General features: G+C 41.1%; 2 protein-coding genes and 1 long non-coding RNA gene across 3 annotated transcripts; all 3 read right to left on the bottom strand.

Moving 5' to 3' along the window:
• Window positions 1-16,409: 16,409 nt before the first annotated feature.
• SERPINB10 (serpin family B member 10) lies at window positions 16,410-40,788 on the bottom strand. The gene is made up of 7 exons (XM_004481966.3): window positions 40,616-40,788; window positions 38,604-38,669; window positions 35,920-36,048; window positions 33,833-33,950; window positions 23,148-23,290; window positions 20,145-20,300; window positions 16,410-17,538 (listed from the first exon to the last, which is right to left on the bottom strand). The coding sequence occupies exons 1-7, from the start codon at window positions 40,781-40,783 to the stop codon at window positions 17,134-17,136; spliced, it is 1,185 nt and encodes a 394-aa protein (XP_004482023.1). The 5' UTR covers window positions 40,784-40,788; the 3' UTR covers window positions 16,410-17,133.
• A 283-nt stretch (window positions 40,789-41,071) lies between these two features.
• On the bottom strand, window positions 41,072-44,860 carry LOC105745035 (uncharacterized). The gene is made up of 2 exons (XR_001117905.3): window positions 44,512-44,860; window positions 41,072-41,128 (listed from the first exon to the last, which is right to left on the bottom strand). It is a non-coding gene; the product is annotated as an uncharacterized lncRNA (long non-coding RNA).
• A 1,879-nt stretch (window positions 44,861-46,739) lies between these two features.
• Window positions 46,740-61,542, bottom strand: SERPINB2 (serpin family B member 2). The gene is made up of 8 exons (XM_058277237.1): window positions 61,457-61,542; window positions 57,423-57,599; window positions 55,507-55,617; window positions 54,198-54,326; window positions 53,592-53,706; window positions 48,845-48,984; window positions 48,069-48,233; window positions 46,740-47,746 (listed from the first exon to the last, which is right to left on the bottom strand). Exons 2-8 carry the CDS (start codon window positions 57,588-57,590, stop codon window positions 47,342-47,344), a joined length of 1,233 nt encoding a protein of 410 aa, XP_058133220.1. The 5' UTR covers window positions 57,591-57,599; window positions 61,457-61,542; the 3' UTR covers window positions 46,740-47,341.
• Between the last annotated feature and the right edge of the window lie 10,547 nt (window positions 61,543-72,089).

The raw sequence follows: 72,089 nt of genomic DNA, 5'->3' as shown, positions 1-72,089 counted from the left end.
CAATCATTGAAAACAAATCTTGCAATCAGGAAGATATTCACATTTATCTGTACACAGTTTTAAAATAATATTTTTCTGATTTTATAAGAATACACCATCACTGTAAGAAACTTAGAAAATACATTTTTCCCAGGCTTCTGTTCTAATTCTTCTGAGAACATCAGTGTTACTTTTATTGAGTTGTCTTCTGCTGCCTGCGTTGTCTCTCTTCCTCTAGGGTGTTTTTATTCATGTAGTTGGTGTGTGCTTTTTTATTTTGGTCTCTCTTTCATATACGGGCTTTCTGCCTATGCCTGATGATACTCAGCAGTTAGTTCCTATTTAAGGAAAAGATGATTGCAAGGATATTTCAGCTGGTGGAGAGAGGGTTCACTGCTCTGTGGTTTTGTTGAGGAACTGACAAAGGAAGAGCTAGTTTTTCTGGAGACGTTCACTTTTACCACAGAAGAATCCCCAGGTCTGACTGCAAGTGCTCAGGAAGCAGGTCTGGGGCTGAGGGGCTGTCACTTGTCACTTACTCCCTTCTTTTCTGCCCATTCCCTGCCCTCTCCCTCACAGTGCCTGGGTTCCCTGAATTCAGAACATCAGTTCCTATAAGGGTTGGGGGGAGGGGGCGGGGCGGAGGCAGTTGTCCTGTTGTCAGGGGGAGGCAGGGGCAGTTTCTGGCTGACAGCGGGGAAGCAGAGGCAGTTGTCCAGCTGCCAGGGTGGGGGCTGGCAGAGGGGGCACAAACCACTCTGAATATATTTTTCCTAGCACAGCCCCGGTTTTTCTGCCTTGCACACATCCCTGCCTTTCCAGGTAACTGTGTCTCCAATGCTGCGCCTCACCTTTTTCCATGATTTTGTTCCTGCCACAGGAACTGAGGGTGAAACTATCTCCAAACTGCTAGCTCACCTCCCCCTCTTCTGTCTACTTTACTTCTCCAAAAATCTGCTGAAATCTCTTGTCCACTGTTTGTCTCCTTTCTCCCTTTCTTTTCTCCTGTGTTCTAATTCTTTAAAAAGCTCTTTGCCTAGTCGGCAGGTTTTATGAGAAAGGAGATAAACACATACAAACATCTCTGCGAGCTCTTTTTCTGAGTAGAATACAACCATATTTTAATCTTTCAGAACAATTTCTTCAGCTATTTTCTGGTTCCTTTTTAACTGTGAAATACTTGAGTACCATTTATGAATAGCCTTCTTGTTTGTCCTGAAATGTGAATTTGAAAATAAGCTGCCAGTATTACATAATCATAGAACAATTTCTATTACCACTTTGCAAATACATAAATCCTTAATAATCATAAAAAGATTTAAAAGATCCTAATCCTAGAAAGAAAGAAAAATAATCCAAATTTAAACAATTTATCACCCACTAAGATATTCCAAATATCAAAGAAAATCTTAAACAGTCTAGTGATTTTCAAACTGAGAGCTTTCTGCTATCCAGAGTATATGGTTCACGAGAGGTCACATTGCAAACTCTATGCCTAACAATGGCGTCCCAAGTGCCTACTCCTTTAGCTTTTTTCTTTAGCTTTAGTAAATAAGATAACCAAAGCATCCTTCATATATATATGCAAAAACACACATCTATATGCAAAATTTATTATATATTTTTAATTATTTACTGCTTTAAAAACAGTAGGCCTTTTAAAAATAAAAAAACAATTATTTAATTATAATATAAACACTGGGTAACAAGATTTTAATAATATATAATTATATATACTATATATATTTAAAACAAGTCTTACAAATCTATATTAGCACCTTTTTTTTTCTTGTAGCATCACCAGTAACTTTGGGTAGTATGTTCTTAACTGGTTTTATTCGAATAATTGAGTCTTGATAATTATTAAGGTGTCACTAATTGTGATTCTTGCCTTCTTGGATTAAGGATGCTTAATTTCCTGTAAAATGTAACAAAATAAAGATAGGTTTGACAGAGACTTGGGCTCCTGCTTTGCCACTAACACGTTTCTTGGATACTTGTGTGTGTGTGTGTGCCCGCCCACACACACATGAGCAAGCACGTGTTTACTTATTTGTAGTAGCAAGTGCCTAATTTGTAAACGGGGAATGAGCCCATCTACTTTAGAGGTTTAATGTGAGGATAAAATTTAAAAAACACCTGGTACACGGTAGATAGTCAATAAATGGTAGGTGGAACTACACATTATCTTCTTTCTTTTGATATCAAGGCCTCAATCCCAGGTCCAGCAAGTGGGAAAATGCAAAGTATGTGATCTTCCACATGGCCTTACAAGTTACCCTTGGTGTGATCTGGGTGACCTCATTACCATAAAGCGGAAATGAACAGTGATTCCATTCATTCTCATTTCATTATACTGCTAAATGGTCAGAGTTTACTGTAATGCACTGAATTGTAATTGTAATAAAATACCTGGGATTGGAATTGCCCTTAAATTATTTTAAATAGTTTACATGACCAGATAGGACCAAAATTGCACCCTTTCTCTGTGATGGCATAAAGTCATATTAGATGTGATCACTTAGGAGTAGCCATGAAACAGACACATTGTTGGAGAAAATACAGCGCTTACTGGGACACAGAGACTGATTGACTATAGACAAAGATTTATTGAGAAGCTCTCCCAATGGAGGGAGTCTGAAGAACAGACTTTAGCCCCCCCCCCCCCCCCCCCCCCCCCCCCCCCCCACCAAGAGGAACTTCAGCCCCCCTGGAAGGGGAGAACTTGAATTTATACAGAACTTTCCTAGGTGGGGAAATGATAGTTGGTGGGAGGTGGTTGAGGGTCCCAGGGAGGTGCAGGGGCCAACAGGAAGCCCTAGAGGTGAAAACTTTCCCTAACAGAAGATAGTGGGTTAGGGAGTTATGGTTCCTTAGAATGCTGCAGGATCAGATGTTTCTTTGTTCTGTAGGGATTTTATTTCCCCCCATATGTAGGTAGGGAAGGTTTCCATTTCCCTTTACTCCCTTCTCTATGTGGTTTCTTTGTTTAACCTGTGGGGAAGCGCAGTGCCCTTGGACACTTAGGCTTATGGGGGATGGGGTTAGCCTTTCCCCAGTGCATATCAGGGAAAACTGAGCTACAGCTTGTTAGTTATTGCAAACTTCTAACATTCCTAACTCTTTGTTTATATATATATTTATAGGGGGACCTGGGTATTGGGGTATAATGTACTTGACAGGATGGGAGGGTGAGAGGATTACGGGCATCAGTTCCGTCTGGAGTAAAGAGAAATGGAAACCTTCCCTTCCTACATATCAGAGGGAGATAAAATTCCTACAACACACATCTTCTATATTCTGATAACAGCAATTATTCATGCTAATTATAATGCAAATTACTTAACCCCAGAGATACTAGGAGCCCCAGGACCTTAGCCCCAAAGCACCAGGCCATCGACCCTAGAACCACACCAGGGAAAAGCCAGCAGCCTTGGGTCCTGCTCCCACCCCCAGGCACCACTGAGCCCCGGAAGGAAAAGTGCCAAAACCCGACCCAGCTTCTCCGCAGGACCTGAGTAGTCCTCACAGCATCTGGATGTTAACTTTCCATACTGCTGTTTTCCAAAACCGAGTTTTAACTGTGTGTGGGGAGGGGCACACAACAAGTGCCGATTTCAACTAGCCTAACAAATCCCAAATATGATTAAAATTTCTCCCACACCTTCTTGGCCCGAAGACACCAGATCTTGTAACATTTTGTCTACAAAGACTGTAACTAAAACCAAGCTCTGCCACGGCCCCCCACGATTATCTTCACTGGCTTGAATGCGAAACTGCAGCGGGTTTTGCCAAACTCAGGCCTGGGCGGGTCTGAAACCGACGCGCACGTTCACCGAATAAGCGCTGGGGGCAGCCAGGGGTCCGGTCGCCGGGGGGACCAACCCCTCGGCCGCAGTCTCCAACCCTTTAGGGTCCCCGATGCCCGGCTCCCTGCAGGGTCACCTGGGGCCAGGGTCCCCGCGCAGCCCCCGAAAGCCTCCACCCGCCTCTTTCTCCCCCGGTGCGAGGCCAGCTGGTCCCGGGGTACGGGGTCCGGACCCGGGCGGCCATGCGTAGTCCCCGGCCGGCGACACGGTCAGCACCGGCTACCCGGTTCCTGGAGAGGACCCCGAGGCGGCCGCGCAGCCTCCCCTCCTCGCTGCGTCCCGCGGGGGTCACCGCCCGGCCCCCTCGGGCCCTTGGCCCAGGACAAAGTGAGGAGGCGGAGCCCCGCGGAGGAGCGAGGAGCCCTGGGAAGACGCGGGGGAGCCCCGGGAGATGCAAGGCGCCAGGGAGACGCTGGGGGCGTCGCGCAGGCGTGAGGAGCGGCGGGGGAATGGGGGAGACGCGGGGACCCCTGGAGACGACGTGGGGGAGCTCGAGGAAACGCGGGCGCACTGGAGATAGCACAGGGAGCCGCGGCGAGAGGCGGGCAGTCCCGAGAAAGTGAGCCTCGCTGCACCGCGCCCAGCGCGCTTCTCAGTCTTGCCAGCGGCCTCCGCTCCCGCTACTAGCACTTTCCAAGGCGATGGCGCAATCACGGGATCTCCCCGTGTGGGAACAAGTCCCAAAGACACAAGCGTACACCAAAGTCTCGGTGCTTCTGCAGAAAAGCGTGCCGGGCCCATACTCCTGCAAGGGGGTGTCGAAGCCGCCTGGGGCCTGGAACACCCGCGGGCTGGAGCTGGAGGCCAGAGCCTTGCGCGCCCTCCTCGGGCGAGATGGGGCGGGGTGAAAGGACTACTTTGTTCAGACAGGTGAAGCCTGTTTTCAATCTGGGGGCGATATAACGCCCCCTTTTCCAACTTGGTAATGAGTCTTTGTATAGAACTGTGAATTATGGCCTCTGTGATCAGAAAAGTGCCAATTCCTGGTGCATTGGCTTCAGTCGGAATGCGCAGAACAGAAATTTAAAATGAGCTGAGCTTACAGGATCAGCAGGTGTTTTCCAAAACTCAGGGACTCTTCTGATCCATATCAATTAAATTCCAGGGTACTGACAAATTATACAAATAAGTGTGAAAAGTCTTCCACTTTGGAGCAGTCTTGGAGTACAAGAAAGTGGTCATTTGGCTGGAGGTGGGAGAAAGCTATCCAGATATATAAAAATGCGAAGTTCAGTTTTGAAAATTTCAAATTGTTAATTATTGCCTCCTGCATCTTGACACTGGCATTATTGCCCTTTTCAGCCATTTAATTCCTTGTTGAGGGAGACAATGTTTAGCAGCATCCCTAGATGATCCTTAGACTCCTAGGTGGCCCTAGCACACCCCAGCACCACGAGTATGACTTTACATTTTATTTTATTTTTTCATGAGACTTTTGTTTGTTTTTTAATTTGGGAAGATCTTTCCCTTCTTGGTTCTTTATATATTAGTACAATTACCCCTTTGTCAGATACGTTGCAAATATTGCAAATATTTTTCCCGATTTGTCATAGGCTTGTAGATTTTGAGTCACAGTCAAAAACGCAACTATAGAGTTCACCAGTGTTTTCTTCTAGCATTTGTATGGTTTCATTTTTTACTTTGCTGATTTGTATGGGAAATATGGATCCAATTTTAACTTTTTTCAACTGACTTCCCATTTGTTTCAATTCCATTTATTAAAGTCTCTGTTTTCACTAATGATTTTGGATGCTATCTTTTTACATATGAAAAAGCTATAGATATATATATGTATCTTTTTTTTAGTCTGTTTCTGGACTTTATATTCCATTCCATTGGTCACTGTTTTAATTATAGGGTTATGGTATGGTTTAACATCTGGTAGGACTTGTTCCCCTCAGTGCTTTTCCATTTCAAGGTTTTCCTGGCATCCTTGCTTGTTTAGTTTTCCAAATAAACTTGAGAATCAACTTGTCAAGCTCTAAAAGAATACCTTGTTTATTTAATCAAAATCATATTGAATTCATATATTAAATTGTGGTGAATGAACATTTCTACCTCTTTTTAGATGTCCTTCCCAAGAACATGTTTTGTCTTCCTATTTGTTTAAGCGTAAGTTTTTGTCTTTCGGAAATGTTTTATAGTTTTCCTCAAATAAATTTGTACATTTCTTGTTTAGTGTCTTCCAGGAATATTTTATCTCTGTGTTGCTCTTATAAACAAGAACTTCTCTTCCATTATATTTCACAGCTGGCTTTTGTTTCTATATGAGAAGAATGTTGTTATTTGTTAATTTTATAATCTGCTGCCTTTCTAAATTTTCTTACTATTTTTAATAATTTTTTCTTTAATTGATTCTTTTTGGTATTACAGGTATATGATATCACCAAAATAAGGAGATAGTTTCACTTCTTCTAAATTTTAATTTCTAATTTTTTTCTTGTTTGCTTGCATTGGCTAATACCCTCAACAGAATAAATTACTTAACTAGTTGAATGTTAATACTTAAAGTAAAGGATGAGTAAGCATGAGAAGCCAACATGACTTACTAAAGAACAGGCTATTCCTAACCTAATTTGCTTTTTTAAAAAAAATGGTTTCCTTGGCAGGGAAGTCTAGGAAGGGGTTCTTTAGTCCAGTACTCTCTAGCTGGATTTGAATTTGTTTGAAGAACTGTTTCCAAACTCTCTAGCATTTTCCTAAAAGGACTTCTCTAGCATAAGATGTTGAATGCATGTTTATTAGTCAGCCAAAGGGGTGCTAATGCAAAATACCAGAAATTGGTTGGTTTTTATAAAGGGTATTTATTTGTGGTAGGAGCTTACAGATACCAGGCCATAAGTATAAGTTACTTCCCTCACCAAAATCTGTTTTCCGGTGTTGGAGCGAGATGGCTGCCGACATCTGTGGGGGTTCAGGCTTCCTGGGTTCCTCTCTTCCAGGGTCTTGCTTTTCTCTGTGTTCAGTGTTCCTCTTTTCCCAGGCCTTCCTTCTTCCTCAGCTCAGGGTTCCTCCCTTCCTGGTGCTTGCTTCTGTTTCCTCTGTGAGCTTATTTCCCGGGCCTCCAGCTTAAGGCTTCAGTATCAAACTCCAAGATCAAAACTTCAGTATCAAAAACCCTCAACTCTGTCCTTTGCCATGCCTTTTATCTGCGAGTCCCCACCCAGCAATGGGCAGGTACTCAACACCCTACTGACAGAAGAGGTTTACTTGATTACTGAATCCAATATAATCTCGTATGCCCAGAGGAAAAGACCAGTTTACAAACATAATCCAATATTTCTTTGCTCATTAATAATATCAAACTGCTACAAGGTTTTTATCACACTTTCATAATATAATATGCTAGCAGACTTATAATGATAAACAGAATCAAACCAAAAGTAATCATATTTTTTTACAAAGTGATATAAGTACATAACTGGAAAACTGCTTTGATCATAGTTCACGTGACAAAGGCCTGGGAGTTTTAGCTGACTATACCCAAAATTAAAACCATAGTTTGACATGGCACCACCAGAAATGCTATAGGACCTTTTCTTCCTTTCCTTTAGCCACCGATTTACAGAGGGGCATTTGCCATTCTTTAATTCAGTGCCTGGCATACCCACCTCCAGAGTGCCATGGCTACAGGTATAAGGGTTACCACATTGCCATTACTCAAAGCTCTCCTCTACTTTTCCCCTTGTCCCTCTTCTCTTCCTCCTTCTTATTACACAATTATAGATTGTGTGATAAGGTGCTGAGTCCCTGGTGAAGAGTCTCGTCATCTCTCTGGACCTCGGGAGTCAAGGTGGAGTAGGGATGAATAGAGGAAATCCTGAACCTCACTCTGTATCTTTGTTTCCCTCAAGGCTTTTCAGTGTTCAGAGCCTTCACCCACAGAACTTCCCTAGGAAGTGCTCTTGGAAGCTGGATTTGGGGGATCTCTGAACTACTTCAGCCCCAGATGATGGCTGAAACTCAAGCCAGCAGAGGGCAGAAGGAGGCGACGACATCGTCATTGTCAGAGCACACTAAGGGGTCGGAGGTCAGAGGACACCGTCCATTTTCAGAGAGACACACACGGGCTTCCTGCCCAGGGATGCGTGGCGATTACTGGTGTTTCATATTTAGAAAGTTCACTTCAGATTTAACAATGATGTCCCCCAAAAGGCTTGACTCCAGAGGCGGTCTCTCCCTTTGTGGCCCCAGCTTTGTTGGCCCCTGTTGCCAACCCTGACCGCAACCAACAAACGGCCCTGGTGCAGCAACGAAACAGCATTTCCTTCCTGCAGACTTCCCTGAAGCAGGCTCTACTTCAGCTTCAATTTTAAAGGACCTCAGTAACTTCCTGTAAAATAAAACTAAACAGAGTCTTTTTGGCATTTGCAAAGCAGACTGAATTTACAGTCAGTAAATAGGAAAATTACCAGGAATGAGTTTATCTCGAGGGTTTTAGCCTTGGAAATGAAATAGAACTAATTTTACTATATAATGAATTTGGGATTGTTCCAAGCAAATATTTTGTTTGGTTGTATTGTGTTTTTTTTTTAAATAATCGCCTTTTCAAGTGTTGGAAATAAGAGATTGACAAAAACGCACTCAAAATAAAAGCTGCAACCAGTATCCAGCGTTTTTTTTAAACAAAATCAATTTTTAACAAACACTCAAAAGGATTGCTGCAACCAGCGTCTGGTTTTGTTTTTTTAACAAAAATCAATTTTTACATCAGAACACAGCACTCTACCTCACCTACAAACAGATCAAATCACCTCTCTCACCCCTGCCGTTAAAATCATAGTTCATTTAAGAGTAAAGGGCCCAAAGATGCAACCAGGCAGTGATCCCTTGCTCACCTCCCCACAACAAATTCAAAACCCTTGAAATCCCTCTCCTACTAGGTAACAGTGGAAAACCACAGAAACCAGACTGGTTACTGGTTCCCCATAACTTACTTATGAAACATTTATTTAACTGAGCACTGTACCAGGTTGTAGAGAGGTTGAGAAATAAAACTGAATAAGACAGGGTCCTTCCTTTTATGGTAGCTCAGAAAAATGGGCAAGACAGAGAAGTATTTGCAGCATGGGAGCTGGCGGGTCGCATGGAAGCACATACCATGCGGAGAGCAGAAGGATGGAAAAGAGCAACGCTGGCATCAGATGAAACCACAGGAGTGTCCGTTGAACATGGTCTTGAGCAATCAGTGTCTTTCCAGGTGGACAGTGGCCTAAGCAGAGTTCTCATGATCCTGTGTGTGAGGGGGTGGGGGGGTACTTACAAATAGAAAAAGAAAAAAAAAAAATCCTGGTTTAGAAAGGGAGACTCCCCCTCCCCATTTTCCTTCGAGCATTTACTTTATTGAAGTTGCCCCTTTGAGATGTGTGTCAATCTTAGGAGCTGAATAAGCCTCCTGGCAGCTTTAGAACCCAGGAATGCCTAGCTCCAAGCTGCAAGCCTACCTGCTGACATAAATACCTGAGAAGCTTATTTTTCCTTTGGTAAAGGCTAGTAGCTAACACAGATGGCCACCCCAATTGCCAGGTGAATTTAGGATGAACTATGAGTGGCAAAGGGTTCTATCAATTTCTCCAAATTGAGGGCCAGTCATCGTTTATCTTGAGACATGCATAAAATGTGTTGCATCCGCTTGACTATGTAAAAGGGTGAGATTTCTTTCTGTCTTTGCAAACTCTTTAGTGGAATCCTGTGATGCATCACCTTGCGGTTTAATGCTTATTCAATAACCAAACAGTTTTCTTTCTCATCTACTTTTGGGGAGAGATTTTCTGAGTTGGCAGAAGATGTTTTGAATTCATTTCTCCAACAGTTCTCAGGTCCTTAAAATACTAGATGCATTTGCAAAATTTTGCTCATCTCTTACTTTAGGAGAGTATTCTCAAAGTTGTCCAAGTAAATATTGCAATGTTTTGCCCTTCACTTTAGGGAGAGATGGAGAGGACTTTCAGGGGCTAGTTGTGTTTGCCCCTGGTGTAGCCCCTGTGGTGGGTTGCCCAAGGATCTGGGTCTTGTACCTGCACCCCATCTCCCATAGAGGGTTTAGTGCTTTTTGGGGTTGTCTCCACTTTTCCTAGTAGGATGCTATGAAAGCTTTGATCAGGGTGTCCTTCAAGCTGATTTCCTGTTTCTCTTTTTTCGTGCTTACTGACAGATTTTCTGGTCCTTCAAAAGTTCCCTTCTTTCTTCCAGTGGAATTAAGGATTTATTTATGTTTGAAATATATTTTTTCTCTTTCTAGGGGTTTGGACGGGAAGCTTGACCTCCATTTGTCAGCTTGTAACAGAACATTTCCATCCTGTTATTAATTCTGCAAATGGTAAGCCTCTCCCATTCCATTCCAAGTTCAGCCAAGTATGTATGTTCTACATACACTCCACATTAATAGCATTACAAAAACAATACAAACTCAAGTAATCTGGAATGAGAGAAAGGAAAGGTGAAATAGTCCTCTCCTTTCTTCCTTAGGCACTGTTATGAGACAAGTTAAATTTTTTTTTAATTTTTTAAAATTTATTTCTCTCCCTTTCCCTGCCTCCTCCCTTGCCCCTCCCCCTTCCGCAGTTTTCTGCTCTCTGTGTCCACTTGCTGTGTGTTCTTCTGTGTCCGCTTGTATTCCTGTCAGCCGCACTCTTGCGTCATCTTGCTACGTCAGCTCTCCGTGTGTGTGGCACCACTCCTGGGCAGGCTGCGCTTTTTTCACGCGGGGCAGCTCTTCTTACAGGGTGCACTCCTTGCACGTGGGGCTCCCCTACATGGGGGACATCCCTGAGTGGCAGGACACTCCTTGCACACATCAGCTCTGCACGTGGGCCAGCTCACCACATGGGTCAGGAGGCCCTGGGTTTGAACCCTGGACCTCCCATGTGGTAGGCAAATGCTCTATCGTTGAGACCTGCTCTATCCATTGAGTCAAATCCGCTTCCCAAGAGACAGGTTATTTTAACCCTACTGGTGATGTGTTGTTGCCATGGTAATCCTGCTGGCTTGAGAGGCAATGTTCAGGTATTTGGTGTATGGGCTTGGCTGGGGAGCCAATGGGGAGGGCTTCCCAACAGTTGGCACCCCAAAGGAGCAGGCTGTGGTGGGCTCTCTCCCCCTGATCTTTTGGACGCTTTTTGATGTTTAAGTAATAAAGCAGTCATTTGCTGAGAGTCTCAGTTGTACCTGAGTCTGTGTTCCCAGGATATACCATCTAGCAATTTCTCCTCCATTGAAAATATGCTTCTGTGGGACAGTTTTACATAAATTGAATAATACTGTCTGTAAAGGGAGGCGTGAAAAAAAAATTCCCTTATAGGAATTGAAACCCCTACCTACCCTGAAATAGTTTTATTTTTCCTGAGGAACAAATGTGGTTAAGACCGTGATTGTCCTCTACTGCTCCTAAGGTCTGTGACCCTTCCGAAGGACAGACTACGTACACTTGCACTGAGGAAGAACACATAACATCAGCAAAATTCCTCAGCTAAATCCTCTTTATTTAAAAAAATTGATTATGTTTCCAGACTTGGAGTTGTCCTCAATGATATTGCAGGGACACATGCAGGACATTATATATCCTACCATAACCACTGAATGGACTGAGAGAGAGTGTAAACTACAATGTAAACCATAATCTATGCTGTGTAGCAGTGCTCCAAAATGTATTCATCAAATGTGATGAATGTACCACACTAAGGAAAGAAGTTGTTGATGTGGGAAAAGTGGAGGGTGTGGGGAGTGGGGTATATGGGAACCTCTTATATTTCTTAATGTAACATTTTGTGTGATTTATGTATCTTTAATAAAAAGATAATAAAAAATTTTTAATGAAAAAAAACTGATTATGTATATGGTTCTGTTGGTACATTATTCTTAACTAAACTCCAGGCTTCATTCATTTTCATTCATGTTTCCACTAATGTTGACATAATTATTTCAAAAATAGATAGCAGGAAGGGGGAATTTATTTTTATGGTAGTATTTTATGAATGCTCAAATGATATATACACAAACATACACCTGCATGCACACACCTTCAGGATGGTTGGGATTTATTTTGCAGTCATTCTTTTCACTACCTCCCATTTTACATGTTTCCGCAGTCTGTTTTTGCTGGGAATTGTGTCCTCCATGCCAGAACAGCTACTGATGCCAGAATGGCACTGACACAGAGCAGGTACTCAGTACATACTTTTTCAATAAATGCCTGCCTGGATGAATCCTACTGTGCTAGAGTTTCTAGGAAAATCCTCTTTCCTTTCTCACTGTATTTGAAATACATTAAATGTAACATTTTCTAGTTGCCAGCCTCTGAAATAGTGCTATGTTTCTGTTCGCTTCCTCTGGCTTGGTTTCCATGGTCCCAATTCCCTTGTTACCTATTTCATTTTTTCTGTGCAGTTCACGGTGATACAGAGCATTTAAAGACATTTAATCTACTAAAACATAAGCACAAGGGATTTCTCTCCTCACTGCTTAATGTGAAATATTATATAGAGAGGCAAAATGTTTCTTAAAGATGTGACAAAATATCACTTACTATAATTTTCAATCTTTGGTGCTAAGGCATAGACCCACTCTTTAATCCTATAACACAGGACTAAGATTTGCTTCAGAAAAAAATTTTCTTGTACTGATTTGTACACTGTACATATTATAACCATGCTTTCATTTTGTTAAATGAATCTGGAAAAGGCAACCTCGAATAATGAAATCAGTCCTCACCAGAGACCACCAAGGAGCAGCTGTGAATTAGGGATTTTAATATAATTTAGAAAAAACAGACAACTTTCTTATTGTAAATAATAAAATTTCTTAGTATTTCTAAGAATATCTTCTTATAACAGCATGCATATTTATATAAAATAGAAATTTACTCTTCTAGCTCCTAAGACTTTTTAAAGTTTTTTGTTAGTATAATGTAGCAGTTTGAATGGTTCATGATTTCCAAAAATAGATATTGGATTATGTTTGTAATCTGGTCAGTATGTGGGCATGATTAAATTATGATTAGGACTTTGAATGGGCCATGTCAGTAGTATTGAGTCCCCACATGGCAAAGGACAGAGTTGGAGTTCTGATGCTAGAGTTTTGAGCTGGAGGCCCAGGAAGTAAGCATACAGAGGAGCTTCGTCTTGAGGAAACAGACAAGGCCCTGGGAAGAAAGATGAGCCATTCACCAGATAGTTTGCAGCTGCAGAGACCAGAGAATGAGCAGCATAGCCCAGAGAAAGGCAAGCCCTGGAAGAGAGGAATGCAGGAAGCCTGAACCCACGCAGACATAGAGCCACCTTGTTCCAACATGTGGCAGTAGACTGGTGAGGGAAGTAACTTATGCTTTATGGCCTGGTAACTGTAAGTTTCTACCCCAAATAAAAACGCTTTATAAAAACCAACAGAGAGAGAACCAGCAAGATGGCAGCGGGGTAAGGAACTCTTAGAGTCAGCTCCTGCTGCAGTGCAGTTAGCAAACACCCAGAGCTCTCTGGAGCTAGCTGAAGCACCTGTGCGGGGACTCCAGGAGACCAGAAGAGCATCCTGCACTGTCCTTGGGGGAGTGGAAGGAGGAGACTGTCCATGTGCAGAGAAGAACCATAAGTAGAGCGCTCCATGCCCCGGAGGCCAGTGCCCATTCTCCACAGGGCACAGGCCACCTCAGGAGCTATTCCATGACTGGCTCTGGTAAGCCAGATGCGAAGACACCAACAAAAAATTACAATCCACACCAAGAAACAGGAAGCTATGGCCCAGTTAAAGGAACAAGATAAGCCTCCAGATGACATAAAGGAGTTGAGACAACTAATTATAAATGTTCCAACAAATCTCCTTAATAAATTGAATGAGATGGCTAAAGAGATTAAGGGTATTAAGACATTGGATGAGCACAAAGAAGAATTTGAAAGCATACATAGAAAAATAGCAGATCTTATGGGAATGAAAGGCTCAATAAATGAAATTTAAAAAAACATTGAAATCATATAATAGCAGATTTGAGGAGGCAGAAGAAAGGATTGGTGAGCTTGAAGAAATGGCCTCTGAAAGTGAACATACAAAAGAACAGATGAAGAAAAGAAGGAAAAAAATTGAACAAGGTAATGACAGCAAAAGGCATGCAAACATATGTGTCATGGGTGTCCCAGAAGGAGAAGAGAAGGGGAAAGGGGCAGAAGGAATATTTAAAGAAATAATGGTAGGAAATTTCTCAACCCTATCGAAGAACATAGATAACCCTGTCCAAGAAGCACAACATACACCCATCCAAAAAAATCCAAATAGACCAAATCCAAGACATATACTCAGCAGAATGTCAAAGGCCAAAGACAAAGAGAGAATTCTGAGAACAGCAAGAAAAAAGCAATGCATAACATATGAGGGTATCCAATAAGATTAAGTGCTAATTTCTCACCAGAAACCACTGAGGCAAGAAGACAGTGGTCTAAAATATTTAAGATACTACAAGAGAAAAACTTCCACCCAAGAATCTTATATCCAGCAAGACTGTCTTTCAAAAATGAGGGCGAAATTAGAATATTCACAGATAAACAGAAACTGAGAGAATTTCTAAGCAAGAAACCAGAATTTCAGGAAATACTAAAGGGTGTGCTAGAGCCTGAAAAGAAAAGACAGGAGAGAGGGGCCTGGAAGAGAGTATAAAAATGAAGACTATATCAATAAAAGTCACTAAAAATGTCAAAAGAGTGGTGAAAATAAAATATGACAGATAAAACTCAAATAGTCAGGAATAAATTTAACCAATGATAATAAGCACTTGTATTCAGAAAGCTACAACTCAATGTTAAAACAAATTAGAAAGCCCTAAATAACTGGAAGAATATTCCAGGCTCATGGATTGGAAGACTAAACATCATTACAATGTCAACTCTACTCAAATTAATATACAGATTTAATGCAATACCGACAAAAATTCCACCAGCATTAAAGAAAAAACTGAAAACATGAACATTAAATTTATTTGGAAGGGTAAGGAGTCCTAAATAGATAGAAACATCATAAAAAGGAAAAGTGAACCCTCATCTCCAGACTTTATCATAATACCTACCTATAGTAGTAGAAACAGCATGGTACTGGCTTAAAGACAGACGCAATAGACCAATGGAACCGAATTTATGATTCAGAAACAGACCCTCACAGGTATGGTCAAGAGATTTTTGACTAGCCTGTCAAACTCACGTAACTCGGGCAGAACAATCCATTCAACAAATGATGCTGAAAGAATTGGACATCCATAGCTGAAAGAAGGAAAGAGGACCCCTATCTCACACCTTATCCAAAAACTAACTCAAAATGGATCAAAAAAAACAAAATAAAAGCAAGAACCATAAAATTTCTATAAGAAATTATTGGAAAATATCTTCAAGACCTGGTGGTAAGTGGTGGATTCTTAAAGGAAATAAGAGAAGGACTGAGTGGACTACTGATGTTTAATGTATACAGAAGTTTTAATTAGCTTTACTGTAAAATTGTGGAAATGTATAGTGTGGATGGTAACACAGAGTGAGTAACAGCTAGTTTATAAATGGGATGCAAATGAAAATGGTAGTCTAGTTATATAATTGCCAATTGACAGAATGCTTGAGAATAATCTAGGAACTGGATAGCACAGTAAACCAAGAGGTGGATAAGAATTGTGGTTGATAGTACAGATGCAAGAATGTCCTTTGCTAGCTAGAACAAATGTATATCACTACTGCAGGGTGTTGGAAATGTGGAGAAGCATAGGAAAAATACAGCTGGAGTGACCTATGGACTGTAGTTAGTAGTAATAATATAATATTCTTGCATCTAAGCAAAAGATGTGCTATGTTGATACTGAGGTGGTATGGAAAATGTGAGCCAAATGTGCACTATGGACACAGTAACAATCAGATGATATTATTTTATCTGTAGCAAATGACACACCACATTGTGGTGTGTTGATGGAGGGGTGTTATTTGGGAACTCTGCAGATGTGCACGATTGTTTTATAAGTTTACAACTTCTGTCATAAAAAAATATATTTAAAAAATAATAATAGGGTGAGTTGGGGGAAAACACTCCAAATGTAAGATAAGAACTATGATTAGTAGTGAGATTTTGACAATGTTCTTTCATAGTTTGTAACAGATGCCTCATGACAATGCAAGGTGTTGGTGGAGGGTTGATGTATGGGACCCCTCTATGATGTTATGCATGTTTGCTTTGTAAGTTCACAACTTTTACTATACACTTAATTGTTTATGTATGTTCATATATAAATTATATAAAGATAATAATATCATTGTTTAGGGGAAAATACTTTGTTTATTAGTAATATTTTGACAATGCTTTTTAATCATTAGTTTAAAAGGTTTAAAAACAATGCAAGTTATTGGTGGTAGGGTGAGATGTTATATCTGTTTGTTTGATGTCATATATGTTTGTTTTGTAAATTCACAACTATTATACATTTATTGTTTTTGTATGTTTATGTATGAGTAATACACTTCAATAAATTTTTTTAAAAAGCCAACAGATCTCTGGTATTTTGCATCAGCACCCCTTTGACTGACAAATACATGTAATTTCACACAAAAGTTATTACTTTTAATAAAAGCTTTATTTTGAATAATTTTAGTTTCACAGAAAAGTTGCAAAGGTAATAATGCATGGGGTGTCCATATACCATTTGCACATTTTCTCTTAACGTTAGCATCTTACATTAATATTTGTTAAAACTGAGACACTAAAATTGGCACATTACTATTAACTAAACTCCAGACTTCATTTGGATTTCATTAGTTTTTTCATTAATGTCAACATATGTATTTTAAAAAGAGTCAAACAGCAAAACCGGGAGATTTAATTTTACAAGGATAAATTAGAAACTATCAAATACTATTGAGATACTTCTTGTTTATCAGTATCATGTACATGTAAGTATATGTCCTTTGATACACCTGAGAAATCAGGCCTCAGTAGAGGTTTCTCTTCACTTAATGATGTATGTGACAGAGTCATCAGATAGTTCAAGAATTATAAGGCCTTCAACTGAATGACATAGTATTTCTGAAATGTAAAAAGATAATTGTAAATAAAAGACAAATTAAGACAAAATATAGTTCAAGTAGTAAAAATATCATTCTCTCTAGCTGTATAGATATGAGAGAATCTATAGAATACATTCTTTCAAGATCCATTTACTAATACTAGAACATAAAAAAGGTCGAGATGACAAAATGGTTTTATTAGATTGTGTTTTACCATCTTATGGGATTTTTTAAACACTGTGAGATGGTCTTGACTAATGAAAGGTATGTGGGATTTAGGGGGAACAAAATCTTCCGTAGAAAAGAATGCTGTTGGTTTTGACCTCCATGATGAGGAACAGAAATGGGTGATCCACTTTGAATTCAAGGAAGGGGCGTTTAATTCGAACATCCACCACACTCCCTGTGCCAGCCGCAGCCTCAGTACCTTTCTCATTTACTTCCACAAACGTCTTGTGGAAAACATTGGACAGAAATAGATTTTTCTCTGTAGACATCCCTGAGAAATCAGCTTTGTCTGGATTAAAGGCATCACTCATCCCCAGACCTCTTAGGGTAGACTTGAGGTCATAACTCGCTTCCGCCTTGAACTTGGGGAGATGTAGCTGCACTTCATACAACTCCATCATGTCTGGGCTGGTCCACTTCTTTAGCTTCTCATAGGTAATGGCCTTTTCCAGCTGCAGGTTTAGAACCAAGAAAGAAAGAGTCAATACTTCCAAAGTGGATGAGAAGTACTGGTTTGGTGAGACCTGTTAGAAATGCATACAGCCCAGATGATGGATGGATGACTTAGGATTACTCCCCTTCCCAGGAAAAATGGAACACCCACATTTGATGTTCCTTTGTGTAATGAGATCCTTCATCCTGTTGACATTTAGAATCTTTGTTTTGCAGATTGATAGTTCTCAGGACATAGGAGAATTAGACCTCCATTGGAAATGGAAACTTCTATGGGAGTGTGTAAGACATCGACAATACACTCAAAGACAGCAATAAAAGTATACGTTTAGACATTGTTTATACAAAGTATATGCTCTAGGTCAAATCATATGCCAGGGCATACAAAGCATTAGCTTTGTTAATGTATGAGATAGTTCTTTGGAAACAAAAACAGGGATAAAAATTAAAATTTCTATATTCTATAATCACAACAATATGAAATTAATAAACTGTGCAAAAAAAAGAAAGAAAAGAAAGAACTCCCAAGTCTTAAGACTAAAGACTTTTTATAGTGAGTTTGAGATTGCTTTCCTCCTCTTTATATTTTACATTTTAAAATTAATGATTGTATATGCATGTGTATTTATATGCATATGTATACATAAACATTAATTGTTTTAAAAATGACAGGTTTGTTTCAAAGCACATGCTTTTGCCAGTTCCCGAGTTTTTGAGACCCAAGTATTGGCTGTCAATAACATGTTTGTAAATGATGTTCATTAATAATGTGACAACAACTTCAGCTCAGGAGCCTGCAACTGTGAGAAGAATGCTACTAGTTGAATCTCGTAGGTCATTGAATCTAAGGTTTCAGCGTCCACACTTGGCCTTACTTCTACCATCCTTTCCAGTTTCACAAGTTCCATGATATAATTTGCAAATCTTTTCTGCACATTAGTAGGGCCATGGGGACATATAAGTGTTATGTCTACATCTAGCACGTATTAAAATTAGATACTGCAAAAGAAAGGTATAATGTCTGCTGCTAAGATTTCCACTACAAATGCAAGAAAAAGAAGGTCCTGGCACTTTCTGTCTGGTTGTGGCAGCCAAGATTGAATGGAGGAATATAGGAAATTCTAAACACGGGGAAGGGAAAATAATCTTTGCAACTCAGAAATAAACTTAAAAACAGCAAAAAAAAACAAAGAAAGAAAGAAAAGAAGGAAGGAAGGAAAGAAGGAAGAGAGGAAGGAAGGAAGGAAGGAAGGAAGGAAGGAAGGAAGGAAGGAAGGAAGGAAGGAAGGAAGGAAGGAAGGAAGGAAGGAAGGAAGGAAGGGAAGGAAGGAAGACAGGCCTCATATTTTGTGCAGGACTCATGTTCAGTCTAGGCATGAGAAGTCAATGTGGTTCCAAGCTTGATAGAAGTCTGGCATATAAACAGCTCAAATAGCACATGAAGTTTATGGCAGTTTGAAATTATTTATGAATCCCAAAAAAGAGAGATGATGTTTGTAAACTATCTGTTCCTCAGGGTGTGATATACTTTGAATGCATTAGATTCAACTAACATGTCTTGATTAAATTACCTGTTAAGATTAGGGCTTTGATTCGGCCATGTCAGTAGGGCGTGACTCAGAGCTGAGTGCCCAGCCTCTTGGTGGACTGATAAAAATGGATACCCCTTAAGAAGACACATGGGAAGAGAAAGAGCTCCATAGATGCCAGAGGAGAGAAGGCTCAAATAGCTAAAGCCTGGGGAGAGCTAAGCCATTCGCCTGATATTAATAGTTTGCAGCTGAGCAGCTAAGCAGCTGACAAAGCCTGGAAAGAAATGAGTCCTGTGCCAGACTGATATAGGAAGACCTGAGAAATGAGCCCTAGCCAGCCTCCAGCTGAGACTGGAAGAAGCTGGGCCCACAGAGCCTTCAGAAGAAGACAGAAGGAGAAACCAAGCAAAGATTTCCCGCCATCTTGCTCCAACACATGGCAACTGACTTTGGTGAGAAAGCAGCCTTGAGTTGGACTCTTTAGGGCTTTCTGACTGTAAGCCTTTATCCCAAATAAGTGCCCATTATAAAAACCAAAAGAGATTTCTGGTACTCCTTTGGCTAATACAAAGGTGGTCCTGATATAGACTGTTCCTCCTGAAGTGTGTTTACTTGATAAAAATGTAAAAAAAGTTTCAGAAGGCAGATTAACATTTAAAAATATGTATCAAAAATTACTAGATTAATGGAAATTATTAAAAAGTTAATTTCCAGTTAGGTGTAGGATCCACCAGAGGGAGAAGATCTGTGCCGACTGAAGGAGGGCTAAGATCAATCTGCTCGGCTTTGTGACTGATGTAGAGTATCCATGTCTATTGCATGTGCAGCTGTGTGTGACTGCCACGTGCTGGACATGCTGACAGATGATCTAACCTTTCTCAGGAATAGTACCATCAACTTTCCAGGATTTTGTAAAGCTTGAATCATATTGTGAATGTCAAATACCTAGCATTCAAGGTATGTTGGTTGGCTTCCCCTAAAGAAATGAACAAGAGAGAGACTTTGTCCTTTTGTTTTTTCCAGTGGGGGTAACACTGGAACTATCTTCATGCCAGACAGACAGATATCTTTACCTGCTGCAGTCCATCGATGTCTTCTGGCAGCAGTATGAGCATGCTGAGCTCACGGCTGTCATAGTAGAGTTGGAGGCCCTTGGCTTGCGGTGTTTCTATGTGAAATGCTAAAAGTTTCTCTTTCATCGACATCATCTGCACTGGTTTGCTTGTGGTCTGTGAAAACAGGTAGCAAGTCATTTAAGAGGTATTCTAGCAAATCCTTAATTCTTTATTATCATTGGCTCCCAGTTGTCTGGGACACCAGCAAAACTGGTGATCCGCTGCTGAATATTGATAAAAGTTATCCAGACCTTGACTTCTGGAAATATGTATTCTAATGGACAGTATAACCAACAGAGGACCTGGGAGTTTCTGTCTCTATCACCTTTGTGGCAACCTATATAAATCATGGCAATGCGAATTCTACCAAACACTTGAGAGAGTATATAATCTTACATAAACTTTGCAAATGCCAATGGTTCAAAGAAACTGAGTAAGGTATGTTTTCCATGTAAACATTTCATAAAAATATTTTAGCATCGTGAAAAATGCAATTCAAATGTTGTAGACATATAAAATTTATTCATTCTATGTGGAGCCAAATGTCCATCACAAGGCCCGATGCTTCTGCTAAGGTGGTGGCCATGTGACCTGGGCTGTCCATTCAGAGTGCCCAGGATGCAGTGATTGGTTAGGGATGAATACATGAGTGGCGTCAACCAGAGTCCTCCTTGGGATCCTTCTGTTAAAACCAGCAGCAAAGGCTTTCTCTGGCTATTAGGGTGTGAAGCTGGAAGGCAGATATGGTGCAGCCATATTCCCTGGTCAGATGGATAAATCCCATCTTCAGTAGTAGAGAACAGAAGCAACACACAAAGAAACCAGAGTGTATATTTGTGTGTGGGGGGAGGAGGGGTACCTATATTTTGCTGTGAAACTCTAGAAATTCCACTTCTGGACTTCCCTGTTTCTCTTAGTCACATAAGCTAATACAATTCCCCGATTTTGCTGGAGCTAGTTTGGGATGCTTCCCTATCATTTGCAATGGAAAATTCCTGCCTAATCTACTAAACAGGGTGTATAATCCAGTTCATTTCCAGTGGGCCTGGTGTACTGACCCCTATTGGGTTAACTGTTGAGTCCCTTCTGCACACTTATCCCACTGGTTTTCTGAGAACTGTCCATTGCACAAATCTACATGGTTATAGCCAAGGCACCTCAGCAGCGTTGTTTGTACGAAATGACCCACCGCTGGACCTAGCAAATGTAGCAAACCTGGGCCAACCAGCATCTCTCCTAGTAATTTGACATGGGAGCTGTCAGATTCTAACTTTAGCCAGACAGGTCTCTAGAAGGGAGGCAGTGTGACAACAGCCATGTTCTGCCACTGTGGATAACAAGGCAGAGGAAGTCAGACTTCAGCCTGAGAGAACAATGAGAGTTGAAAAGATGGAAAAAAATCCTGGCAACATTTCAATCCCTGTTGCCACTTAAGGTCCCAGCAGCCAGCCACAGGCCAGCCCTTGGATTCCACGAGCTAGATCTCAGGGGTCTTATCTGGACTGTCTAGTAATCTCCACTTTTTGCCATAGCGGACTCCTGCTACTTATTACAGAAAAAGTGTGCTGCGTCCTAACAGAAAGAAATCTTAGTGAGTGGTTATGCTTGAAAATGTTGGTAGGAGGTTGTATTGGTTTAGTAGAACAAGAGCACCACTGATGGTGAGGAGGCTGGGGTTCTGGTTCTGGTCTTCTAACTCATGCATGGTGCCAGTCACTTAGCTACTCGGCATTTCTTGCCTGATAAATAAATATAATAACTACCTGTGTGTATTAGTCAACCAAAGGGTGCTGATGCAAAATACCAGAAATTGGCTGGTTTTCATAAAGGGTATTTATTTGGGGTAGGAGCTTACAGATACCAGGCCATAAAGCATAAGTTACTTCCCTCAACAAAGTCTATTTCCACTTGTTGGAGCAAGATGGCTGCCAACGTCTGCCAGGGTTCCTCTCTTCCCAGGTCTTGCTTTTCTCTGGGCTCAGCTCCTCTGTTTTCTCCACAAGGACAGCTGTAGACTATCAGGCGAACGACTCTGACTCTCTCCCCGGGGTTTCTGCCATGTCTAAGGAGCTGGCTCTATTCCTCTGTGTTCTTCTCCTGGCTCCAGCTCAAGACTCCAGCATCAAACTCCAAATCAAAACTCCCACATCAAAATGCCTCAACTCTGTCCTTTGCCATGCCTTTTATCTGTGAGTCCCCACGCCCTAATAACGTGGCCAAATCAAAGCCCTAATCATAACTTAATCATGCCCAGGTACAGGCCAGAATTACAAACATAATCCAATATCTATTTTTGGCATTCATAACCATACCAGACTGCTACACTGTGTTAGCTTACTGTGGCTGCCATAACACAGTTACCACCATCTGGGTTGCTGAAAATAGCAGTTCTTTTTTCTCTCACGCCTCTGGAGACTAGAAGAGCAAAATAAGTGTTGCGAGGGTCATGCTTCCTCTGAAGGCCAAGGGGAAAATCCTTCCTTGCCTCTTCCTAGCTTCTGGTGGCTCTCAGCAGTCAGAGGTGTGCCTTGGCTTGAGGCTGCCTCTCTGCAGTCTCTGCCTCCATCATCATGTGGCTTTCTTTCCTGTGCATTTCTCTTCTATGCCTCTGTGTCCAAGTTCCTTCTTATAAGGACACGAGTCATTGATTTGCATAATCCAGGACCTTCTCATCTTAACTTGATTGCATCTGTCTTCAACTTATCTTTTTGGGGATCACAATTCAACTCACTACCCTACCCAACCTAGCTCAGGTGGTTGTAGCAAGGACCAAGCGGCCACATATGTGCATAGTCTATATTCAGAGAAGAATCATAAATGCGGAATGTCCAGGTTCGATGGAACTAGGGGATGTTAGCTCAGCCTTCCCTTCCCTATATTCTGAAAGAGGAGTGGGTTTAAAACAGAATCCCTTTTACAATATCACGTAAAAGCCCAGACTGATTGTTAACAGGCACCTACCTTGTTTATTCTGAAAGGTTTTTCAGTGGTGTCCTTAACTAAGAATTGATGTTCCCAGTTTCCTTTAAAGTAAAGGGCATTCACCAAAATCATCTTGGTTGTAGAACTCACGGAGTCTTCAGGGAGAAGATTCAGGATTTTACCTAGGAGAGCAAAAGAACAAGTTTCAAATACCTGGATGACAATACGTGTATTTTAATTAGATAATAAGACTTCCATTTTCCTGCAGCCATAAAAGTTTCCTTGGGGAGCGGATGCGGCTCAAGTGGTTGAGTGTCTGCTTCCCATGTATGAAAACCTGGGTGTGTTACTCAGTACCTCCTAAAAACAAAACAAACAAGCAAACAAATGAAAAAACCAACTGTCATTTGGGGAGCAGAAGTCACTCAGTAGTTGAACACCTTCTTCCCATGTTTGGCAACTCCTAAAAAAAAAGTTTCCTTGAAATGTTCTGGGCTCAGATTTTCCAGAAACAGAAAAATATAGGAAATAATATGCTGAACAGTAAGTAGCCATTGTTCCAATTAATTAAAAATTCATGTTTTCCTTATAAAAATTTCCCTCTAATATGAGTTGATTTGTACCCTTATTTTGAGGGAACTGAAATGTTTCCTTCTCTTTCACTTCTGTTTACAGCCATATAATGTAACCTACTTTGGCTGCTTGGCCTCTTTGACATCTGAAAGGCTAAGTCAATGCTTTCTCATTGCTCAAAATACTGCTGTGGGCAATTGCTCATATTAGCTTGCTCTAGTTCCTACTTAAGTTGATATTTAGCTTGCAGGCCCAATACATTCTCTGCAAACTCCCCGCTAAAACACTTTGAAAGATTTATTTAAAAATATTGAGTCAGGTTTTAGAAGTTTGTTGCAGAAGCAACATATCGATCACTATGAGGCAGATGGAACTGGACTGAGGAAAAGCTCCTAGCCAACCCAGCTGCACCTAAAACAGAGGTTACTTGAAATAAGGGGCTGATCTTTTAAACTGCCAAAATACAGGCATAGAAAGGACTTAAAAATTCTAAGGATAACTTATGGAACTTAATCCAAGAATTTGATACGGACAGTCATTACGGGTTGACTTGTGTCCCTCCAAAAGATAAGTTGAAGTCTTAACCCCCAAGACTTGCGAGTTGGACTTTATTTGGAAAAAAGGTCTTCGTAAATGTAGTCAAGTTATGATGAGGTCATACTCGGTTAGGGTATCCTTTTGAGACAAGGGAAATTGGGGACGCCGACACAGAGAGGAGAAGGCCACGTGAAGATGGGGGCAGAGATCAGAGTGATGCGTCTACAAGCCAAGGAGCACATGGGGCTACCAGAAGGTAAAAGAGGCTAGGAGGGTCTAGCTGACGTGATAAATAAAGCAAAAAATCATATAGGATATAATCCATAAAAGGAAGAGATAAAATTATTTGCAGATAATATGAAAAACAAGAAGAATCAACTGAAAATTAAACAAGAATGTTTTTCTTAGTTCTTAGAATCCTAAATCAAGTCTTATGTTCTAATAATAAGGAATTAGAAAATGATATGGTTATAGCCTGGTGAAATGCCACACTTGAAAATGATGATATGAAATACTGTTAGATGATAATGTCTTACATCCTCCAGTGCAATGATCAAAACCAGGAAATTAGCATGGGTAGAACTATTAAGAGATCTTATTCGAATTTCATCACTGGGCCCACTGAAGTCCTTTTCCTGGATGAGGAAGCAAACCAGGATCTCACATTGCATTTAGTTGTCATTTCTCCTTAGTTTCCTCTAATCTGGGGCAGTTTCTCGTTCTTTGTCTTTCATGACCTTGAAACTTTTGAAAAAGACAAGCCAGTTGTTTTGAAGAATATCCCTCAATTCAGGTTTGTCTGTTATGTCAAGATTATATTCAGGTTATGCATTTTTTGTAAGAATACCACAGAAACAATGCTGTGGCCTTCTATCAGGAGGTACAGATGTCCCTTTACTGGTGATGTTAACTTTGATCACTTGATTAAGAGGTGTCTGCTAGGTTCCACTGCTATAAAATTATTATTTCCCTTTGCAATTAATGACTGTCATATAAGGAGATACTTAAACTATGAAATATTCTTCTTATCATCAAATGTTTGCCACTAAATTTAGCATCCATTGATGATTCTTGCCTGCAACCATGATTGCTGTGATATTTGGCAAATGGCGATTTTCTGTTTTGTCATTTCTTTAGCATTTAGTAGTTGAACTGTTACTGAAGGAAAGCGCTCCCTTCTCCAGTTATTTAAGTATTCGATCATTTTTTTAGATAAGTACAGACTCGTGGATATTTGTTTGACTCTGTGGATTATAATTCATCACAAGCATCATTTTGTTGCCCAGATTGTCCTAGATATGATCATTAGAAGCTTCCTCGTGTTGGCTTCTGTGCTCTACTGACATGTCCTTAGCATTTTGCAAGCTCTTCCTTGCCTTACTTCCTGGCAACACAATGTGTCCTTTGCTCATCTTGTGCTTTTCCTGTCCCAGGCCTGGAATCAGCCATTCCTTCTAGGGGCCCTGGTTCCTCTTGTTTTAGGATGGCATTTAGAAATCAAAGTATGGGCACAAGATAGTGCTGACTGCTACTGGGCGTCACTGCTTCTAAGCCTGTCCACAGATAGAACTAGGAAATATATGTACATATCCAGGTATCTGTATCTATTTCCCTCTCCCTCTCTCCCCTTCTCTCACTCTCTTGCTCTCTCTTGCTCTCTCTCTCTATATTTATATATATATATATATATATATATATATATATATATATATATACAGCTAGAAGATCATACTGGTACCTCCAATTCCAGTTCAATGCTACAGGATTCATTCTATTATTTCCCCTTTCCTTATTTGTAAGTCCTTTCTCTGACAGTGAGAAAACTGACCCTCATTACTCACAGTATTTTTACTGATTTGCTCAATCCTAGAATATGCTAAAGTAGTTGAAGAATCGCTAACCAATTCTCTTGTGAAAAACAAATTTACTAACTCAGGTACACATTAGTCTTTAGCCTTAGAGTATAAAGTAAAAATACTCTTTTCCCAAGTTACTTAATTAGCTCCAGAACAAATATTTGTTCAAGAAAAATCTAAGGCTGTAAACCAACAAAGGATGCCACCAAAGGACTAAAGGAAAGATGCCGATAGATCAGACTGATTGGGAAAACTGCAGCATAAAACAGGAATCGGAGCTAGACGCACCCAGCACATCACCAGCTCAAAGGCCATGCCCACGTGGGGCTTATTGGAACGTGGCATTTGTGACTGGATTATTCCATTTATTTCAATGGTTCTTCACCTTGACTGCACTTTAGAGTTGCCTGACAACTTAAAAAAAAAATACTGATTCCTGAGCCCCACTCCTGTGGTCTCAATTAATTCATCTGGGGTTAGAATAAGGATCAGTAAATTAGGGTTATTGTATGACCAGGATTGAGAACCACTGGTTTGGAGCAGTTGAGCCAATTGGTCTTTTCTACCTCCCTGGACAGCAAACGTGTTAATTTACAGGCTAGAGTAATGAGTGAGGGTACCTGTGTCATAGTGGAGCTGTGACAGTGTCCCCAACGAGCCAGGAATCCCCAGGAAAAACTGGGAGGCTCGCACACCCAGCAGGCAAGTGGTATCACCCAGAGAGTCACTCTAGGACAAGTTCTTCTGATCAGAAGCCAACTAAAGACAAATGAACTGAGATTCTCAAAGAGAAAACCAGAAAACTAAGAGAATTAAATAATTAAGAAAGTCAGCTCAATGAAAGAAAAGCTTCAGAATCAACAAGCAAAATGAATGCCCAAGGAATGGAAATTAACAGAGCAAAAAGAAGACTTAAAACATAAACAAAGTTTACACGTTAAGTTATTCGCTATGACATCCTACCCATCCAAAAGAAATAACCATAGGTATTGGAAGAAAAATATAAGTGTCAGAAAACAAAATACTTAACTAACAGAGTAAAACTCTTAATTATATGGCAGAATAATAGAATAAACACAGATGGAGCAAATTCATGAGCTGGAAAGAAAGGCAGAAACAAAGATATAAAACAATAAATATAAAAGGAAGATGACAGCATGTAGGATAGATCCAGAGAGTCGAACATCTGTTTATTAGGAGTACCTGAATGCGAGAATGGAACAAATGGAGAGAAGAAAATGGTTACATAAATAATATACACAATTTCCTCTAGCTGAAGGAGAATTTAAGTTTGTACTTAAAATGAGTGTCAAGCAGAATTTTTTTTAAAAAAAGGACCTGTGTTGGAGCATGAAATTGAAACTTCAGAAGCCCAAAAATAAAGAGAAAATTTTAAAATCTTTTGGCAAGGGGGTGGAGATACAGATGTGTTGTTTTCATCAACAGTGCTGGATGCTAATGGCTGGAGGAAAGATGAATTTTGAAACTTCTGTATTTAGCCACTCCATTAGTATAGTGGTTAGAAAAATAAAAATATTTTCAGATTTTTGATTTTTCAGAAATATTATTACCCACAGATATGTGGACCTCATATTAAATAATTTCAAGAGAATTTATTCCAGCAAATAAAAATGAATCAAAGAGAGGAAGATATGGGATGTAATAAGCCATGAAAAAAGAAACAAGTGAAACTTGGAGTTGTCTAAATAATTGTTGACGTGCAACATATTTTCAAATTTTGGGGGGGGGGCAGGTACCGGGGTTTGAACCCGGGACTTTGTACATGTGAAGCAGGCACTCAACCACTGAGGTACACATGCTCCACCACAATATATTTTTTAAGTTATCATTTTGAATTAATTACTCTATCATTTTATAGAGTTATGGGTGCAAATAGAGGCACTGAGTTCAAGGTTTGCATGGATTGATCTCAAGTTGGTTGAGCTCCAGTTAAGTTTTATTGCATTGTTCTTTGGGTTCACTTGCTTTCAAGGAACCTAGCCTCTTGAACACACAACCATGGTTTGACATTTAAAATGTAATTTGCCTTATAAAGAATGTGCAAAGTATAGACTTAAATGAAACTTCAGTATAACACACAGCAAATTTGACTCCAAAGAAAACATTTTACTCTGCTCTAGGAAGCTAACAGCGCCACTTGCTGGCTTTCTCATAGTGTACATCCAGAGCAGTTATAGGTCATTGGACAGCCATTCTCTTCTGATATTCAGGATGAATCCTGCTGAGCACAGTTCATCGTGGATGTTAGAGTACCCAATGTGCCAAGCATATGATGGGTTTTGAGATTACAGTACTCCCTCCCAGAGTCCCTCCTTTTATGGAATTTACAGACTCTAAGGAAGATGAACCAGAAAACATGTTTGCAACATACAGCTGGCATTACTATCACTGAGAGCTCGACTTTGAGTGCCTTGTATGTCCCAATCATGGCATATGTCAAACAGAGGCTTAACCAAAGATTCTGACCAAGTCAAGGATGAGCTCATTTTCCAGGCCCTCTCATTGAACTACTGGTCTGACAACAGAGAATTTTCAAAGTGCAGCCTTCCTGTATCTTGGTCATATAGCAACTGTCCTCTGAAGTATACCCATTTCTCCATAATTTAAAAAAAATCATTTGTTTAGTTCTTCTTCAAAAACAAAATGAGGGCGCACGGCGGACAGCGGGCGGTGTCAAGGGCGGACGCACAGCGGCGCGAAGAATGCTGCGGAGATGGAGAGTGGTGGCAACGCGTCTGCTTTATTGAGGAAGACAAGCGTTTATATAGGCTAGGGCGCTGGCGGTAGCAAGGCTAAGCCAAATAAGGCAATGTGTGTGAGGGGAGGCCGCTAATTGGCTGGGGGACGGTTGGGGGTGAAGTACGAGGGTAAGGGGCGACGTGTGGGGTGCGGATTGGCTTAAGCCGAAGGCGACCTCCGATTGGTTGTTGGAGGCTGTTGCTAGGTAAAGGGGCAGAGGTGAGGTTATCATTCTGGCGGGGGGTATATGGGGGCTGCGGCAGAAGATAAGGGGAAGTTGTGGGTTGGGTTCTGGTGAGGCGCGGGAGAGGCAGGCCGATTCCCCTAGGGCGGCCCCTGTGGAGACCGGATGCTGGGTGGAGATAGAGGAGGCAGCCGTTAAGGGCAAGAGTAGCAGGGGGGCGACAATCTACCCGCGCCAAGCACTCACCCAGCAGGAGACGAGGCCTCATCTCAACGTGCTGGGCCTGCCCAACGATGGTAGCATGCTTGTTACCTCATCTCACCCTTGTTTTTCAGTTTAGAAGAAAAGGGGGCTGCCATGGCAATGGGCAGACGGCCTCTGCCGGCTGGTAGGCGGGAGGAGCGGGGTAAGGGGTAGCGGGATAGGGCAAGGGCTGACAGGGGGACAAAATCAAATCGGTGGCACGGTCCTCTTAGGCTGCGGGCGATGGGCCGTTTTTTGGCGTTTTGGTCGCGGTTTTAGTAGGGGAGCGTGGAGGAGTAACAGAGCCAGCAGCCTTGGGTGAGGTTGGGGTTGGAGGAGTTGAGGGAGTAAAATGAGGCATTGATAAGGGATATAAGCGGGTGGCTTAGGTCAGGGAGGGTAGGCGGTCAGGAGTAACGGGTGTGCTGTTGCTAAGTGTGCCGTTGCTAGAAGGAACCGGTGTGCCGTGCGAAGCGGGCGCAGGGTTAGGCTGAGGGGGAGGGTTTAGAACCTTATTTGGGCTGACTGGGACTGAAGGTGATGGGGAGGAGACTGGTGCTTTCCGAATTATAAAAAAAGGAGCTGGGGGGGGGCGAGCCCCCTGGAGGCAGGACTGGAGCGTAATGAGGGCGGGAATGACGAGGAGGAAGTAACGAAGGAATGGCTGCGGTGGGAGGGGAACAGGCATGAGGTCCGCCAAATTATGGAGCGAGGCGGGGGTAAGGTGGAGGGACAGCAGGGACTTTATCGGATGCCTCTAGGGCGGCTGGGCCCGAGTGGCCCGAGCTGCAGTGCGCCAGAGCCCTCCTGAGGGGGGGCGATAAGGGGCCCGTGCACAAAACTTCTTATAGACCCAAACTGTCTAATATGGTAGCCACCAGCCACATGTCTACTTAAACTTCAATTAATTTAAACTTAAATGAAATTTAAAATTCAGTTCTGCATTCACATTTGCCACATTTCCAATCCTCAGTAGTCACATGTGACTAGAAGCTAGCACACTGGACAATGCATACTTATATACTGTTTCTACCACTGCTGCATGTCCCCCAAACAGCAATCTGGACACTTGGGCCCTGACATACTCCTTGGGTGTCTCTGTTTCAACTGGGGAAAATGAGTCTTAAGGACCACACATGGAATTGTTCACCAGCTGTCCTCTGTGCTGAGAGGCTTTGTTAGGGTTCAAAGGCAGCAGCTTAGCTCTCTCCAGCTTTCCTAATGTTCAATTCCCACTTGTTGTCCACCCAGCAGAACAGTCATCGAGCTAGGAATCTGAGACCTGGGTTTTAGCCTGGCTTCAGCGCTGCTCTTCCTCCTATTGAGTTGAATGTGTGTAGTAGTTTGCAACTGTGCTTCTGCCTATACAGTCTCAGTTAGTCCTCATGCAAACAGGACAACGTAAGTGCTCAGTGGATGCCAGCTAACCTAAAATTCTAAAAATCGACTTAGTGCTGGACAAATCCAAATCAGGAGTAAGTGAAATGTGATGGTCACTCCTGCCTTACCATGGCTTTTGGGTCACTGGTTCAGTGTAAAAGGAGTTGAGAATATAGAGCTTCCAGCTTCCTCAACCCATTCCAATAAACTTAATGTTGTGAGCACGTGCTACGAGTAGGCCTGCCACGTTCTAGTGATTGAAAGCTGGAAGATGAATGATGCATAGTTGTCACACTAGGGTTCTTGAGTCCAGTAAGATCGGCAGATGTGTCAACAGGTGACTTGAATAAGAGTGTGATTAAGTGTCATGGTAAAGGTGCTGTGGGAGCAAAGAGGAGAGTTTGATGCTGGAGTGAAGACTTGGCAAGTTCCCAGTGGCAGAGGAAGGGCTGGGCAGGGGGTCAGGGCAGGGAGAGGTGTTTCAGGCAGAGGCAATGGCGTGAGCTAAGGCATGGGATCAGGAAGTAGCACAGAGCTCAAGGGCCTCTGTGCCACGTTAGAACTCCTGAAATATAAATCTGGAGGCAGGAGTGACAGAAGTTGACATGAAGAGACAGGCAAGCCTGCATGGTCATGTGGCAGCTTAAGGAGATTGAATTCATCCCGGAGGTCATGGGGAGCGATGGATGGGTTTTGAGTAGAAGAACGACTCGGGCGCATGGTCCAATCTTATTTCCAGTTGGTCATTGGGGTAGTTGAATAGAGGTTGGATTTGAGGGGAGCTAGATTAGAGGAAGCATCTTCACAAGTACAGAATAGGTGACAAAAACTAGAGTAGACAGGGCAGATGGCCCCTCTTTGGAAATGGTGTTTATGTGTGATGAATCTGGACTCAGATGGGATCTCCCTTCATAAGACTTTCATGCTAATGTGCTGGAGGTGCAGTTAACGTTGGGATTTAAGATATATTTAGGGGATTTGAATCTCTGGACTGACAATGTGATAGCCAGGTCCTGAGCCTCAACAGACTCCAGCACCTACAATCTGATTTATTGGACTTACCACACTCAGCTAAGATGGAGTTGAAGAAGGACAATCACCACACCATGGAGCCTAGAGTGATTACAACTGAAAATGGGAGGATTGCATCCAGCATCCATGTGGAATTTGAGCCTCCTCTTGACATAGAGGTACAATGGACACAACCAATCCAATGTCCACATAGAAGAGGTGGTATTGGATTGAGAAAAGTGGACATGGTGGCTGATGGGTATGGGGAAAGGCAGGAAGAGATGAGAGGTGGAGGTGTCTTTGGGACATGGAGCTGCCCTGGATGGTGCTTCAGAGGCAATCACCGGACATTGTAAATCCTCACAGGGCCCACTGGATGGAATGGAGGAGAGTATGGGCCATGATGTGGACCATTGACTATGAGGTGCAGAGGTGCCCAAAGATGTACTTACCAAATCCAATGGATGTGTCATGATGATGGGAACGAGTGTTGTTGGGGGGGGAGAGGGGGGGTGAGGGAGCGGGGTTGAATGGGACCTCACATATATATTTTTGATGTAATATTATTACAAAGTCAATAAAAAAAATAAAAAAAATAAAAAATAAATAAAAAATAAAAAAAAAAAACTAGAGTAGAGGAGGCAGGCATGGAAAAGGAAGGCCAAATTTGAGAAACATTTAGGAGGCAAAGGGAAAAAGACAAATCGAGGATAGTGCTCAGATTTCTCTTCTGGGCACTTGCATGGCTGGTGCACCCTTTCACCAAGATGGAACAAACGTGGAGAAGACAAGGACTAGGAAAGCAATTTTGAATATGACTTTAGGTATGTTTGGATTTGAAATACCTGTGAGACCTTCAGCAAGCTGCCAGGCGGGTACTGTAATTATGATTAAGTTCAAGGGAGGGGTCAAAGCCACTAAACATTCCAAGTACTTAGTAAGGCTTTAGTAATTGCTACTCCTTAATCATTAATCATTAGTGATTAAGCCTTTTGTATTTCTTTGTGTGATAAAATGGAGCATCAGTTGAAATGAAGATATAAAAGACAGCATGATATATTGAAATGAGTTCAGACTTTGGAGCTAAACTGACTTAGATTTGAATCCTAGTTCTGAGGCTCTGAACTGTTATCTTGGATAACTTAGGTTTTCTAAGGCTTTATCTTCCTTCTTTCTAAAATAAAGGCTACAACAAAAAGACTGCCAAATTGCCCCCAGGTATCCTTCTACTATTTCTTTTTACAAATGGAACCCTCAAGTTTTAGCTGAGCATGTAGCTACCCAGCTAAAAAACACTACATTTTACAGGACTTTGTTATAGCAAGTGAGGTGATTGACTATCCAGCTTTGCCTGGGACTCAGGCCTTTCCTCTAGAACCAGAACGCCCAGGCAGACTAGGACACGTTGGGTTCCTTCGCACAAAGTGTGCCATGAAACTAAGTTTGGGCCAGTGGGATATGTGTGGAACGATTTGTGAAACTTTCAGGACATCCCCTTGAAGACAAAGTGACTTGCCTTGAGTTTTCTTTCCCCTCTTACTGCTGATGATAAAACTGACAGTTGCAAGAAACATCTTAGATCTAGAGATGGAAGCCCTATATTGAGGACTGTCCTACCAGCTTGGGTCTCTGGATGGCCTTATGGGGCAGTGTTCCACCTGCTCCATGATGCTTATCTACCTTTGGACTATTATGTGGGAGAAAGATTAACTTTTGTCACACTTAAGCCACTGTATTTGGGGTCTCTTTGATACAGCAGTTTAGCCTATACTCTAATTAATACATGACATTATTTTATGAATTACTTAAAATCATGTAGCACTTGGAATGGTGCATTTTTATTAAATAGTAAGGATTTTTCTTAGAACCACAAATCCAGCTGTATTTCAAGTTTTATTCTGCTCATCCCCCCTACCCCTGACTCCTCTTTGGAATTACAGGCTACGGTAATTTTCCTGTTTGCTTGGTAAAGTGGCGGCTTGACTTACATGCTTTAGTTAAGACTTACTGGGAAAGTTGTGAATCTAAAAATTATGGACATTAATAGAAATGTTCTGAATGTTTAGAATGTGCCCACTGTTCTATTTAAGAAATGTTTATACTTACACATAATACACATTCAAAAAAATAAAATTAGGCTTGGAGAAAGCACCCTGGCAAGCACCCTGTTGGAAACTTACCATCCGTCTGTTTTTCAACCCAAGAGTTGATCTCCTTTCTGACTTGGTCAGAATTTTCCAGAAAATTTACAGACTGTGGCTCTGAACCAAAGTATTTTTTCATGTCTTCTAGATATTTCTGAAAAATACAGGTAAAATCCTTTTTTGTAATTTGATCTAAATTGAGGAATCAAGTCTGTTTAGACTATCAAAAGAGCTAGGAAGAGAGACAATTGCAGAGTCTCACTCCATTACCCCTTTCCCTCTTCTTCCACGCCCAGTTTTGGTCAAGAACTAAACACTCCCCTCTTCAAACTTAGCAAGGCACTGACAGTCATGCAGGACTTCCAGTGGGAAAGCAATGCCTGCCTTGCACAGTTCAGGTGCTTCCACATCTTCTTTTCTATTTTATTTTTTCATGCCCTGTGTATTAATTTCCTAAAGATGCCATAACAAACTACCATAAACTGGGTAGCTTTAAACAACAGAAATGTCCTCTGTTATCATCCTGGAAGCTAAGAGTCTGAAACCAAGATGTTTTCAGGGCCAAACTCCCTCCAGAGTTTCTAGGGAAGACTCCTTCTTGCCTCTTCTTAGCTCCCAGTGGTTGCTGGCATTCCCTGATGTTCTGGGCTTGCAGATTCATTGCTCCAGTCTCGCTCCCTTGCCACATGGTGTTCTTCCTTGTGTATCCCCATCTTTGCATGGCCTTCTCCTCCCTGTTCTGTGTCTCCCCTTCCTTTAGGGACACCAGTGTTATTGGACTAAGAGCCTCCACTACTCTAATATGACTTCATCTTGACTTAACTACTCATTTCTGCAATGACTCTATTTCCAGATCAGGTCCCATGCTGAGGTATTTAGGCAATTCAACCCATAGCCTTGGAAATGAAGCTGGAATGAAAGGGGGGCATTCTACAGGGTGACCCCAGTGGCCAAGGATCTTGGGAATTGTACTTGGATATCTGCGGCAGGGATGGAACCAACGTGAGGAGACCTGTGGGGTTTGCAGATGCCTCCTCTGGGCTTTAAACACCCAGGATGCTCGTGGAGGGGCCCTGACATGCTAACTGAAAACTGACTTCTGAGCAAGGGTTTCATCAGGCATTTCAGAGGGACTGACCCAACTTTAGAGACAGGCAGGATGGGATTTCTGAGGAAACACTCTAGCCTCCTCCTGCCAGGCCAGAGACAGTTTCCATAAGGACCTGTAACTGAGGCTGTGGGTTGCAAGAGGCCTGCCTCAGGAGGATAATTTCTTCTTCAGGGTGATTGTGGTACTCCTTCAGTTCTCTTGCTTTATAGCATGTGTTTAAGCAGTTAAAAATGGTGAGTTAATTCACCTTCCAGGCAGTGATAAGAAATGAGGAAGTCTGAATTCCGAGGGATTTATAATCTAGTAAAAAGAAAACTTAATGATCCACAAGGCACCACTCCCTTTCTTGACTCATGGGTTCTGATCAACCTCTCTGAACACATCCAGGATTTAGGGGCATTGTAAAGATGTTTTTTCTCTCTGTGTCCCCTCATTTCTAAGGGCACACCAGACTCAGTCTCTCTCCTACTTCTGAATTGAACAGGAGTCCACAGTCTTGACCTCCACTGATGGGATTTCAGCCATTAGTGAAGGGAAGATGTTAATATTATTTCACATCAGAGTCTTTCCAAAAATGATGAGAAAATTTTCCACCCCAAGGTCAACCTTGCTCCAGGAGTCTTGAGCCACATTCCTATGGCCAATACCCCCTGCTGCTCCTCCAGGTTCACCCAGCTTGGTTGCTCTACATTCTTTTTTGTTCCTGCTTCCTGTGAAACAAACATTGGCCCAAGCATTGTATAGACCACATTTCTTTATGTGTTTATGCCATTCTTGGGGCGTACCTTTTATTCTGGACATAAAAATCTGATCACTGGATTAGAATTAAGGTCCAAAATTTGTTTCCTTTACAACTGGATCTTAACTGATTGATCTAAATGATGGTCTACCATGAAATAGTAATCACATTAAGATTGTTCCTGGGATATCTGGAGAAAGGTAAAAAATTTATTGATTGGTCTCACATGGCTTTTTATTCCTCATCAACCTAAAATAAGATACTTGTACTTACATTGTGGAATGGAAAAGTTTTCTCCTCATATATCCTATTGGCTGTTTTAAGGATGTAGGCATTGCTGGGCTTGTTTATTTCTGAGATAAGTGTCTGGAAATCAGAATGTATTTCTTCAACCCTGGATTCCTTTGAAAAAAAAAAAAAGAGGCATGATATTGGGGTATTTTCAGGACTTGGAGTTGTCCTCAATGATATTGCAGGGACAGATGCAGGACATTATATATCCTGCCATAACCTACTGAATGGACTAGGAGAGAGTGTAAACTACAACATAAACTATAACCCATACTGTGTAGCAGTGCTCCAAAATGTACTCATCAAATGCAATGAATGTACCACACTAAGGAAAGAAGTTGTCAGTGTGGGGAGTGGGGTATATGGAAACCTCTTGTATTTTTTAATGTAACATTTTGTGTGATCTATGTATCTTTAAAAAAAAAAGATTTAAAAAACAGAAAAAAAAAAAAAGAACTACATATATCTGAACAATCCATAGTAAATTAAATTATTTGGCACATTGCAAACAAAAGCCTAAAGTGAATCTAAGATAGATAGAAAATACTTTCTTCAAGGGCCTGCCATAATGGTCTGTCCTCCCGTAGGCACTACCCATGTACTCGGGGGATTCTTGCCACTCTATTAAAGAAGGTAGCAGGGCTTCCTCAGATGGGAATTCAATAGTTTTTTGATTATTGTGTGGGTCTTCACCCACCAAGATAATGCCCCATGGTCACTTATACATATCCATATACCATAGAGGCATTATCCAGGTATACTCCTTCCCACACATTCCCCCATCACTGACACCGTGTAGCAGTGATCCTCCCCTACAACAATTGGAACTTTCTGAGATCCAAAACTGCCCCAAAAACAAAGCCAAAAAAAAAATAATAAAATAGTAAGAAAATTTAATAATAATTAAAATAATAAATATAATACAAAAATTAAAAAATGAAATAAAATAAAAAATTTTTTCATCATGTCTTTCATCACTGTAAGATCTGTTATCTTTTATGTACAGTGACAGTTTCTTCCATATGTTTCCCCAGGATTTTAGATTTTTTTCACTTATCTTCAAAGAAACTTTAGGTTATATAAAAGTCACATAGAAAATATAGGGGATTCCCGTATACCCTAACCCCTCCCACTCTTCCATTCTTCTCCATTAATAACATTTCACATGTAAATGGTACATTTGTTACAATCGATGTACAAATATCAAAGCTTTGCTACTAACCATAGCCAGTGGTTTACATTATGACTTATATTTTGCCTGTACACTTTTATAGGTTTTGACAAAATTTAAAATGGCCTGCATCACGTCATTGCAAGATCATGCAAAACAATGATCTTGTGCCCTAAAAATGCCCTATGTACCATCTATTCTATTCTTCCCTCTCCCTCCCCTCAGAATCTATGGTAACTACTAAGTTTCAATTTTTGAAGAATAAGGTTCATAGTTTCATGCAATAATATTGAGAGCTTGACATATTGGTCTGTTTTCTTTTATTAGGCACTGACTTTGTTTTTGAAAGGTTCTTGCCCCTCTAATTGAGAGCACAGCAGCACACCTCAGGATGGGAATTTAATATTGTCTTGTTTATTATATGGGTCTCCACCCACTGAGATGACATACTAGGACAAGATGAACTCTTTTATATTCCATAGAAGGCTGCCCCAGGTGTGCCTATTCTGCATTTCATCCCACCCCTGATGCCCTGCACCAGTAATCTCCCCTGCCATATTTGCTAAAAGAACAATCCCACCATCGTAGTTTTAATCACAGACCTACAAATTCCCTAAGTTCACCTGCTCCTTCTCCAACCCTCCCTTCTATTCGTTCCATGAATAGTCAGGCCCTTGATATTGGTGGTTGTACTTTTGAACCTTTTCTAGAGAAATTGAAACTTAGTCTAGTATTAGATATTGCCTAAGAGTTATCTTCTGAAATTACCCTTGTTGTTAAAATGTGACCTCTCTCTAAGCCAAACTCAGCATAAAAATGTACTACTTCCCCTAAGCATGGGACACACTCCCAGGGATGAGCCTCCCTGGCACTGAGGGATTATTACCATGCATCAATTACCAAGCACCAACTAGGAAAAAGATCTTGATCAAAAGGGGGAAATATTAAACACAAATGAGTTTTATGGCTAAGAGACATCAAAGTATGTTGGGTATTTATTCCAGAGGTTATGCTTATGAACATCACAGCAGGATCTAATTGACTGACACAGTAAACCTTGCCTCAAACAGTGGGGCTCCTGCGAGCTCTAGAACCATCTAGACTTTATACACAGGGCTAACAATCTCAGGAATTTGGCACCCTGTCAATGGGCCTTATTTTGGGATATATGCTCCCCAATGTAACAGAGTTAGACTTATTTATAATTTTCCTATACATGGTTCTTTTTCCCCTTTTATTTGAACCTATTATTAACACTATACTTATTAAATATATGTGCCAGAGACTTAAATCTTCAGTCTCTTCATATGCCCGTTGAGCCCTGAATCTGAGCAGAGTTGCAACACCTTGAGTAGGTACATTGGACAGTTCATTGGACTCACCCAGGACAACTAACAAAAGGTTTAAAGTAACCACTAAAATGTGTGTGCTAAAATTGTTTTGTCTTTTATCAACAGATAAACTAGTTACTTAAATATAAAGACATAAGATATACCATTTTTCTTTTCTTTTCACTTTCAGGGCAAGATTTGATGTCTTGGTCTTGCTTTAAGTGAAGCACCTGTAATTTCAGTATAAAAACAGTATGTGAGTACACTTTGAGGAGAAGTAATCTTATGAAACACATCAATAACCACAAGTCAGTTGTTTCTGTAGCTTCCGAACATATAATTAACAAAAGGGGTGCTACTTTGACTTAAATGTCATGTGAGCGGAACAAATAGAGTAAGTCAAGAACTGATTTAAATAAGTACATACAAGTTTAAGCTTCTAGTCCCATTATTGTAATACTTTTTATAAGACATTTAGAAGTGCATAGCCATCCACTTAGTCTCATTTGATTGCTGAAGCTAACATTTAAATGAACAAGGGCATTCAACACTTTGCAGTATGTTTATTAGAAATGGACCCAAATTGCAATCTGTCTGAGACCAAGCCTATCATTTTAATTGTTGAGCCGTTTTTTTTTACTAATTAATTGATCAATCATTAAGTGGTTGTGAACCACGATTCTGTTGTTGTTAAACCACCTAGAATCTTGTGAACTACAGATTCAGTCACATCAGTTGTGTATAAGCTGGTGGAAAGTTATGTAAGAGTAAGTGTGATGTGCTAGGCCCTAAGTGACAGAATAGCTATTCTGCCTGTGTGCCCATTCCCTTGCTTGGCACAAGGCACCTCTTGGTGGGATATAAGGAAAATTCTGCCACTTGGCCTTTCCATTAGTGAAGGATTTAGGACTAGATTCAGTCTTTTCTCTTTTTATTTAATTTTATTTATTTTATTAATTTTTATTTTAAAAACACATATAGGTACATACACATGTGTAGATACATATATATGTATATTTACATATATGCTTATACACACACATATGTGGATATTTTGCTGGATATCTTGCTATCTACAGATTACTGTGTGCTTTGGAGCTTTTTGCCCCAGAAAACCATGTTCTAGACTTGGTCAATTCCTGTGGGTGTGAACTCTTGTAAATGCGACCTTCTGGTGAGATTATTTAAGTTAAGGTGTGGCCCAGCTGAGATGGGAAGGGTCTTAAACTTGATTACTGAAGGCATTATAGGGAAGGCCAGAGAGAGAGAGAGAGCCAGAAGGAGCAGTCGGAAACCCAGTGAAGAGAAGAGAGAAACCAAGAGATGCTGCAGTATGCATTTCCACGTGACGGAAAAGCCAAGGGCCAAGGATCACAGTCAGCCTCCCCAGAACCACAGTCTTCAGGGAGAAAGTATTGCTTTGATGACTCCTTGACTTTGGACATCTCCTAGCGTTCAAATCGTGAACAATAAATTCCCATTGTTTAAGCCAACCTATTGCATGGTATTTGCTTTGACAGTCAGGAAATCAAAACATTTATATATATTTATATATATATATATATATATATGGTGTATGTGTGTATATGTATATATGTATATATATATGTGTGTATTTGAGAGATACTTGCAGCAAATGTATAATCAATAGTTCCTTATATTGTTTTACAATTGTAATGTTACCTCTTAGTGGGCTCTTTAGGGTCATTCATACACCAGTGAGTAGAGAAACAACCAAAGCATGAAGAAAAGAGTTCACTTGTTTTTTGTTTTGTTGTGTTTTCAAGAAAATCTTTGTGAGATTAGAAAGACATTTACTAATTCTTTTAAAGTTTGACCCCTTTTTCTTGATCTAGTTTAGAATCAAAATAAAAATGTGTGTGTGTATGTGTGTTAAATAAAAATTGATAACCTCCTCATTTCTTCATTTTATTTTGCTAGAGCATACACGTACTTAAATGGTTTTCTTTGTCATGGTTTTTAAAATGATCCCCTTTCCCAGACTTCATTTTATGGCATAGAATTTCTTTAAAAAATAGTGTATGTTTTGTTTTGGAGTATATGATTATAATATGTGGGATGCTGGGATTGCAGGAGTTAACTGAAAGTAAAGACAAGGCAAGCATTTAGTGTTAAGGCCACTGTGATGGTTGACCTTTTGACCTTTCCCACTTACCTGGGCCATCTGGGCTGCAGTGGAACCTTTGGTGCCCAAATATACCATGACCAAGGAAGCTGAGATGCTCCAGGGAGAGAAGAGCATATTTTCACCCTCAGCGGATTCAGCTAGCTTTTTGCTAAACTCTAGGGCAAACTGGTTGATTGATGTTACTAGAGAGTCCATTGCAAAAATCTAAGAAAAGATAAAGCAAAAGACAGAGAGCATGTTATTAATCTGTCCCACTTATTTTACTTTTATAAAAGGATTTGTTAGCTTACACAGTGATCTAATTTGGAATCATCCTTCACTGAAACAATTATATATATATATACACATTTATATATATATATACACATTTATTATATATATACAATTTATTATATATATACAATTATATATATATATATACACATTTATTCATAAGAGTTGAAGGACTTTAGTGAACTTCTAGTGTGGCATTTTTTTAGTGTGGCTAAACTCTAGGGCAAACTGGTTGATTGATGTTACTAGAGAGTCCATTGCAAAAATCTAAGAAAAGATAAAGCAAAAGGCAGAGAGCATGTTATTAATCTGTCCCACTTATTTTACTTTTATAAAAGGATTTGTTAGCTTACACAGTGATCTAATTTGGAATCATCCTTCACTGAAACAATTATATATATATATATATATACACATTTATATATATATATACACATTTATTATATATATACATTTATTATATATATACAATTATATATATATATACACATTTATTCATAAGAGTTGAAGGACTTTAGTGAACTTCTAGTGTGGCATTTTTATTTTACAGAATAAAACGAAAGTCTAGAGAGTTTACGAAAATTGTCCAAATTCTAGAGTTGACGCTGCATCAGAGAAGGATTAGATACTGGTCAGCCAGCCCTTCTGTGTTGAGAATGCCCACCAGCGGCTCCTTATTACCTCGGCCAGGGCTTTTTTTCAACATACTACATGACTTCTGACTCTACAAAGTGAGAAACATACAATGTATCTTTTCAACTTGGTCCTTTCTTCTGAAGGTTTCTGTGCCTTGTCTTTCATTCATGCTTTTTGTGTGTATATATTTTAACCTATTCTTCCCATTACACCTTTATTTGTGATATTCCTGGTTCCTGGAATGTCTTTATCCTCTTTTAGTCTATTGAAATCCAGCCCTATTCAAATTCCTCTTTTTGGGGGGTGAAGGGGGCCAGACTTTTTCTCATTTTTCAGGTCCACAGGTCTGTGTCCTTCACTGATATCCATAAGAGTTTTTGCCCCTCGCTTGATATTAATCAGACCTATAGTTTTGTTTTCATATGAGAATATATAGTCTTTCTAGAATTTTCTGCTAACACTGTTCTGTAGAGCCAGTATCACTTAGCTCAGGACCTTGCACAGGGTAGGTGGTTATAAAAACTTGTTTATTACTTGTTTACAGGGTTAATTGTTTGGGCTTTAGCCACCATTTTAAATTTACTTCAACCTGAAATAGTACACAATTAAGTGGAGAATGCTTATAAGACATTGCGACACTGAGAGTCTAGCTAGTACTTTCACTCGCTAGAGGCCCTCTGAAATTGGTCTTCTTGAAAAGAGGACTGAAATTTGTGCAAATTTTTATATTACATACAACTTATAAATTTCACTTCTAATTCCTCTGATATTTTAATTTTAAAATCATTTAAAACTGGATCTCTGTCAAAGACATACCTCATGTAATCTACTGACATGTTACAGGTGCACAGTTTCTCAAATTGGTTGAATGTTTAAAAATGAATAAAATTCCTGGGCCTAGTTCCAATGTAGTGTCCTTTGCAGACATCATCTCACTTTCTAGAAACCTAGAATGGGAGCTTTAGAAGGGTAGAGAGTTCTCTACTGTCAAGTAGTTGAATCAAGAGAGAAGTGTCTGTAGATAAAGTTTTGGTTTCATCATGACTTGGAGTTACCAGTGACACTGCTGAAATCCTTCCTAGCCATCAGCCTACATATAACCAAACAGCTTCCCACCCTCTAAATCGTGCCCTAGGTGTGGCTCCTGTCTATTCCAGCAACTGATAATATTCCTGGACTAACATTATTTGATTAAAAAAACAACTCTAGTTTCGTCGTAATTTAACACGCTCATAATATGCTCAAAACTTGCCCATGAGTGATTTTTCTTAACAGAATGAGTACACTCTTGGAAATAAGTTCTCTATTTCCTTCAAGGATACGTTTGCTCAAATGACATTGCATTTACTGCTTTATCTTTTTCAAAAATCACGAATTATATTTACATGAAAAACTCTTGACCCCATGGCCATGAATCTCCATAAAGAAAGAAGAAAGTAGCATCTTACAGTCTGGAATTTTTATCTTTCTACCGATGGTTTATGCTTATTTTAGAATTTGTTACAAATTCCTGAGAACATCATGGAAAGTGCTAACTTCCTATGGAAAGTTAATATCCAGTATCTCCAGGTTCATTAATTACCCCATTGAGATCATCATCACTATATATTAAAGTGTAGCGCAGGACTTGCAAGAGGAACAATTCTTGCCAATTTTTTAAGAAAAAATTTAGCAAAGTGCTAAGCCAGCCATTTGTAATATTTAACTCAACAGTGAAATGTGCTTTCTGAAGGGTGAGAATTTTGAAATGAGATGTTATAGGAAGTAATTTTTTCATATATGTTTAATTGTTATCTTTTTGGAGAAGACAATAAATACCTAGATCAGAAGCCTACTGTGTCACTTCTTAAAAAATGAATGGCTCTTTTATGGTTTTCAGGACCTATTAACTGAAAAAATTAAATTAAAAAGGTTAATCTCAACTTATAAATGAGGGTCAGGGGAGAACCAAAAAGAACCAGGGAAGTAAGAAAAAGGTAATATCATTTGTCAAAATACTCATCGTAAATACTCATCCTAGAAACATATACTCCTAGCAGGGGAGGGTTGGAAAGAACCTACTAGTTCCCCTAATCTAATTCCTTCATTCCATCTGAGTAAACTGAGGCCCAGAGAGGTTGGATGAGTTGACTGATGATGCACAACTATTAAATAGTCAGGACTGCAACCCCATTCTCTGGACTCTGAGTCCACTTGCCCTTGCCATTAGATCTTATTGTCTTTAAGATTTTAACAGTAAAAGAGAGAGCACCTGGGTGAACAAGAAGGAGGAAAAGCAGGAGGAGAAAGAGGAAAAGAATAGGGCTGAGGAGGAGAAGGAGGAAGAGTGGGAAGGGTGGACTTGTGCCTAGCAGAAGATGACACCCCAGCACTTCTACATTTCCCTTAAGCCATTTTCTCAGAAAGGTAGTCTTTTGGTTTGTTTTATAATCAACACCTAGTATAAGGTGGGAGGCTAGAGGCTTAGATTATTCCACCGAAGAAGAGTAAGCTAGTAATGGCCCATGGAAGGGATGGTGGCCAAGGCAGGAGAGGGAGTTGTTCAGGGTTGGGTTGGAGGGTCCATTAGTTCCATAAACCAGTGGCTAGAATCCAAGTTCATGTGGTCACGCCCACTGTCCAGCAGGATTGGAAGGGTTTTAGCTCAATTACTCTGAAAAGAACCTATTTCTCTTTGCCTCTTTTGCCAGATCTAAGGGTAACAAATCCAGAAATGGCACCGGAGGAAGCTCTTTTAGTAGCTTCACAATTCCTGATCATTAAGTCTCTTACCCCTTAGGAATGAGTACTCCCTCCCTATTCAGCTCTTTTTCCAGTATAAACATTGAACCACTTTAGGGTTAAGTCACTCTGACTTGCACCAAAATCTTGATGAAAGGAGCCTTATAAAAATACTAGTTAAAGGTGATTATCTCTGTGATTTGGGGGACCTCAGTTATTCATTATTTAGCTAGATACTACAACAAAGAAAAACATTCATAAACATTTTTTAACCAAGGAAATATTTACAATACCTTGTTTTCTTCTGCTGGAGCAGAATTGGCAACTTGTTCCTTTAGTAAGAGATTGTGGCTAAAGAGTTAGGTAACTTTTAACTGTAGAAATTTTTTTTAAAAGAAAATATAGCACCTCCCTCTCCTGGGCTCCGCCTGATGGGGAGGCCCGTCGCCGTTGGGCAAGCCCGGTGAGTTGAGATAAGCGCTGTCTCCCATTGGGTGGGTGCTTGGTGCGGGTTGATTAGTGCCCCCAAGGTGCCCTGCCCGAGCACTGGCCCTCTATCTTTTATCCACCATTTGGACCACTGGGAAGGTGTCCTGCAGCAATCAGCCAGCCTCTGCCCTGCCTCCCAGAACTTCCCGCCTACTCCCCAAAGTGTAACCTCTCCGCGGCTCCCCTGCCCAGCAAGGGCCGCGCCAGCAGTTTCAGCCAATCGGCATCCTATACGTCAGCCCTCCCCACCCAGCTCCTTCCCACCTTCCCCCAGCCAATCAGCAACTCTCCCCTCACTCCTTGCCTTATTTGGTGTTGCCCTGCGCATATATAAGCGCTGTATCCCCCAATAAAGTAGACCTGTTCGCACCATCCTCAGAGTTTCCGCAGTCGTCCCTCGCGTCGCTGTGCGACCTCGGCTCCTGCTCTACTCCTCCGCGGAAATCCGCGCCCTCATCCGCCCTTTGGTCAACTTTTACAAGCTCACACATATTCTTCTTTCATACTTACTTAACCTTGGCCAGGAGCTTAGTTAAAAAGGCAGAGATGTCTTTGCCTGAATTAAGTATACACATTTTCCATAACTATTTACATGTAGAGACCTGAACTCTGATAAATGGTGACTCACACTGTCCTTCCTTAATCACTTCTCCAGTCTGCCCTCTGGCAGCAATTAGAGCCGGTTTCCCAGGCAGATTCAGATTTCCTTTTAAGTAAAAATGGAAGGCTGCAAATTAGTGGAATAATAATGGGCAATCCAAAGGAAAATATTACTGGTGATGTTTACATAAAAGTGTTATGGTTGCCATTAGGGTACTATGTGAGAGGCACCTAAGGAAGTCTTCTGCTCTTCTCATTTTGACTGTTGCCATAGAACCCAGAGCAGAATCCACTAAACGGGATGTCAGTTCTTTCCACCAGTGGGGAGAAGGGGTGTGGATCAATGCTTTTAGACACAATTCCTGAGCAGGGCGTTGATTCATTATTTTCTGGTTCTCTTTTGTTTCTCCCTCCTTATTTATTAAGAGGGAAAAAGGTAGGTTCATGGTTTCATTTCCTATCATGACATGCATAAACGTGGAGGAATGGTGATGGGAGCGGATAGTGATGGGCCCAGGAGGAAAAATCCAGAAGGGATCCAAGGAGAAGAGGCGCTCCTTTATTTATAACATACTCAACAGATAATGACTGAGTTTCCGAGAACTGAAGCAAGACACAAGCCCCCAGATGAAAAACTCTGATGGTGAACAGGAAAAAAATTTTAAACAATTACAAAATAGCCATATACAATGAAATATTGAAAACATCATCAAGAACAAAGAGAAAAGTGTTAAAAATACATGGAATAAGAATTAGTTTGACATCAATTTTGCCATCACAACTTTGGGTGCCAGAAGATTATGACACCATACCACAAAGTGGTGAAGATTGCCTTAAAATGAGAATTCTTTACCCACATCCTGCCTTGAGAATGAGAGTGAAATGCAGATATTTTAAGGCTCATTGAGATTCAGAAAGTTACCCCTTACTACTGTTCCCTGATCCGCCTGAGTTCTCTGGTCTTAAATTAAGTTCTGCTCTGTTTCTGAACCTGTAACTCAGCCATACCCACTACAGAGCATCCAGTGATACTTGAAACCAACACCCTTCAAAAGGAGGCCCTGCTGCCCTTGGGCCCAATCCATCTCCACACTTCTGAACTCAGCTCAACGACTGTGGCCTTGATTCTGTGGCAGGACCCTGGACTTGCTCTTTATTCCTGGTGTCCCGTAGGACTCTGACCTAGACCATTCTGAATTGCTATGACTTTTGCTGCAGTAAGGAGGTAGCTCTAATCCCTTTCTCACACAACTTCACCTCACCCCCAAAGTTGCCATTCTTGCAAGATGGGTGGATGTGCCCTTGTATCCTTTATTCTGCTTTTGGTTCCCAGGTCTCTCCAAGTGAACCATGATGCTGCTCAAGTCTGGGAATCAAGATAAGACAGGCCTTATGATCTGCAGACTTAATGGAATGACGACAAACAAATGGCTGCATGGAAGCATGTTTATTTATTATGCATTTGTAATTTTACATGTTACAGGACATCTAGCTGCTACATAATGCTTAAAAGGCATATAATATATATCTGCCTGCTTTTCAATGCTTTCTTCTGGATATTTCTTATAAAATGGCATGGAGACATTTAATCACCCATCATTATAAGAACAAGTGAATGCATTTCCTTATATAGAAAATTAACTCATCACCTGCTTTTGTAACTTTATCAGTTACATTAAATAGACAGTGGTTAATAATTTTTAAAACCCCATCATTATATAAAAATAAATAAATAACACAATGAAAATTAATGCTACAAAATAAACTAATGGCAAGGAAGAACTAAATGGGACATCAACCCATGTCAGGACACCAAATGATTAATAGGGTTGTCATGATTGACAGGGTTGTCTAGTTATTTCTGCACTCATATTTAGTGTCACTTCCATAAATGATCAATTTTAATCTGCAAAAGTTGCTCACAAAAACAAATATGTAGGTTAAAGTCTCTAAATTTCTGGCACTTGAGATAACAATTCTGAGGTTTATAACATGTGCTACAAAAATCCTGTGCAGAAAGTGAACCTTTCAGTTTTAGGGTGAAGAGAATCTGCCCCAAAAGAGGATGGTCTTGGTTATTTTGTGCATCATAAAAAAGAGGAAGGGATGATCAGCCACAAACTGTGGGCCACCATGCCCTGTTCTCCCTGACATGACGGCCCCGGTGCCAGCAGCTGCTTCAGTACCCTCCTCGTTAACGTCCACAGCGGCTTGATGGAACACTTCAGACAGAAAGAGGTCTTCCCTCTCTGACATGCCTGAGAAATTGGCCTGGTCCTTGCTGAACGCATCCTCCATACCCATGCTTTTCAGAATGGATTTCAGTTCATATTTCTCTTTTAACTTGAACTGGGGTATTAACACTTCAACATCATCTTCAGTCATTGTGTCTTTGCTGGTCCACTTCTTGAGTTTATCAAAGGTTATTTCCTGTTCTAGCTGCAAATCCAAAAGCAAAACCACAAAATATGAGTGAGTGTTTAGGAAAAAAGGAAAACAACTCTATTTTAATCTAGTGTTAAAAATCACTGACTTTACTATATTGTGGGTGGTATAAAAATTTGATAGATTGGTCACATTTTTGCAAGATGGTAGTATGCCCACCGTATGATTAAGCCTAAACCTAGTACTCTGAATGAAAGTTGAGACATTTACTATCAACTGATGCACATATTTCTGTGAGAAACTACACACCATTTCCTAAGGTGTAGATAAGTTCAACTCATGGAAGTTTAAAACAATTGAAGTTGGAGTGCCTTACCAATTCCAAGCCAGTGGACAGCTCAGCAACTTCATCTGGAAGCAGCAGGAACATGCTGACATCTCCAACATATGGGAGCTCTAAAATCTGAACTTTTAGATCTTCTATGTATCCAATGTTCAGCTTTTGGTGCAGGTGCATCATCTGTACAGTTTTGCGTTCATTCTAAATTTTTGAAAAAGTGAAATATGGTAGTTGATACTAATAGTCAAGAGATTTACAGTTAGACTAAAAGAGAATGGGATCTGCTTTAGTGGTAAAGAAGTATGTTTTAAAAATAAAGAAAATAAATAATCTGTCAGCCCTTACAGTGTGTTTTCTGATTTTATTACCTTTTTCATGCCTCTACCTATTATTTATTAAGATGGACAATAATAATAAAGATAATAATATTATTACTACAACATTTGATGAGTGGCACCTATGGACCAAGAATTCTGCTAAAGGCCTTTGAAACCTTACAATAACTTTTTGAGCTGAGTATTATTATTACCCCAGTTTTACAGATCAAGAAATGGAAGGAGTGGAAGATACATTAGGTCACAGCTGGTAAGGGCCAACATTTGGACTCAGTTCTGTGCGCTTATAAAACCCATGATCTTTACCATGACTCAGACTGCCTCTCAGTATATTACTGAGAGCCTGTTAGTTGCCCAATGTACATAACTTATAACTGCTAAGCCATTTGGGTTTGTCAGTGAGTGGGCTCTCACTTCTCACTCTGTCTTGTCAAAGGTCCTAAAATAAGCTTTAGGAAAATGCATTTTGCTCCATACCAAGTTCACCCGGAAGGGCTGAAGCCCTTTGAGCTTCTCAAATGGAGTTTTCCACTTTCCTTTGAAGAAGACGGTATTCACCAGGACCATCCTGGTCTCCCCATTTATGGAGCCTTCAGGTAGCAGGTTGGGAATTTTGCCTGTGGAAAACACGACAGATGTTTAGCTTTCACGGTCAAGGATTCTGAAGCTATTCTGATTTCTTGAGTCTTTCAAGTAGCCATCAATCTCAGTGTCTGCATTTGCTAAACTTTGTAGAGATGCTGATCTTCGAACTCAAGGTTTTCTCTACATTTATTTGAAGCGTCAGTAAAACTCAGACCAAATTTCTCAGTAGGTATGTGAAATCCAAAAGAAAATGAAGAAATACTGGGTTTAAAATTAAGATTAGCATCAAATTTGGAAAGGAGACTTTCACTTCCCTTTATATTGTTTCGTCAAAGTTGGGCAATTGTATGAGAGTTATTTCATTGAAAATGGAATAAAGGAGAGTCCGCCAAGGAAAATATCGGTGTCTTTCTACTCTATGTCCTTCTCAGTGTTCCTTCTGGGTCTGGCCTAGATAGTCCAGGGAATGACCCATTCACTTATTTAAGACATTTGTTTTTGAAAATTGTGCTAGACTTAATCTAATAGTGATGAAGATCCAAGGATTTAGAGATCAAGAATTTTCCTGAGAAGATTGGAAGGGATATTCAAAATCAGTTGTGAAATAATGTGTGATAATTTCCATATAAGAGCTAAAAAATGCAAAGTGCCATCACAATACGGAGAAAGGAATAAATGAGTGACCCAGAAAACATGCTCAGAAACGATCACATCTGTGTGTAGTAGTTTAAAAAATGATTTAAAACATAATCCAGTTATACCAAGTGAGGGACGAAACGGGGTCCCTGTTGCGGGACGAGTGGAGTCCCATTGTGGGACAAGCGGGGTCCCTGTTAAGGGACGAGTGGGGTCCCATTGTGGGACGAGTGGGGTCCCGTTGTGGGACGAGCGGGGTCCCTGTTAAGGGATGAGTGGGGTCCCGTTGTGGGACGAGAGGGGTCCCTGGCATGGGGAAGAAAGCCTCGTACGGCCGCTGAGGCTTCCCTTGGGGGCTCCGAAGGCGTGGAGGGCGCACGACCCAGGAAGGAGTTGCGGAGACAGGCTGATGGCACAAGTCTGGTCTATTGTGGAAGGGGATGCAGATTTATAGGATTGGGGAGTGGTGTGTCAGGTTCTGATTGGCTAGGGCAAATGCTGTTTCCATATAAGGCAATGTTCTGGCATTGGGCTAGTGATTGGCCAGTAGAGTATGTGCTGACTCTTGATAGGCTGACACTGTTACTAAGCTGATAGGTGGTTGTAAGCTGTTGCTGGGCAAACAGCGTACTAAGAGATTAGGTTTAAGGGAGGGGGGAGGGGAAGTGAGAGCTGGGCTAGGCGGGAGATAGGAAGGGGGAGGGCGGTGCCGGCTAGCCGTTAGCAGCAAAGGCCTAGTCAGACGTGGTCACCTTGTCTAGGCCCAGTGGGCAGAGGCGGTGTCACCTCTTGCCGCACTGTTTGCCACTGAGGCAAGCCGGGTGCCCCTCCTCCCACACCAAGCACCTGCCCTGCACTATTCGAACCACTCAAATACGTTACTTTATTTAATCCTCACGACTACTCTATTAGGTGAGTATTATGAGGACACTATTGTGAGAATGCATAACCATCTGTCCAGGTCACCCAGCTGGTAAGCTACTGAAGAGTCTGCCCCCAGAGCCCATGTGCTTTCCTCCCCACCACCTTCCCATCCTGCTGGTGGATACAGGACTCTAACTAAAGGTCCTTGTCTAAATGCATACTGCCAGTTGTAAGAAGCCAGGTGGAAAAGGCTGCATACTGTATGATACCAAGTATGTGATATTCTAGCAAAGGCAATACTAGGGACAGTAGAGAGATCAGTGGCTGCCAGGGATTTGACAGGGGCAGGAGGAGGGAGGAGTAGGGGCAACATAGGGGACTTTTAGGTGGGTGAAACTCTTCTGTATGATACTGTAATGGTGGATACAGGACCCGATGCATTTGTCAAAACCAATGGAGGTATACAACAGAAAGAGTGAGCCCTAATGAGAACTATTGACTTGAGTTACTAATGATTGATGCTTCAATCACTTGTAACAAATGTACCACATGAATGCAAGATGTTAATAACAGAGAAAACTGTGCTGGGGGAGAGGGGGGCATCTGGGAACTCTCTATTTTCTGTGCAGTTTTTTCTGTAAACCTAAATCTTCTCTCTAAAAAAATAGTCTACTCTTTTTAAAAAGGCTGCTGTATTTATAGGAACCCCATGTCATTTAATTTTCTTGGTTCCTACTAAGGTCCAGTAATGCTTTATTTAACTTTGTGATACACATAACAAACTAGTGTTTGACCATAACATGTGATAGACCAGACAGCTCTGTCAAAGTATTTTAAAAACCAGTGAAGACAATCAGCTCAATTGACTGCTTGGCCTTTTAGCATTGCAACTGGCTGATTTACAGCCATATCAACACAATTTTTAAAGAGCAAAACAATTCATGCTGTCTCACAAAAGTAACAATTTCATGTATCTCTTTAATTTTGCTCTCTGCTTTTACTTTCACTTGCTAATTTAATATTCACTTTCCTTGCTTCCTTTGTCTCAGTGGTTTCGCAATATCTTAGAAGAGTAAAATCCACAGTGGAAATAAAGAACTATAGCAGACAACTATTCTCAGATAAAGAACAAGCTAAAATACTTTTCTGTAAATTCAGTTATCTGCTTTTTCCACTGTAGTGGCTAAGACCCAAGACACTAAACATACTTGAAACAATGTTTTAAACACAGGCGTTAAAGGAAAGTCCTTTTTTTTTTTTCATTAAATCATCAAACTCTTTAAACATCCAAATGAAGAATCTTTGGCATTAGATTGCGAATGACAAGAAAAGGTGGCTCCAGCTGCACCAGTGCCTGACAATGCGGCCAAAGCCAGGTAAACCGCTCTGACCTTGGAGTCCAAAACCAGGAAGTGATGAGTCCCCAGGGACTGTTCCTATTTTAATAGCTCATAAATCTGTGAAATACTTAAACAATTCTGCCTCCATAATAATCATTTTTTTCACTCTTAGAAAAATGAAGGATTTTCACTCTCAGCAAAAGACTCTTCTACTTTTTGCTGAGACCTAGGAGAAGACTAACATTGCCTCTATCCTGAAATAATTGTAGAATAGGTAAGAAGACAAAGCAAGCTAGCTAAAAACAGTTCAATAGCCGCTCAAGTTTCTATATGGCCAATAGTTACCTGTGAGGACGCTAATAAAGCACTATAGGATTCGAGAAGAGGGAGCAATGAGGGCATGACTGGGAAACGCTGCCAGGAAGGGGAAGGACTTTGGGCACCCCTTAAGTTAAATCCAGAAGGGATCCCGGAAGGGATCCATGAAAAGGAGGGATGGAGATGCAATGAGGGTGCTGGGTTGGTGCCAAGTAGCCGGCAGTTGGTAAGTGCAGTCAGCCAGATCATCAAGAACCTTAAAAGTCACGGTGAAGAGTGAGTCTTATGCCCGAGGCTCGGAAGAGGGCCCTGACACTTTTCGGCGTGGGCGGAAATGCGCCACTTCCCTAGGTTGGTTTCAGCTTCTCAGCAGCATCTCAGCATCTTCTCAGCACTCTCAGCCAGACCAAATTCCTTCCATCGCCTTCAAGGGTCCCGGGCTGTCTCGCTCCAGGACCCTTGCACATACTGAGCACTGCACCTAGAATTCTCTCCCAAGCCCTGGGCCCATTGCCTGCCCTTCTCCAGTTTTTCCTCCCAATCTCACTGTCAGCATTTCCTATTCCAGGAGCCATCCTCCTCCCAGCTGGGCCTGGGGGCCTTTCCCCTGTGCTGCCACCCAGCGCCATGTACTCCCTAAAGCTCTCAGCGTCACTCCGCAGCACTTGCCAGGGGATTTGAATGCCTCCCTAGTCTGCAAGTTCCGTTTGTTTACCATTTCTATCCTCACCAGTGTCTAGTACATAAAGTCTGGTAAATGAGTATTTCTTGTTGACTGAATACATGGATTCAGAAACAATGAATGAATGACTTGATTGAGTTTTAGTCCTTGTAAAGGATACAAAGGGAAGTAGGTGCCAAGGAATAATTAAGAGCATGGATGAAGGAAGCAAAAACGGCTTAGAAAGGGAAAGAGAGATGAAGCAGAGACCCAAAGAACTTGACAAAATATTACCTCTGAATGGTGAAAGAGAAGAAGTTAAAATAATTTATGAATTTTATGACTCCTGCCCCCCATTACCAGTATTCTCCACAGCTCACACCAATCACTCAGGTGAGGGTCAAAACATTTTTTTCTTTCTTTTATCCACAAGTATTGCGAGACTGATATTTCTTATGTTCAAAAACTTGTCTCCTCTCATATTCAATGCTCAAATAATATCTGAATGAAGATTATTCAAGTATTCAACCTTTTTCTTTTATTAGTGGGTTTTCAATTCTTTCTCTCCCTTAAATCACCACTCAGATAAACAGGAAATAAGATTACCCTAGCCAAAATAGCTAAGTGCTGACCATTTTTCTTGTGGGTTAGGCATATTTTAAGGGGGTAAGGACTACCCTAGCCAAAATAGCTAAGTGCTGACAATTTTTCTTGTGGGTTAGGCATATTTTAAGGGAGTAAGGATTGGATTCGAGAATGGTTTAGAAAGTAGAGCAAATCTTCTAAGTGGAAAGAACAGAAAACATTTCCTTAGCTTTACCTTTGGTTTCGGTATTGACCCAGGAATTAATCTTTTTCCTGGCTTCTTCCTCTTCTAGGAAATTCACCGTTTGGGGTTCTGTCGAGTAATATTTCTCACAGAGTTTAATGTATTCCTTTAAAGCAAGAAAATGCCAAATGTTATAGAGAATTTATGCTAAACAAGCGGAGGTGTAATTGGAAATTATGGGCTTGTCGTCAAGATTGGGAGGTCTGAGGGAAGGGGCCGGGGGTAGAGGGCCAAGAGAGGAAATGGTGCAGACTGCAGGCGCTCAGTTGAGCCCCTTCCCCATGCCTGCCTTCACAGCCCCCCCAGCTCTGTGTGCCCTTCTGCAGTCTTTGCCTTCTAGACCTGGAAGCAGTGGAAGGAGATGGCTTAGACAGTAGTTGCCCTTGCCCCATTTACTACTTGGCAAGTAGAACATTTGCAGCGGGGAGAGGCAGCAACCAGTCAAGGGAGGCCCAGGGCCAGCCGCCATCACCAAGTGGCACTTCTCTGCGGCCAACCTTGGGGTACCTGTGTGGATTTTGATGTTCCTTGTCCTTATTGTGGAGAACTTACTCTGCAGTTTGGGGACCCCGCCATTTTAATCACAGGTCCACTTACATCCTTGAATCCTGCGGACTTCTCTCCGAACAGCTTATTAGCACTTTCCAGTAAATAATCCCCTGTGGATGAGTTGATTGCCGAGTTGAGAGCCAGGAAGGATGAAGAGATCAAATCTCCAGCTTGTGCCTGAAACACAAAGAAGGGATGCTCTTCATATGCCACAGAACACTAAAGATTCTCTTCAGGAAAGATACTATTTTTTTCTCAATACTATATTAATGTATACTTTTTCTGATACTTTAGAGGAATCTTTGAGAAGGTTATTTTGAGAAGGATGTGGCACAAAAAAAACGAATCAGATACATTTTTATTTTTTCAACTTTTCCTATGTCTATGGATTGAATTTAACCAGGAAGAAACCAACATCCTGGAAGAAAGGTTAGGCTCCTGTTAGTTTCCTAAACATCACGTTCTCTAAGGAATTTTTATTACATTGGAATGTTGGCTTAGTCTTGGCCTACAAAAGCTCTTATAGCCTCTATCGTATCCATTTTACAGTTAAGGAGTAGTTTATGCAGTGGAAAATCTGGGGTTTAGGAAACCATGAAAGCGCGTGGGAATCCAAGATTGTGGGCACCGTGCCGGACATGGGCACAGTCCAGCAGCATCTGAGGGGGAGCCAAGGAGCAAGCCCTCCAGCTGGGGTCCCAGGGTTGTGGGGGCCCCGGCCGAATCTCCAGATTGAAGGACTCTTCCCTCCCTCCCTGGGAGGTGGGCAGAAGGAGCATCAGGGCTCCAGGAAGGAAGAAATTGCTCCCAAAAACCTAAGTCACAAGGGGAATTATGAAAGCTGGTTACGAGCAGGAGCAGGTCTCCATGTTGACAGACACAGAGAGAGAGAGATAAAAGGATAGAGATAGAGAAGAGATAGAGATAGAGACTTGAGAAAGCGAAAGAGAAGGATCCCAGGGTCAGTGGCCTCTCACAAAGCCTGGCCTTCCCCATGGTTCCATTACCTGTCACCCCCTACTCACTGCCCCCTGGCACTCTGCCTCCATGCAGAGGATTCTAGGAGTCTCCCTGGTTTTAGAATAAATCCCACATGCCCAACTAAGGGTGGAGTAGTGCGACAGGAGTTAGAGAAGCGTTGGCCTGGAAGTCACCAAGTGTGAATTCTGCCCTAGTTCTACCATCGACTTCCTTTTCAAACTCAGGAAACTCCCTGGATGATACCCTATTCATTGTTTTTCTTTCTGGAAGCAGGAGACATTGTACCAGGTCCTTTCCCAGTCTGATATTGTGATTTTAAGACAGCATGATTCTAGAAATAAAATACAGAAGAAAGATGGACATGTGGACCAGGTACCTGCAAAATAGCTTCTGGATAAGCATCCTTTTGGACCTGCTGCATGATATTGCAGCCCGTGAAGTTCTCGGAGGTGGCTTTAAGGGCTCCAACTTTGTTAAACTGAAGCACCTGCAAGAGGAATTATAGGAAATGGTTACACTCTCCTGCCATATGACTTCACTTCGACCTCTTCATAGCTCAATATCGGTATCTGGTTCTCTGCCTTGGAGTGGGAGGAGCACGCACAAGCGTTCAGTGTCAAAGGCAGTTTTTAAAGCTCTCTCCCCATGTCATGAGTGCAAAAACAGAGATGATGGAGTCCTCTGATAGCTACTCTTCCTATGGATTTTGTGTCAGCCAATTTAATTTCCCTAACAGAAAACAATCCAAGGTATTTTATATGAATCCATGTACTTGTTCATAAACTTGTAATTCTTACCGATTACGAGGTGCTTTATAACCTCTCCCTCTACATATCTAAATTATCTAGGTCATAAACCACCCAAAGTACTGTCTGGACATTGGAAAGCTCTATTGTGCCCTAAATGACCAAATAAATTCATTTTCCCTTCATATCCAAGTCAAGTGTTTACTTTAACAACCTGGGACACTTTATTCAGTACTCGCCTTCCAAATATATTGCTTCTGATTCCTTTATATTTAAAAAATTAATACCCTGATGTTTTCTAAAGTTTCTAATGAAGTTCACTGTTACTGTGTCTTCAAAGCAAAGAATGTAAAGGGGAAGGAGTGTTGCAAAATGTTGCTGGTATCAGAGAGTTAGGCAATTGGGTTTTGTTGTAAGTCTCTATATTTAAACAGCCGCAAACACAGGGAGGGATGTATCCATCTCTTTTCCTCCTGCAGTGAGATTGGCCAATGTCCTCTCTGGCCCCAGCAAGGCCCATCTTAAGCGGGTCACCATGTACCTGTGTATTCAGGGGAATATGGAAAGCAGCCGTCTGCAGTTTGGTGTGAGGGCAAGCACCATGTGTGCTTGTGGGAAGTCAGGACGTGTAATAGGAGAGCTTTCAATTTTAGTGCTTATCTGTTTGCATGTGAATGTGGGAGAATTTTCGTTATATGATGACCTCGTCTGGGTCACTGACCTAGGAAATGACAGGATCGTGAATTTGAATGGGCTGAAAGAATCCCTCAGCTTCCAGTCGAAGTGGTTCAGCGTATTTTCAAGGCCTCAGACTCAGCACGAAGGGTCCCTAACTAGGCCTGTCTCCACCCACCAGAGAAAGAAACCAGCAGCCTCGACACAGAAATACCTCACAATGCTCTTCCGCACCCACCTTGAAGACCGGCCAAGCTTCAGTGCCACGCCCCATTTCGTTGGCATGGCCTCACTGGCTTGGTAAGCTGGCCGGAGGTTCTCTGCAGCTCCATCAAACCCATGCGTCTCTGTGAGTGACCACAGCATGGCTCATCCTCTCTTTGTGACACGCTCTTTGAACCATTAAGAGGAGCGCTTTACAGGAATAGTTTGGGGGAACGAATGCCACAGTGGCCAGGGCCAAGGGAAGCTGCTGAGCTAGAAATTTAGAAGCATTGGAAGACCTTGGGAAAGGTGCTTCATTCGTGCTGCCAATTTTCCTATCTGTAAAATGGTTAAAACCCAATGAGATTTGCATGGAAAACACTCCGAAAGGTATCAATATTACATTTTATTAAAATGTAAGATGTCACATGGACAGTTTCCAGCCCCATAGGCTAATAAATTGCCATGTGCCTTCTGCTCTCTACAGTTGAGGGTTTTTGGGGGTTGTTTGTTGCTAGGTAGGAATCTATGGATTTTGTGTTGTCACCACAAATGCTTTATTAGCATGCGATGGGCACCGACCTTGTTATCAAGATGTCCCGAGCGTGAACATAAGAGCAGTGCAGGGATTCCCTGGTTCTTGTTGGGAGTTTTAATGCAGACTTACCTGGGCCATCTGATCCGCAGTGTTGCCCCTGGCACCCAGGTAGACCATGGCCATGGTGGAAGAGATGCTCCATGGGCAGAAAAAGAGATTTTGGGTGGGGCTTATTTTCACCAGATGCTTAAAGAAATTGAGGGCAAAGATTGCGTTGGCCACACAGAGGTCCTCCATTGTTTCAATCTAGAAGGAAATCGAGGAAGAAAAAGAGCAGCTCTAAAGGATGACTCAACACCCTGGGTGAGGTCAGCAGAGTGGTACAGGGTGTACCTGCTTAGGGCAGAAGTTCCCTCTCTGTTCCTCCTCCGTGGAGCACCACGAGATTTAACAAGGCAACTTCATGGACGTGCGACCTGGGCAGCCACGGGGGCCCCAGGCTTGCTCTGAGGCTCTACTGTTGCCATCTTGACATTCTTAACAATTTTTAAACAAGGGGCCCTGCATTGTCATTTTGCCCTGGACTCTACAAACTACATAGCTGATTTTGAGATACAGTAAAAAGTTGTACGATGAGTAGTGACTTTAGAGCACTCCATACACACAATAATAATGATAGCAATGATAATAAATAACAATTCTTGAGCTCTCACTGTCTAACAGGCATTGTTCTAAGCACCTTAGCTGTGCTAGCCATTTAAACCTCACTGAAGCCCTATGAGGAAGATACTGCGATTCCTGTTTCTAAGTGAGAAACTGCCGTACAAAATCAAGAAACTGACCAATTTCACTGAACTCTAAGTGGTGGAGTTGGGAATTGAAGCCAGGTAGGTGGCCTCCAGGGTCCTGCTCTTGACCTCTCTCCTTCACCCACAAACACACACTACACACACGCAGGCATATCCAAATTCTTGTGGGTCCCAACTGAGATGGCCTATCTCCTTTTGAGTTCCCAGTTTCTAGAAATGACTTAGACCCATTGTTTGAGAGTCGGTACATTCATACACCCCCGTACACACAACAACAGCAACAATCAACAGCATTCCTTGAGTTTTACTATACATGCCTTGTTACAGAAGGATTTGCTCTGCTAGGGGGTTCATTCGTGGAGTACTGGAGCGGTCCCTTCTCCAAACCCACACCCACAAGGGACATCAATGCCAGGCAGCCTTACCAGAATGATGTGAAACATGCACACACACACACTCGACTTATCAACCATCTGAAAGGGACAAGCATGACTTGCATCACCGATGGCTCCACAAGCTCGGACACACCCAAGGTGCGTGGGAATCTGTGGTATTGGCCCTTGAGCGGGTTTCTATCTCTGGCCATCTCTTCTACTTTCCTAGTGGAATATGCCCTGAAATTACCGAGATATGTAAATATTCCAATTGAAGCTGACAGTCATCCCCCCACGGGAAAAGTTCTTGTGACAACTGGGAAGGCCTGGGGGTCCTGTCCCTCCCCACCCCCGCCCCTCCAGGGGAGGCATGGCCTGCAGCACTTGTCTCCACTGTATGGGGTAGGCTCTCACTCACTGAGGTTTCCCATGAGGACCAGCGGTCTCTTCCCTCCCTAATCCGTGGGGATCTTTTGTGAACACTTCCGATGTGAATTTTTTTTCCCCAGAAAGGGATTGCAATTTGTATAAAAATTTCTCATTCAAGAGGCCACCCAATTGTATCTTATCGAGACAAAAATCTTAAATTAAATGAAACTTGTCCTTGAAACTCTCCCCCTCCCTCTTGCCTATTGGCTTAATCTTCACAGGATCTGTAGGAGGTAGACAGGATTTTCTCCGTTTTAAAATGACACCCTGAAGCTCAGAGAGGTTCGGTCACTTGCATGAGGTCACACAGCTCATGTGCAGAAAATCAAGCCCGTTCTCCCCAAGGAAACCCGTTCTCTCCGGTGTTCCACACAGCCTCGGCTGCTGAAGCACCCTTCACTAGCACGCAAAAGAGTATAAGCGAGTTACACTAGCATGTGCCGGAAAGAGGAAATAAAAGGAGGAAAGTAGCAAGTCTATAATACTCCTCGAAGGCTTTTTTTCTCTTGCTTCATCACAGAGACTCAATTAGCTTGGGTGGCCTAAGATTCATTTCCTCTTTCTTCTGTCATTTTGAAATGGTCTTTCCAATGAATTGGTCTTATTTATTAATGTCTTTATTAATTTATTAATAAATTAGTTAATAGTTTATTAAATAAAATATATTTTAGTAAATAAATATATTTTAATTAATTAAATTAATAATTATCATTTATTTATTGGTCTTTATGTGTAAGTTTGCTCAATACCTGTTTGGAAACAAACCGAGTATTAATGACAAATAAAATATTTCTCTATTCCTGCGTGAAAAAATATACTCAAAATCAAGGCCAGAAAAGTAAATTTGGGTTTCACCTATAACTATTCTTTCTGACAACATGCACTGTTAGTCAGGCCCCTATGAAAACAAAATTTAAGTGTCAAGACAAACTATTAGAGAGGGCTCACAATGATAAGTTAGGATTGAGGATGACTTGATAAAGAAAACAAACACTAATCTGAACAGAGCCAAATCGTCCCAAATGCACTTAAGTCTTTTTTAAAATAGTCTAAATTTTATACTTTAAAGTAATATACAATTATTTGCATTTATCATTAAAAATATCCGATGTTGGTACTGCAGTTATAAAATTCCTTCAGCTGCATTGTTTCATTTAATTGGCACAACTCCTTGCCCACTAATTTGCCATTTGTAATTTATGATAATAGGAAGATGGAAGTTGCACAGTTAGACTTGTGACTCCAAGTCTAGCATGTTTCCTACCAACCTTTCAAACAAGGTGTGAGAAGTTCAGTGTTAGAAACCTCTGAAGGCACAAGTGCACCGTGTTCCCTGGCTGTGACTCTCAGACAAGTCCGTGCCTTACGTTTGGATTGTGAGGCATGGCAGAATGCTGCCCGAAACCATGTAGACTTGACATCACAGGGCAATGTCAAACACCATCACCTCCCGAAACCGGTAGCACCTGTTGTGCATTCCTTGACCCTGTAGTAAATGATACACCTTCATTAACTTCCAAACACCACCAATTAACACTACTTGATGTACTGTCATTGGAAAGAGTGGATGGAAACCATACTGTGCGGCTGGACTCCCAGCAACAGGCGTCAACCGCCACGCCTCTGAAACTTGGCCCTGCTTGCTGAACCTCCCAGGAGTGGCCTCCCCATCGCCCCAGGCCCTCTCCTTTTTGGCCCTGGATACTGTATTTGAGTTTTCTGCGGCATTTAAAATATATTTTTTGCTACTATACAGTGCACATACTTTGGCCGAAGAAACAATAACTAAGGGAAAACAATAGTTTCACAGAAATGTCCCTTCAAAAATTACCACAGTTCCCCCCACACCCCCCCACATACACACCCACAAAATTAAAGGTAATTTTTTTGTTTGCTAACTTTCATAATTAATAATTGTCTGCTTCTGAAGTGTTTGATTCTTTATTGAACTACCACTTCAGTTAACCCAACAAACCTTGATTTTTCACTAAATGTATCCATTATTTAACTAGATTCATTGAACATATTTTGGGATTAGGTTGATACAACCCAAATTGTTACTTGATTTCTCCAGTTTCTGATTGTTCATTTCAGATGAAAATGGAGTCATCTTTTTCCTTATTTTATATACAGTTTATAGATGATTGTCAATTACTTAAATGAAAATATTTTAATTTGCATTTACCTAGATATTTCCATCGAATTCAGAGTCAAAGCAGTAACTACTCTAGATTATAAACATTTTAACCTGTTCAATAAAGTTGCTATCAAATCTTGAATATATATTTTAGTTTGATTAAAGCCATGTAGGCATTTCCCAGCTTCTGGGAGTCAAGATTAAACCCTAATATAAATTGAATTAAAACCCTGAACCAAAGTATTTTCAGTTAAACAACAAATAGCTAAGGAAGAAAACACCACTACATCTTTTACCTGCTCTTTAAAAACATTCCACTTTAAAATTTTCAATATATTAATAACACTAGTATGAAGAAGAAAGGAAATGAAACCATAGTTCCCACAGAGATTGCCACAAAAATCTTTGAAATACCTGGTTATTCTCTGAGGTGCTGTCTGACAGGAAATTCTCCTCTGAGGGTAGCTATCACTCCGACATGGCATTACTGGTTTTATAAGTCTCCACTGCTCAGCCCCTCCCACAGAGCACTTTTTTTCTCTCTCTTTTTAATTTGTAGCCTTTGGGTGATTCAACATTTTACTCAGAAAGACATCACTACAATAAAAATGCTTGTTTGTAAATGCATAATTTAAGAAATTTGTTGGGAGGATGTCATCACTTAGAAACTTGAGAATTTGGCAATATCCACACATGCCTGCCAAAATTAGCTACAACCTGTGGCCCTAGTTTCAAAACTTTTCCCTCTATACCTGGGCTAATGAATAGCATCAACTTCCAAGATATTCCTTCTACCTTCCAAAAGGAAAGATGACACAGCCACGCCTGTGGGCTCTTTGCAATATGTAAAGACAATGGCATCCTTTCTCTCTTTTGATTCTGGACAGTCCTCAAGTTACCCTTTGAGGACTTGGAAAGTCCTTTATTTGTCTTCCTTAGAAATTGTCTATTTGAACTGTCTTAACGTTTTCTCCAACTATAATTTCCTAAATAATTATGGGTTCCACCCTAATCTCCTGTCACAAGCCACACCCAAAGAACTTTTCACTTGCCCATAATTAGAGTACAGACCTTACCTTTCACTAAACAGTGAAAATCCACTGTGTTATTTTCAGTTGATTTATAATTCTGGGTAAATCATAGGTCTTGCTTGGAAATTGTTATTTCAAAACCTTGATTAAGAAAATCACCAGAGTGTTAGAAACAACCAAAGGAATATGGAGGACAAAAATAGGTAATGGACATACATAATGAAATATAACTGAGTCCAGAAATGTGCACATTTTGAGAGTTCATTGAAAAGTGTTTATAGCACCATGTAAAGATGACTTGTTCTTCACTTTATTTTTTTGTTCTTTAGACCATTTTAAATGAAATGTTATGAATATCAATAACTCTTTTAACATGTACACACTATTTATTACTGTTTTTACAAGTTGTTGATAACAAAACTGAATTTGTTTAGGCTGTACTTAAATTGCCGCTTTCGTACCACCTTTGCCATCTTAAAATGTATTTGTTACTTCCTCATTGTATCTTGGTTTTATTCTCTTGTCCCTTTTATAGATACATATACCAGATAAATGGAAATTTTCTTTTTTGAAGCCTTTGTTAAACTAATGAGCCCAGAGTGCTTTCCTATATCAAAAGAATTTTCTGATTTTTTAATCTGAAGATATTTCCATTCATTTGCTCCAAGACACTCTGAAGAATAATTGGCCAGGACTCCACTTATTTAGAAGAACATAAGTGAAGATAATTTAAGCGACTCAGTCATGCCTGAGTGTGGTTAACATAAGACCGCTTTCCTGTCTATTAGCTTTTCACTATTTGTACTTAGAACATTTTCTACCTTCCCTTTTTAAAATATAATATCTAAAACTTCACATGTTAATCTAAAAGGTGTCTGTCTGAAAAATTCAGAGATAATAAAAGAATGCTGTTTATAGATAATGAAAGAATGCCGATATCTGCTGTTATTGGTTAATGCCTTAATGTAGGGTTGTTGTTCTTTTTACCTACAATGAATAAAATGCTGCTTTTACAGTTGTTTTAAATCCATTCCTTAGTTTATACTAAACGTGGTGTGTTAGGTCTTCTTTTCCCTTTAGAACTTTTAGATTTGAGTGAACCAGCCATATATATCGAATATAGTAAGTATAGGGAACAAAATACTGGAAGTTTCCATTTCATTCTGAGTTCCTTTTATATTTTTACGTACAGGAAATACCCAAATGGGATAGACATGAGGAGAAGTAAAAGCAGTGAAGTTTCTTCCACAGCTGGTTTGGCAAACTCTTGCTGGCTGGAGAGCCGAATTGGACATCTGTGTTGTCAATGAAGACGAGACTGGGTTTTAGCCCCACATGAGCGTCTCAGCTTGGCTGTAGCCACAGCTTCAGACTTGACCCTTAGCTTGTCTTGCTAATGTGAGTCTTTCTCTAGTCACAAAGGAGTCAGGGTTTCTTGGCACAAAACCTTCTTTATCAAGTAGAGGAACAGTGGAGTGGACTTTTACTTCAGAATCTGTGTCTGGTACACAAAAGCCAAAATATTTCATTTTTTTTAACAGCTGGAAGGTCTAAAGTCATCTGAAGGAAAAGAACTGGAGGACAGACATCTTCACAGAGAGTCATGGTGGTCAGCCCTCAGCTCTTGGCCTCCTCCTCCTGATCCTTGGTCACCTCTTCCCCATGCCCTAGAGCACCCCAGACCCCACTGCCTGCCCTTACCTAGGGTCCCTTCACAGGGATGCCAGAACCACCACCAGGGCAAGGAGGCCACCAAATTGACCTGGAGTTCTACCCTCTCACCTCATGTCTATCTGTCCATGCCCCAATATTTGACATCAGTGTTGTGGCTTTGAAGAACTTTGCTAATAATTTTCTTCACCAGTTTCATGAGAGAATATGCTGAGAAACTTATGAAGCCACAGAAGCAAGGAGGTGGCCCAACCTTCCTTGACAACTGCGAGAGCAAACTGAAAGCAACAAGGTGAGTCTGACCCTTGGACAAAGGGTGAGTTAGTCCCTACTAGAACTGCACAGACTGACCAAATGCCCCCCACTTGTGTGCCTTCATGGAGACTTCATGACCTGAATGAGCAGGTGAAATCCATCAGAGAATGGGGTGACTGTATAACCAACTTGCACAAGACAGGGAACTCTGGAATCTGGCTTGGCAGATGGACAAGCACACCGTGGGAAACAGCGATGATGATATTCAATTAGGCTGGCTTCCCCAGAACCCCAGGGTAACTCCTGTGGTCACCATGACAGTGCATGCCTGTTGGGTTTACCTTTCTTTACCTTTGCATTAGTTGTATTAACATACACCAAGTTCTTTCATTTGTACCATTCCTTCAAATAAAGTCATTTGGACACATGTCCCCACAATGATCTTTCTCTTAAACCCTCCATTAGACCATAGAAGACTTTTAGGAAGCCACTGACCCTCTTACAGGTTTTATAACACACCGTGGTACTCATCATTTCTGTGTCTCCAGCAAAAGGTCAGTAGATGCTATTGTTTGGCAGCCTAATTTGCTTTGTCTCAAATTATTCTTTTCAACAGAAAGTCCTTCCTTCCTTCTCCCCATCTATCCCACTCTGAGTGGTTCAACTCCAAGCACATATCTTCCATGAAGTCAGCCCGCAGTGAATTCACACCTCTTAGAACTACACCTTTAGAATTGAGGCCTCTTTCATAGTCATGTGGTCTGGCTGCTACATCTGCTTTGGACTTCTATCCCTAACTAGATTATATGAAAGAATGATGCTGAATATAGAGTGGGTAGTTACTAAATATTTTTTGATGAATGGAGTAAGATGTAGAAATTCTCTAGAACAGCCCCACTGTGTGATGAGCAAGGATGAGGGTTTTGAGGGACACAGCAAGGTCCAGTTTGAATCCTCTTTCTTCCATTTGTCAGTCATATAATTTTACACAAATTTCTCAACCTTTCTGAGTTTTAATTTCCTAATAAAGTTGCATGGCTGGTACCATTTGTTTCCTATGCAAAATAGCAATCCTCTTCTGCTACCCCTCTTCCTGATTTGGTTCATTTCTTGTTCAGAGATGACTTGGTCTCCTGAAAGGAGGGCCTAGTTGTTGGTCTAGAAGTGGACATAGAGCCCAGTTCTGGTCAATGAAATGAAGAGGAAGTCTGTTGTGAAAGTTTGGGGAAATTTCTTCTTCCTAATAAGAGGGAGGGATGTGGAAGAAACTCCCTATCCTGCCCCATCCCCTCCTACCCCGCTCTCAGCATGGTGGTATGAGGATGTGTGACCAGGAGGTACTGCAGCCATATTGCAACAACCCTAGTGGAAGGCCAAGGGATTGCAGAGACACCATACCAGAGCCCTGACATCAGAGAGCTCCTAAGCCCATGCCAGCAACCATCTACCTTCTGTTTCTGTTTGTGTTGCTTTTTTTTCATGTGAGATAATAAATAAGAATGTTGCACTGCTTATTTAAGCCATCGTTAGACACTAGGGATCCTCTATCATTTGCTGAGAGAATTCCTAAGTAACAGAGGTGAGCTCATGCCTGCCAAGCACGCTGCACAGTGCCCTTCACACAGTCAGTGTTCCGTGGTGTTAGTGTGCCTGATGGGGTCGCGCTTGAGGGTTGCCTTCCTGCCCAGATTAGAGCACTGTTAGGAGCTTGACAGTTCTAAGGAGACAAGTTTTTCTCACATCAAGCAATTAGAGAAAGTTGTAAACGGTGATATATAATTAAGAGCTGAAATGAGTGGTGCAGATGTTGTGGTACCCAAGGAGGGGAAAGGACTGATGAATGTGTTTGTCTCCTGAGTAAAGGGCTGGAAAAATGAAAATGTGAAAGGTTGAAAGGAGAAGGTACTGAGGGTACAGGAGTGGGAAGCTGAGATCTCCTAGTGGCTGCCCAAGTTCCTCCTGAGGCAAAGTCCCCATAACTGGGGAGGGAAACAGGAAAAGAGAGAGCTGAGGTGGAAGCTACCAGCAGCTTACTATCAACTCTGGAGAAGGGAAGCCACTTGTAAATGTGGTGTTTTAAGAAGCAAGTTCTGGAACTCTGGAAGATGAGATCTGGAAGATCCCAGGGTTGAGGGATCTGTTAGGAGATTATAGCAGTAATCCAGCTGGTGAGTCAAAGAGAAGAAAGAGCACAGCTACTACAAAGCATTCCTTACCAGTATAAACAAATAGGATTACGGTCTCTCAAATAACCTGAAATAGTACAGAGAAGAGTCGTTGCACCATCAATTCTAGGGAAGCTGAAAATAGTGAAATAGTCTCTCACCCTCTTATTTTCTTATCTTCAAGGAAATGTGTATGAGAAAATCAAAAGTAGTAAAAAATATATATATATAAAATTATATATACACTATGACCTCAACTATATAGAAAAAATATGTGCATAAATGTGACTTGCAGGAAACAAGTGAAATCATAAACAGTGCTTATCTCAGGTGTGGTGACATTGTAAATTTTTGTCATTTTTCCATTACACATTCCAAATGTCCCTCAGTTTTCCAGTTGGCATATGCATTATGAAAGTATGTATATTGAGGCTTTTTTTTTTCCTTCCCAGCAGTACTAAAGTGAATCATGAATGAAAGAGAAATAATTCTCAAAAGAAGGAAACAGCTTAGTGAACTTTTGTCATTAATCTCAGTGGAAAGAGGAAGATTCACATTTAAATAAAGTAGGTATACAGTTCTAGCTTGGAAGCTTGCATACACTGTGCTTTTTCTTGGAAACAGCTGCCCCACTGTGACTGGATCGGCTGTTCAGTGATTGAATGATCTGTTCAGTGTCCATCTCCCTTGCTAGACAGAGAGGGGGCATCATGAGATCCAAGACACAATAGTCTTCCCCAAAGTCTAGTGTGGCTACCTGGCTACATCAGGTGCTCGCTCAGTGTTCACTAAACGATTCACTCATATTCGGCACATTGTAATGCATTTCTATTTTCCCCTCACTGTGGATGAGCAACCACAGTTACTTCCAAAATTACCCATTTCATGTGACTTGCTGATAAATGAGGAATATACAAATTAGCAAAACGTGTCATCTCAGCATCAGAAGTAATGTCATCATTGAATTATGCAAAACATGATAAAATTTTTTTTTTTTCCTAATTGGAAAATTTTTTTTCCTAATTGCAGGTCAGGAAAGAAGTCTCTAGTGATGGTAGCACAATATCGTGAATGTAACTAATACCATTGAATTGTCACTTGAAAGTGCTTAAATTGGGAAATTTTGAGTTGTATAAATGTTACAAGACAGTTGTTTTTTTTTAAAGTCCTGTTTTGACATAAAATTCCATATAATAATCTTATTTTATTATGGACTTTCAGTTATATATATGGAAACACTATTAACTTATAATAAAAATCATTAATACTAATTAGCTTTAGTGTTTAGATAGGATATTTTCCTCTAGAAATTGAAATAGCTGTTGCTGTGAGGAGAACCAAATGGAAATGAAGGTGGTGACCCCTATGGGGTGAATTTTGGTCCTTTGTCTAAGACATCTCCCAGCATATACTTCTTGAAATACATTTATCAGGAAATAATTTTATTATAATTTGTAATAAAATTTGGTATGCTAATGACTCTGGGAGAAATAATATCTAAATTCCTGCAGAGAGGGACTTAATGGGGGTGAGGTGGTCAGAAAGGGAGTTTCAGGGTGTGTGACAAGGACAAAGCAAAAGAACAGGGAAGCTTTGGATGAGTGTGGGCCTAGACCACGAACAGGGATGGTCCCGAAATCCAGGACGACAGAAAGCAAACCTTGCCTATTTTAAGATATTGCCCTAGGCCAGCCATGAATGTGAGAAAGTTTTCACTGGAAACAAGTCTCATTAGGGAGTACAACACCTCAATCAGGGTATTTATCTTGTCGCCAAGTGATAACCCCAACATAGCTGCCATGTTTGGTAGGCTGTGGGAAAGGCCCGGGGCTCTGTGATTCAGCTATTTGAGAAGGCCATTAGTCTTCCTCAGACTTATCATGCCAAAAGCATGCAAAGAGAGATTGCCCTTTCAGAGTAAATTCAGAATGCCTTGTGAATCATGAATTCACTCATCGTATCCACCAAGTGAAACTCAATGCTTATGATGATGCATTTCCTTCAAGGGTCTAATGGTGTAATATTGGATTCATGTAACCCCAATTGCATGTATCATTCAACTCTCCACTATCTTTTGAATTATTTATGGATAAGTGGATTGTTTATATTACTTAAAGCTTAATTTAATCTCCCTCAGTCAATACTGTATGGTTAGGAAAAGTAAGCACATTTCAATGTTAATTTCCAAAAAACATACCTAGAAGGTAAACATATAACCTTCTAACCGTAGAACACATTTCAAAGCCAAATGTCAGTGACTTCTGATATATCCATTTATGAATTTCTATATATTTTTTCATTAAGAGTAGATCAAACCTAGAGATGAACTGACACTTACTACTAAATTACATACATGACTCAGATGCAGGTTTCAGGTTTGGTCCTGTATAAAAAGACTGGGGGAATCACTTGATTTCTAGGATGAAAACGCCAAGAGAATTTAGAGAAATTATAAAACAGATATACATTTTATCTCAGGGTTGGACTAGAGAATTTACATCTCCTTTACATCAAGAAAGCCTTATTTAGACTTGGGTTAAAATGAAGAGGAGGGAGCGAAAATTATTACTTCGTTCTTCCCCTGCTTGTCATATACACTGAAGGCATGAGCAAGAAGATGGAATGTAAATGGGATGAGTAGGTGATGGGAAGAGGAAAGGAAGGTGACAACAAAGACTCCTGCAAAGCAACTTTCTCTCCAGCCTTGACCCCTCCCCAATCTTGAGACCACCAAATCCAACTGCCTGGTAGGCATCACCACCAGACTGTCCTATTTTGAACAGATCCAAGCTGGACTCATCTTTTTCCCACCATTCTTCCAGGCCTGTTTCTCCTCATCTTCTTTTCATCTTATTAGTGATATCGCTTAGTCATCCACATCAAAATCGGAGCAGCATCCTTGATTCCTTACTTTTGATCTGTATCCACATCTACCATTTAGTAAGGCTCACCAATTTTCATTTGCTCCTCTTGTTCTCTAAAATGGTTGCCTTGACTCTGGTCTGGCTATCTCTAGGGTCTCGTCCCTTAAGGCATGACCTTGAACTATTTACAATGTAAATCTGATCCCACCATGACTCTGCTTAAAATGAGTCCCCACTAAATAGAGGATAAAGTCTTAACTGGGTCTCCGTGAGTCTAAGGTCCTCCATGATCTGGCACATGCCTACCTCTCCAATCATATCAAATGAATAATTATAGAAAAAGTGTGTATCATAGTGTCTGGTACTGAGTAAGTACTCAAAAATTGTTAGCCTTAGTGATTACTATAAAGTTTACCTCTATTATTGCACTTAAAAAGTTGCATTAAAATTCTAAGTTTATATATCTGTTTGCCTGGCTATTTTGTAAGTCTTTTGAGAGCAGGAACTCTGTTTCATCTCTTATACTAACTTCTTCTTAAACAATATGTGCCCATTGTGGAGGTCTGGTTGATGAATTTTGAATGGAATCAAACGCCAACTTTTATATCCCAACATTGACCTTCCCTAGCATTTCTGTAGCCTCACATTTGGTCTCCCCCTTCCTTCCCTTGCCCTGTGGATAGAAAACAGTCTTCCAGCGCAGGGAAACAATGACCTGGATGAGAGGTAAATGTTGGGATCCTGGCTCTTATAAGCTCGGGGAATTTTAGGGCAGGTACTAGGATTGGACTCTGTGGACAGAGGAAGAGAAATCTTGTCCTTAGCCAGCTGCAATCACCTGTAGGTGAACAGGGCATTGCTGGCACCCTCTCTCCTACTCCTGGGTTTGGGTGAGTCCTCAGAGGAGCTGGAGCCCCAGGAGCTCTAAGCAGTGAGGGAGTGTCTACAAAGCAAGGAGACAAAAGTAAAGAGAGAATGATAAGTGTTAAAAGCCACAGGAGGAGAAGTTCTAAGTGGGGTAAAAGGCGGCTCTGCTTGCCTTGATTTTCTTTCTAAACTATGCACTGGACGCTTGGCAGCGAAAAGAAATGCATGAATTGTTTAATGGAAAAACCCCAGCTTTTGAAGATCTTGACATTCACCCTCTTCCAGGTTAACAGATTACAGATGATTTGCAAGAATATTGGCTTCAGAGGAAGAACTAGTTTAAAAGATTTATGCCTTTGGCATTGAGATGAAGAGGCTGATGAGATCTTACAAAGATCTGAATATCTTAGATTTTATCAAGTCTGGACTTGCGTTGGCTTATTTTTTTTCCGGACACATGGCTGTAGATATTTAATCTTGACACTCACTCATCTGAAATCTGACTGAAAAGAATGACTATTCCCCAATGTATATGATTTCTTAATGGCATTTGCTCTGATCACCCTCTCCAACACTATTGCAATCATATTTCCTAGCAATTTCAATATTGACACCCATGTGTTGCTTGTTTGGTGTAAAACTACTGCTCCTTTATGGAACTAAAACTCTGCGTGCATTCAAGGGTTGTGAAATATGCTGAAGAAGCTACAAAGGAGTATCTCCTCCTCGTGGACTCCAGATATCATCTAGCTGACTTGTTTAATTAGTAGTTCGTTTTAAGGGAATGGCCAGGTCCATGTATGACTACTATATTTTGTTGATAGCTTGTTTTGTTTATTGGTGTGAGGGAGGTGATCTTATTTACTCTATTTTTTTTTTCTATCTCAGGTTTCATTTTTATAATTTAGTTTTTCAAATTTTTAATTAATATTATACATGCACCCAATCATTTCTTCTCACATTTCTCACCCTCCACCCCCCGCCCTGCCGAGGCAATTTGCTCGTTAGTTAATGCTTTTATTTACTTCCATATTCGTAAAGACCACACTTATATTGCTGCTCCCTAAACCGGGCCAGGCATCGACTCCCCCATCACGCACACGCACGTTTCCTCTCCCGCGGTAACTCCTGTGTAGTTACAGTTACGGCAGCGTTTTGGTTACATCAGGATTGGCTGTTTACCTGATCGTGACTCTGGGCATGGAGTTCATGGTTGCACTGTCTTCTATTATTTTACTATCTGCCCATTTGGTTTCCTCTAGCACCATTCGTTGTGGTTTTTTATTTGTTTAGCTTTGTTTACACTTAGCAACCACAAACTCTCACCAAGTTAAATAAATCTTATTTTAATATGTTCAAACCCATAAGCTACTTGATCAATTTGCTTTTGATCACTTTGATTTATTTATGTGAATCACAGTCAGAGCCTGGGCGCCTCGACCTGCTCCAGCGTTTCTTCCTAGACCAACTGAGGTTCTGTCCTCTCTGGGGATGTAGATCTCCCCAAGGATCCTTCTACTTCTCTTGCATTGATATTTTTCCCCTCGATCCTTTATCTTCCTCCTCTTGGTTCAGTGCCTGATGCACATACTCCAGTAGCTACTTCAGGAAAGAGACAGGGGACGTAAGATTTTTGAGATCTTGTGTATCTGAAAGTACCTTTTCATTCCCATTTTTAAAAATAGGTCTATTGTGATGTGTAGAATTCTGGATGAAAAATCAGTTTCCCTCCAAAACGGAAATCCCAGGCATTATGTAAACTGCATTTCTATGTGTTCCTGAGCTGGATGTCTAGCTTTCCTGCCAGGACAAGATACTTTTCTGTCTGGGGCCAAGCTTCTCCCATATTAAGGTGCAAACAAATCCTCTGGGGATCTTGTTAAAATGCAGATTCTGATTTACAAGGCCCCAAGTGGGGCCTGAGATTTGCATTTCTGGCAAGCTCCCCAGTGATGGGTCACCGTCAGACCCTTGAGAGGCGGCTGGTCTGATGACCAACTGTGCATAGCAAGGCCGCGGGGAGGCTCTTGCCTTCTTTATATCCTGTCTGTCACCTCCCTGGCTGGCGAGGTGCGGGGCGCACTGCTGGTGCTCCTGCCCCCGCTCCGTCTGCTTTGCTGTGGATGCCAAAGTGCACCGGCAACTCCCAGCGAATTGCCCTTGGGTGCCAGAGCCGTCTCTCTGGTAGTGAGGG

The sequence above is a fragment of the Dasypus novemcinctus genome, chromosome 16 (assembly GCF_030445035.2).
Source record: "Dasypus novemcinctus isolate mDasNov1 chromosome 16, mDasNov1.1.hap2, whole genome shotgun sequence".
NCBI classification, from domain to species: domain Eukaryota; kingdom Metazoa; phylum Chordata; class Mammalia; order Cingulata; family Dasypodidae; genus Dasypus; species Dasypus novemcinctus.
Note: the sequence above shows the minus strand (reverse complement) of the source record. Positions and strands in the feature narration are given on the sequence as shown.

Bases quoted from the DNA above. Each gene is read 5' to 3' on its own strand.
- SERPINB10 (XM_004481966.3), bottom strand. From the start codon at position 40,783: ATGGACTCTCTAGTAACATCAATCAACCAGTTTGCCCTAGAGTTTAGC. The intron at 38,670-40,615 runs GTAAGTGGGAAA...CTGAAATTACAG, and splicing joins CTGCAGCCCAGATGGCCCAG to GTGCTTCACTTAAAGCAAGA. The intron at 33,951-35,919 runs GTAAGTACAAGT...TGTATTTTTCAG, and splicing joins AAACTTTTCCATTCCACAAT to AAATATCTAGAAGACATGAA.
- SERPINB2 (XM_058277237.1), bottom strand. From the start codon at position 57,590: ATGGAGGACCTCTGTGTGGCCAACGCAATCTTTGCCCTCAATTTCTTT. The intron at 54,327-55,506 runs GTACCTGGTCCA...TTTGTGTTTCAG, and splicing joins ATCCAGAAGCTATTTTGCAG to GCACAAGCTGGAGATTTGAT. The intron at 48,985-53,591 runs GTAAAGCTAAGG...TGTTTTCCACAG, and splicing joins GGTCAATACCGAAACCAAAG to GCAAAATTCCCAACCTGCTA.